The 59,733-nt window shown below is 67.3% G+C and overlaps 2 protein-coding genes across 9 annotated transcripts; one reads left to right on the top strand and one right to left on the bottom strand.

Annotated features, from left to right (window-relative positions):
- Window positions 1-1,550: 1,550 nt before the first annotated feature.
- On the top strand, window positions 1,551-13,025 carry DMWD (DM1 locus, WD repeat containing). 2 transcript variants are annotated; one of them, XR_012898892.2, is made up of 5 exons: window positions 1,551-1,969; window positions 4,614-4,796; window positions 5,495-6,760; window positions 8,362-8,562; window positions 11,392-13,025. XR_012898892.2 is itself a non-coding variant. In XM_075915053.2 (4 exons), the coding sequence occupies exons 1-4, from the start codon at window positions 1,604-1,606 to the stop codon at window positions 11,437-11,439; spliced, it is 1,863 nt and encodes a 620-aa protein (XP_075771168.1). In that variant the 5' UTR covers window positions 1,551-1,603; the 3' UTR covers window positions 11,440-13,025. The 2 variants fall into 2 exon arrangements, 1 of the variants encoding a protein (XP_075771168.1); XM_075915053.2 differs by lacking the exon at window positions 8,362-8,562.
- Window positions 13,026-16,016: 2,991 nt separating this feature from the next.
- DMPK (DM1 protein kinase) lies at window positions 16,017-49,685 on the bottom strand. 7 transcript variants are annotated; one of them, XM_089769923.1, is made up of 15 exons: window positions 49,486-49,685; window positions 34,572-34,663; window positions 32,644-32,727; window positions 31,209-31,304; window positions 29,886-30,034; window positions 27,320-27,413; window positions 26,942-27,142; window positions 26,102-26,350; window positions 25,004-25,089; window positions 23,922-24,027; window positions 22,870-23,003; window positions 22,526-22,623; window positions 21,663-21,727; window positions 21,303-21,379; window positions 16,017-19,042 (listed from the first exon to the last, which is right to left on the bottom strand). In XM_089769923.1, the coding sequence occupies exons 1-15, from the start codon at window positions 49,643-49,645 to the stop codon at window positions 18,526-18,528; spliced, it is 2,208 nt and encodes a 735-aa protein (XP_089626049.1). In that variant the 5' UTR covers window positions 49,646-49,685; the 3' UTR covers window positions 16,017-18,525. The 7 variants fall into 7 exon arrangements, with proteins under 7 accessions (XP_089626049.1, XP_089626048.1, XP_089626050.1 ...); XM_089769922.1 differs by having other exon boundaries at window positions 26,087-26,350; XM_089769924.1 differs by having other exon boundaries at window positions 18,803-19,042; window positions 21,303-21,383; window positions 26,087-26,350.
- Between the last annotated feature and the right edge of the window lie 10,048 nt (window positions 49,686-59,733).

Genomic DNA, 59,733 nt, shown 5'->3' on the forward strand with positions numbered 1-59,733 from the left:
ATGCACAACACACGGTCAACCTGTGGAACTCCTTGCCCAAGGAGGTTGTGAAGACCAGGAATTTAACAGGGTTCAAAAAAGAACTAGATACATTCATGGAGGATGAGTCCATCAATGGCTCTTCGCCAGGATGGTGGCCCTAGCCTGTGTGTCGGAAGCTGGGAATGGGTGATAGGGGCAGGATCTGGTAGTTCAGACACAGCCCTGCTGTGCAGTGTGTGTGTGTGTGTGTGTGTGTGGCGAGGGGAGGGGGGGGTCCCTTTCTGACCCTGTGCTTCAAATGCCTTGAAGCATGAGGATCAAGGGCCCTGCCCTGAGTATCCAGTTTGATCCACCATGAGGGGGACATTGGAGGGGTCCGTGGGGGTTAGTGACAAGGGGGGCTTGGGGGTCTGGGTTGAGGGGAGCACAGGGAAGGGGGGATTGGGGTCACTGAGGTTCTGCATCTATGTTGGGGGAGGGGCCACAGGGGTCTGCAGGGAAGTTTCTAAGGAAGTTTCTTTGGAGGTCAGGAGGGGGCGGAGCTAAGAGAAGAGGGTGGTGGGCGGAGCCTATGGAGGGTCAGGAAGGGGCGGGGCTAAGAGAAGAGGGTGGTGGGCGGAGCCTATGGAGGGTCAGGAGGGGCGGAGCTAAGAGGAGAGGATGGTGGCCGGAGCTTAAGGAGGGTCAGGAAGGGGCGGGGCTAAGAGAAGAGGGTGGTGGGCGGAGCCTATGGAGGGTCAGGAGGGGCGGGGCTAAGAGGAGAGGGTGGTGGGCGGAGCCTATGGAGGGTCAGGGAGGGGCGGGGCTAAGAGGAGAGGGTGGTGGGCGGAGCCTATGGAGGGTCAGGAGGGGAGGGTGGTGGGCGGAGCCTATGGAGGGTCAGGAGGGGCGGGGCTAAGAGGAGAGGGTGGTGGGCGGAGCCTATGGAGGGTCAGGAGGGGAGGGTGGTGGGTGGAGCCTATGGAAAGTCAGGAGGGGCGGGGCTAAGAGGAGAGGGTGGTGGGCGGAGCCTATGGAGGGTCAGGAGGGGCGGAGCTAAGAGGAGAGGGTGGTGGGCGGAGCCTATGGAGGGTCAGGAGGGGAGGGTGGTGGGCGGAGCCTATGGAGGGTCAGGAGGGGCGGGGCTAAGAGAAGAGGGTGGTGGGCGGAGCCTATGGAGGGTCAGGAGGGGAGGGGCTAAGAGGGGAGGGTGGTGGGCGGAGCCTATGGAGGGTCAGGAGGGGCGGGGCTAAGAGAAGAGGGTGGTGGGCGGAGCTATGGAGGGCCAGGAGGGGCGGAGCTAAGAGGAGAGGGTGGTGGGCGGAGCTTAAGGAGGGTCAGGAGGGGCGGGGCTAAGAGGGGAGGGTGGTGGGCGGAGCCTACGGCGGGTGATGGAGGAGGCGGAGCCTGTCCGGCGCGGGGGGGCGGAGGTGAACGTTGGTGTGGGCGGAGTCTGTGTCGGGGTGGGCGGTGCCTATGGCGGGGCGCGGAGGGGGCGGAGCCCGGCCTGGAGGCCGATAGGGGCGGGGCCGATGGCGGGAGGTCGAAGGGGCGGGGCCCGCGCGGTGGTTGCTAGGGGCCCGGTGGCGTTGCCAGGGCCCCGCTTCCGGGCGCGGGGTCAGAGGTGGCTTCCGGCGGCAAGATGGCGGCGGCCGCGGCTGCGGACGGGCCCCCCCCGCTGCTGCCCGAGCTGAAGAGCCAGTTCCGGACCCGCGAAGGCTCCTACCGGCTCCTGGCGCCGCCGGGGCCCGAGCCCCGCAGCCGGGGGGGCCCCGCCGCGCCGCCCCCCGGGGGCCCCTCCCCGCTGGGGCCCCCGCCCGCGCCCCCGCCCGGCCCCGCCGCCCCCGCCGCGCTGCCCCCGGTGCGGCTCTCGCTGGTGCGGCTGCTGCTGCCCGAGGGGCCCGAGCCCGCCGAGCCGGGCGAGCCCGCCGAGCGCAGCCGCCTCTGCTGCAACCTGGGCCGGGAGCTCTACTTCTACTCGGGCGGCGGGGCCCGCGGCGGCCGGCGGGTGAGGGGGGGGCGGGGAGGGGGAGCGGGGCGGGGGGGGCGCGCCTGGGCGGGGGGGGGGGGGGGGAGGGGGGGGGGGCAGGGGCAGGGGGGGGGGGAGAGCGGGGCGGGGGGGGCGTGGGCGAGGGGGGGGGGGGCGCGTGCGCCGGGCGGGGAGCGGGGGGGGGGGCGGGGGGCGGGGCGGGGGGGGCGGGGCGGGGGGGGCCTGGGCGGGGGCGGGGGGGGAGGCGGGGGGGGGGGGCGTGCGCCTGGGCGAGGGGCGGGGGGGGGCGGGGGGGGGGCGTGCGCCTGGGCGAGGGGCGGGGGGGGAGCGGGGCGGGGGGGCGTGCGCTTGGGCGAGGGGCAGCCGGGTGCACCCCGGAGGGCAGGTTTATGGGCAGGCCCAGGGGTGAGCTGGTGACCGGGTGTCGGGTGCAGGTGTCCGTTAACTGAACCATCCTGAAACCTCCTGACTTCGTGCCGGTGACTCGGCGATTCGATTGTCGCCCACGGGCAGCGGCCAGTGCGCTCCGGCCCCGCTCCCCTGACCCGAGGAGCCCCCGTCTCTATAGCAGAGGCAGCAGCGCAGGGAGCCAGTGGAAGAGCCACCTCCCTGCGCTGCTGCCTCTGACACCGAGGCAGCAGCAGGCGGTGGCAGCAGCCTCTGTTCAGGGAGGAGGTCTGAGTACCCCGACCCAGCACAAGCCAAAATTGAGCCGTGTTTCCTGCCCCTTCCCCCTTGGCTCCTAATACCCCCACTGCGGCTCTGCATTTAAAGTGTAAGTCCCAGACCTGGCACAAGCCAGGACTGAGCCGGGCTGCTGGCCAACCTGCTAAACAATTTCCTAGCGAGGGGGGAGGGAATGCATGAAGGGGCGGGTCTGGAGACTGGAAGGGCGGGATGGAACCCGGAATCCTGAGGGGGGCTGGGGTACTGGTGAGGATCCTTCCCCGGGAAGGGGATAAGCTCCCGAAGATGAGCAGAGAAGCATTCAGGGCAGGATTCCAAACAGCGGGGAAGGCCTCCACAGAGGGGGAGCTTGGAGGGACAGGAGGCAGAGACCCCAGTGCTCACACGCTTGTGAGTTGTGCAGGCAGCAAGAGCTTGGGCACGGAGTGAGCTGTTTTGCTCTGGTGAGGTCTGAACATGGCAATGACAGGCGCCTGTCTGTCCTGTTCACTTCAGGCGGCCGCCCTGTGAAGTGGTTTCAAACAGCTGCACAAACAAGCTATGCAATTAACCCGTGCCGAGTTCTGTGCTGGTGCTGGGTGCCAGGCAGCTGAACCAAGCTGTGTGTCCCTTTGCTGCCCTGCAGTCCTGTTTCTGCAATTTTAGGGAGTCGTTCTGCTGCCAGTCCTCTGCCATTTCTGTGACATGCACACCAGGGCAAATATTTGTGCAATGGCAGTTGAGATGTTGCAGGCTCCGTGGGGGGTGCCGGCCTTAGACCTCAGAGCTTTTCGTTGCTCAGAAGGGTGGTGCAGTTGTGAGCAAGAGAGATCTTGGCAGTCGGGGCTAGGCTGTGGTATCCATTACTGAGCCTGACCAGCCAAAGTGCCTCTGATGATGCAGCATCCTTGTGGGTGTTTGCAGCGTGTGTGCTAATGGGCGGGCGCTAGCTGCTTGAACAGGCCCGTGGGTGAGCGCAGTGCTTCAGACGTCGCCGATGACTGTACACCTGAATGTAGCGTCTTATCAGAAATTGGGGGACCTAGCACATCTAAGGAGGCTGCCTGGAGACTGGCACTCGCATGGTCGGCACACATCCACTTCAGAGCACCCACTGTGCCAATTGTGTGTCCGTTCTCCTGGGGGAGGGGTGGGAAAAGCAGAGCTGCTTGATGGGAAAAATATGGCCCCTGTAAAAGGTTTGTTTGGATTTTGTGTGGTTTGTGGGTTAGGGGGAGTGGCTGGGAGTGTTCTGGGGGTTAAATGCACTTGGGGTCCCCTCTAGGGGTTGTCGATGCAGCCAGGAAATTGGATCTTGACTGTGATGTGATATCGCCGCTGGAGATGGAGATGGTGGGAGAGCAGTTGCTCTTGGCTGTTTAAGCCTTCAAATAGGACAGAGGGCGCGAGTGACTGGAAACACAGGGGGGAAGTGTCTGAGTTGCAAAGAGCTGGGTGTAATCCCTGTCACAGGAAACTGGGGTCTAGCACTTACAGCGGGAAGGTGCTGCGAATCGGGATTCCTGGGTTCCATCGCCCAGCTCGGGGAGGGGAAGGGAGCCTAGTGCTTAGAGCAGGAAGTGGCTGAGAATTGGGTTCTGTTCCCAGCTCTGTCACTTTGTGACACTGAGAACAATGACTTCCCTTCTGTGACTTTGGCAGGCAGGTACTGACCCTGGAAGAAGTGTGCAGTCGGGTGTTGCAGGATGGAGGGATGAGGGGTCCTGAATGGTTCTCTATTTCAGTTGCTTCCCTTGGGAATCCTACTCCAATTGGGAGCAACAGCGACCTTCCCTGTTCACCATGGGGACCTGCTGCTGCCGGCACCTTGCGCTGCGCTCCCCATGCAGCGCGCTGGATCCTGTCGGGTTCGGGGTCGCCGTTGCGCTCTAGATCCAGTCCTGCAAAGCATGTAGGGTTACGGGGGGGATGTAACTGCCATTTCCTCTTTCAAAGCCAGCGCCTTCTCACCCCTCCTGGTGTTGTTGAATTCCAGTCCCTCGATCTGAACAAGCCCATCGACAAGCGCATCTACAAAGGCACGCAGCCCACCTGCCACGACTTCAACCAGTTCACGGCCGCCTCCGACAGCATCTCGCTGCTGGTGGGCTTCTCCGCCGGCCAGGTCCAGTACCTGGATCTCATCAAGAAGGACACCAGCAAGTTGTTCAACGAGGAGGTGAGATTCCACCCCTCTGAGCTGTGTCGTGTCTTCCGTGGGTCGGCTATAACCGCTCCCGTAGCGTTGGAACCTCCCGCTGCACTGGTCCCCGGATTGGCCGCCAAGGCTGCTAGAGAGCAGTGCAAGGCTTCCCATGCTTCCGCCCCTCTCCACAGCTGGGCCAGGGTTCAGGGGAGGGTCTGTTAGGCAGTTCTCTTTCCTCTGCTTCCTCACTGAGCCCTGTGCTTGTGGGGTCCCTGGGTGCTCCAGGGCAGCCTGTCATTACAGCTGCTCTGGTTTGTGTGGGTGATGTGCTTGGCTCTTGGCTAGCAAAATGCTTTCCGGGGCACCCTGAGCTTCCTGCCGTAGCTGGCGTGTCTCTTCTTGGCTGCGAGGGCTGTTCGTGTGAGGCTGCGGTTTGCATGGCACAGCAGAGGGCTGGGAGTGGGGTACAGATCCCTCCATTTGGAGGTTCCTGGTTCAGAGCCGGCCCAGTTGGGGGCGCAGTTGCTTTCTGCCCCATGGTCTGCATGCAGTGAGTTGGCGAGTTCTCAGGCTCACACGCCACTGTCTGTCAGCCCCAGTGGAGCAGCCAAGCACTGGGAAGACCCCAGAGCCTGCATCTCTCTTCCCCTCCCCCCCACCCCGGCCAGGGAAGCCCCACGGGCACATGCCCCCTCAGTCTGATCCCTGCCCTCCGTTCCCCGTTGTCCCAGCGGCTCATCGACAAGACCAAGGTGACCTACCTGAAGTGGATCCCGGAGACAGAGAGCCTCTTCCTGGCCTCCCACGCCAGCGGGCACCTCTACCTGTACAACGTGGAGCACCCGTGCGGCTCTGCCTCGCCCCAGTACACCCTCCTCAAGCAGGGCGAGGGTTTCGCCGTCTACGCCTGCAAGAGCAAAACCGCCCGCAACCCGCTGGTGAAGTGGGCGGTGGGCGACGGGGCCCTCAACGAGTTCGCCTTCTCTCCCGACGGCCGCTACCTGGCCTGTGTCAGCCAGGACGGCTGCCTCCGCGTCTTCCACTTCGACTCCATGCTGCTGCAGGGCATGATGAAGAGCTATTTCGGGGGGCTTCTGTGCGTCTGCTGGAGCCCTGACGGGCGCTACGTCGTCACCGGCGGCGAGGACGACCTGGTGACGGTCTGGTCCTTCGCCGAGGGCCGGGTCATTGCCAGGGGCCACGGGCACAAGTCCTGGGTCAACGCGGTGGCCTTCGATCCCTACACCAGCAGCGTGGAGGACGAGGAGCCGCCGGAGCTGAGCGGCAGCGACGAGGAGCCCCAAGAGCCGGCTCACTTTGGCCGGGTGCGGACTAGCAGCACCCTGTCCCGCCTCTCCAAGCACAGCACCAAGAGCTCCCCCTCAGTGACCTACCGCTTCGGCTCGGCCGGCCAGGACACCCAGTTCTGCCTGTGGGACCTGACGGAGGACGTGCTGTACCCCCACCCTCCGCTCTCCCGGGCCCGGACGCTCACCAACACCTTCAGCACCGGCATCCCCTCCTCGGTGAGTGGCGGGAGCAACCTGGCTGGGGAGCCGGGGGGCAGCAGCGTGGGGTCCCTCCTGCCTCGCTCGCTCTCGCGCTCCAACAGCCTACCCCACCCGGCCGTCACCGGCGCCGCCAAGAGCCACGTGGCGGACAGCGCCGTGCCCTTCAGCATCGGCAAGTTCGCCACGCTCACCCTGCAGGAGCGCAAGGACAAGAGCGCCGAGAAGGAGCACAAGCGTTACCACAGCCTGGGCAACATCAGCAAGAGCAACGACAAGATCAACGCGGCGCCCCGCAGCAAGCTGGACACGGCCAAGGTCCTGGGCACGGCCCTTTGCCCCCGCATCCACGAGGTGCCCCTGCTGGAGCCCCTGGTCTGCAAGAAGATCGCCCACGAGCGGCTGACCGTGCTGCTCTTCCTGGAGGACTGCATCCTCACCGCCTGCCAGGAGGGGCTCATCTGCACCTGGGCCAGGCCTGGGAAAGCCGTAAGTACAGCTGGGGGGGGCGGCAGGACGGGAAGGGGGAGGCCTGCGCGCTCTTGCCCCAGAGCGGCCAAGGCGACTGCTTCCCCTTGGAGGGATCTTCCAAAGCCGCTGGCGCGTCTGCAGCCTGGGGGGTGACCCAGAGCAGAGGGGCTGGGGCACAGAGGGGAGGGAAGTGGGAGAAGCAGGTACTTTGGGCTGCCGCGGTCAGGAGGGCCTTTGGGGCAGCAGGCAAGAAATAAGGGAGCGGGGTTTCATGGGTGTCAGGCCCCGGGTCTGTTCCTGGCTCTGGGAGAGGAGGGGGGACTAGGGGTCAGGCCCCGGGTTGCCTGTTCCTGGCTCTGGGAGGGGAGGGGGGACTAGGGGTCAGGCCCCGGGTTGTCTGTTCCTGGCTCGGGGAGGGGAGGGGGGACTAGGGGTCAGGACCCCCGGGTTGCCTGTTCCTGGCTCTGGGAGGGGAGGGGGAGGGGGGACTAGGGGTCAGGACCCCGGGTTGCCTGTTCCTGGCTCTGGGAGGGAGGTGGGGACTAGCTTTTGGAACAAGGCTGGGCTCAACTTTTTAACCCAGAGCTAGGCTGACTGCTGCAGGCTGAGTGCTCCTAGCCCAGCTGCGAACGGGCCAGCTCGGCCCCCTCTCTGCCCTGCTCTGCCAGGGGGTGGTCAGGATGCTGCACAGAGGCCAGTAGGAAGCTGTCCGAGTGGGCCCTTGCTAGGGGAACAGTTGTATTTAGGCTGGGCTCTCCTGCCCACACAGACCGCCCTAGCTGCTACCTTTCCCTGGGCGCATTCATCCAGGGGATCTGGCCCAGCACCGGGCCCAGCCATCTGCCAGGCGGCCCGAGTCAGCAAGTGGATTTGCCAGCTCTTAGAAAAATCAGCTGTTAGCAAGTCTCTGCATTGGCTCTAGGGATGCTGCTTCTCTGGACGGGTCCTGTCTCTGCCCTCATCTCGCTTGTTGTGCTTCAACTCTGGGAACAAATCCTTGAATCTGCCTCCCATTGGTTCCGTTTGGGAGTGGCAGCACGGCCCTGCCTCCCACACCTGCTGTGGGGTAGGGTGGGCCCAGCAGGGGAGCGGGAAGACCTTGGGGTCCCACAGCTCCCCCTCCCTGCTGCCGTGGAAGAGGCCAGGCTGCTCTGCTCTGCTCTGCGCTGTCGGAGCAGTGCTGCCCTTCTGCGGGTGTCTCGGTCTCTTTGCAGATCCAGCCGCGCCGGGCTGTGACTTCGCGCTTGTTCCCCAGCGGTGGGGATCTTTCAATAGGGAGTTTGCGGAGGGGAGAGCTTCGTGACTTTCAGGGTGCAGGTTCTGTCTCTGGGATCCGCCGTGTGTTGCTCATCTGCTTCCCGGCCCCACTTACTCTGGCTCCCCTGGATTGGCTGACTCTCTGCCTATCCCCTAGCTCTGCCGCTAGCCTAGTCAGTTTCCCTTGGTTTCTAGTCAGTTTCGCTTCCTGCTTCTCATGCATGCCAACAACTGGGGCTGTCTGCCTTAAGGCTGCTGGGAAAGGTTGCACTTTGGCCAGTTTGCGCCCCCACCCCCAGTCAGTACCTCCTGCCGTACCCCCTCCGTGGTGCCAACTCTCGCCATATCTGATCTCTTCATAGATTGTGAGGCCACAAGGGACCACTGCCATCATCTAGTCTGGCCTCCTGTGTAACGCAGGCAGTAGGAGGGCCCCGAATTAGTTCCTGGGGGAGCTAGAGCAAATCTGTTAGAGAACCCTCCAGTCCTGACTTAAACCAGCTCTTACAGCCCCGGCTGCCGGAGTCGCGTGCTGGCCTGAGACGCACGTTTAAAAACCAAAAGTAAGTTTCTTGCCCTCGTGGTCGGGAAGGAGACGTTGCCGACGGGAAGCAGGGGAGTCCCAAAGGCTCAGAGCCCAGGGAGCCAATGAACTGCCCCCCCCCCCCCCCCCACTCCCGGATTATTTAAAAAAAACCTCGTGAGTTTGAAGCTGGTCTCGATTTGGGGGTGGGCAGGTTTCTGAACACTTGGGGCTAACAACACTTTGCCCTTCCCTGTCTCCTCAGTTGGGGGGCATGTCTCCCATCTGTCCCCCCCTTAACTGCTGCCTGGGCGCACAGAAACCAGGGATGCCTAGAGCGCCCTGCCTTGACTGACCCTGCTGCCCACAGGGCTCTGTCGCGGGCGCGCCCAGCAGCCCGTGCCCCTCGGGCACTCTCTTGCTTCTCAGCCCTGTCTGTCCTGAGAGAACCTTCCGCCCAGCCCAACTGCCCCCTGCAGCTGACTTCAGGACCAGTCCACAACCAGCCAGGCCCTGTCTGTGGGAGAGAAGTGGAGACCAACGGGTCTGTCTGGACTGCAGCTGCCAGCGGGCCGACAGACTCCTGCACGTCGTGCCGGGCGAGAGCCCCACGAGTGCGAATCACGTGGAAATGAGGCCCTGCTGCATGTGGTGTCGCGTGTCCCCCTCTGGCACGGACCGGGCAGGGTCTGGTGAGCAAGGGGCAGCCCCTTTCCACCCGTCTGCATGGTGGTTCCAGCCAGCAAGCCAAGGGTTAACGGATCACTGACTGTCGGCAGACAGGGCCGGTGAATGATGCCCTTAGAGCCCAGCAGGGCCGGGCTCTGCCTGCTGTCGGGCTGGGTGATCCCGGGTCACCTGGCCTCTCAGCGGCACTTCCCGAAGTTCTAAACAAGCCCCAGGTCTTCCCTTTGTGGGGTTCCCCTTGGAGCCAGGCCCGGCTCTGACCTGAGCAGATGGGGGTCGTGTGGACTCTTGTTAGCGCTGCGACCCTCAGAATCCCCCCGGCTGCAGCTGCTTCCCTCGGGCCCCCGCCCCAGGCGAATGGAGCACGCCCCCGGCTGTGCTGCCGCAGCCAAGCCAAAGCGCCAACGCGGGGGGTGGCGCTTCGGGAGGGGCAGAGACTGGAGAAGGGGCTTGTTCAGCCAATGAGCTTAGACTCTGGATGGCACTTTCCAGCCAGCCCCGCCCCGGAGGGCTCACCCTCAGGACAGATGGTTCCCTGCTGTGCCGGGACTGCAGGCAAACGGGTTGGCAAGCAAAGGCAAACCGTGGGGCTTGAGCCCTGTTGCCTGCCCTGAAAGCTGGGCTCTGTCTCAGCCGTGGAAGTTCTGCTGCGTCGGCCCCGTTGCCGCTCGTACGGTCCCTGGGGCTTTCGGCCGGACTGGGCTGGGCTGGAAGGCTCCGGGGCTTTGCCTTGGGCCCAGAGCTGGTCTGGGGCATGTGCATAGCGGGGGGGTCACTAGGAAACCAGCCGTACTACAGCGTGGACAATAGGTTACGCTAGGGAGGGGCTGGCACTTAACTCCTAAACCCAGGTTACCCCCCCCTGCATTGACCCCTTTGGAGCCAGGTCTCTGGGCGAGCCAGGGGTTGGGAACAGTGGCAGGATCTGGTCTTTGCTTTTTGTAACAAGTCATTCATCCAGCCCTCCCCCAGCTCTGGGCCTGATCCCTGGCACTGGTGGCTCCTGTATGTACCGCTTGCGCTGTGCAGTGCCTCCGTTCTTCCCAGAGAGTTTCCAGGGCAGATGTTTCAAATTTGAAATAGTTTCTATGCGCTCAGCTCCCAAGTGGATAGATAATTTCTAGGTTCTCCTATTCCCCATAAAGGCAAAGGCTGTTTCTAGGTGCCCCATGTGAAGAGAAAAGTGGTTTCTAGGTGCCCTCTGACTTTTGCTTTACAACAGGAGTGGGGAATCAAAAGCCCAGGGGCCGGATATGGCCCCTAACTTGCGTAGGTCCAGCCCCTGAGGTTCAGGGCTCCCTCGCCAGCATTGGGGAGCCTGTGCTGGTACTCCAGCCCCCCTGCTATTCCCCGGTGGGGCTGGAGTGCACAAAATCTATTCGCCTGGGCCCTAGGATGTGAGGGGAATGGGGGGACTGTCTTTATCCTTTGGTCTGGGGCCACATCAATGAGGGTTTGTTGTGGGGGGGGTTTCCTCAGCTGTGTGGCCCCCGAGTGACTTGTTTCTGGGGGTGCGGGGCCCCTGACCCAGAAAAGGTTCCCCAAATTAAGCCCCCTTTGTCAGTGGCACCATTCCACACCCCCACCTGGTTCTGGGATGGGCAGCAAGCCGGGTCAGCCCATGGGGCCTGGTTTCCAGCAGTGATCCGCAGGGGCAGCATCTTGGTTGGCGCTCCTGGCCCTCGAGAGGGATGGGGGGCAGCGTTGGGCTGGGGGCTGCATGGCCCCCCACAGGGATGGGGAGGTTTGGGGGGGAGCATTGTGCTAGCGCTGCCCGGGGAGAGGAGAGATCGTCCCCGTCCCAAAGCTGGATCGAGTACAGCCGTCAGAGAAGCCTCTGCCCTCTCCCCTGCCGGATGGTGGGGGATGGGAGCGGGTCTGCGCAAGGCTGGTCTGGCCTGGGGCGGGCAAGCAAGCGCCTGGTCTTAGGACCAGGAGTCAGGCCCGTGCACTGGCCCCTCTCTGGCCATGTCAGAGGGAGACAGGCCGAGCCCAGGTCCCCCCGTGTGGTTCGGTGCCGGGGAGGGTCTGTGTTTGGCAAGAGGCCCTCAGCTCGGTGTAGAGTCCCGGGATGGCAGAGGGGCCAAGTCCTGCCCTGGGGGGGCTGGTTTACCCCCTACAGCCTCTCCCCCTGTTCATCCCCCTCCTCCACGGCTCTAACCATCTCCCCCTTCCCTTGCAGAACCTCACCTCCCAGAACGGCAGCTCGCCCAGCGGCACCGTGGTATAGCCCGGGGAACGCCCCGGGGACAGGTGTCCTCAGCTCGCGTAGGACCTGGGGGAGGGGGCACTGCCCCCTCCCTGGGCCCAGGCCCCTCGTTATTTAACGCTAATTGGCGCTGCGTGGACAGACCCTTCCTGGGGCAGAGAGCCGCTAAGAGAGGTTTAGTATCTAGCTACCTGTCTACAGAGCACAGGCCTCTGGGCCCCTCCCTTCATGCATTAATGGCCCCCGGTTACAGCTTCGCCGAACATCCGTGCTGGAGCGATGGGAGCAGAGACGGTTTCCTAGTAACTCACTTTGCACAACAGCCTGGACCGGCGGAGCTGCCTCAGTTTCCCAGAAGACACTGGAGTGGCCAGAAGGCCCCCTCCAGGCTGCCACTACCTGCACTTCCTCTGCCAAGAGACGCCCACGTGGGCACATAGACAGTCTTGGAGTAGGGGGCTCATGGCCAGAGACCCGGCACCCTGCCGCCCCCGTCCCCCATCCCTCACGGGCAGGCCAGGCTTCGTACACGGCCGGAGCGGAGGGCATCTGCGCCGCAGGGCCTGTGTGCCTGCGCGTGCGCCTGGGCCCTGGCACGGGGACAGGCCTGCAGGGAAAGCTGCCGAGAGCCCTGAGTACAACCGCTTGGCTACCCCCTCCCCGTGTGAGAACCCCAATAAGCCAGGGAACCCCCCAGCTTGTGGTGCCAACCCCCTCCCCCCCCCCCCGGCTTGTACCTGCTTTGGGCGGAGCTGAGCCTTGCTGGCTAGGAGAGGGAGCCGGCCTCCCTATGGACAAGGGCACTGCCAGGCCAATTCCCATCTGTTGCAGCCTTGGCATTTCCCAGCCTCCTGGAGCAGGTGGTACCCCCAGTGCTCCCTGGCTGCACCCCCCGGCCTGGCCACAGACCCTCCACACTTGGCTGCTCGGTGCCTAGGAGCCAAGCCCTACTCCTGGGCTCCAGCTGGCGTGCGAAGCAGCTGGCCCCGTACTCAGCCAAGCCCCCGCCTGGGGACAGGTGTCCTGCCTCACGTTGGACCCCGGGACGAGGGGTGCTGCCCCCAGCTAGCTGAGCAGGGGCTGCTGACTCCCACGGTGGGCGTAGGCTGGGGGGAGATGCCCCATAGCCTGGGCCGGGCCCGGGGAATTCACCGCTGGAGCCGGCAGCCCTGGGCCCCACGGGGATCTGAACAGAACGTTGCTCGTGTGTCTGGGGCTCGGCTTGGCCTCCCTGCCCCCCCCCCCCCCCCCCCCCGCTTGTAACCTGCTGTGAGCCCTGGGAGAGCCCAGGCAGCACAAGGAACAGTATTAGCCTTGGTGTCCCTCCCCCCAGCCACTCACCAACCCCCCCCCCCCATCCACTTGCCCCTCACTGTGTGCAGCCCTCTGGGGCTCTGTGCAGTCATTGGGTGGCTCTACTGCTGGCTCTGGGGTGCCGCCAGCAGCCGCCCGCCGGGGCAGGGCCTGCAGAGAGCTGGTGCCCCTCGGCCTTCTATCCCCTGTGGCTGGAGGTCTAAGTTATGGAGCTGCGGTTCTGCAAGTTCTTATTTATACTAAATGATTTTCACAACACGGCCTGCCTGCCTCAGCTCTGTGTGCGCCTGCAAGCACCATGCACTCAGCGACTGCCCCGATTGGTGCATGGGCGCGGGGCTGGGCCCGTCTCACCCCCTGGCCAGTGAAAATAATTCACTTTGCACCTTTATGATGGAGATCAGGGCCCCGTTGGGCCGGGTGCCACCTAGAAACACAGCGACCGAGATCAGGGCCCGTCGGGCCGGGCGCCGCCCAGACACACAGTGACCGAGATCAGGGCCCCGTCGGGCCGGGCGCCGCCCAGACACACAGTGACCGAGATCAGGGCCCGTCGGGCCGGGCGCCGCCCAGACACACAGTGACCGAGATCAGGGCCCGTCGGGCCGGGCGCCGCCCAGACACACAGTGACCGAGATCAGGGCCCGTCGGGCCGGGCGCCGCCCAGACACACAGTGACCGAGATCAGGGCCCCGTCGGGCCGGGCGCCGCCCAGACACACAGTGACCGAGATCAGGGCCCCGTCGGGCCGGGCGCCGCCCAGACACACAGTGACCGAGATCAGGGCCCGTCGGGCCGGGCGCTGCCCAGACACACAGTGACCGAGATCAGGGCCCGTCGGGCCGGGCGCCGCCCAGACACACAGTGACCGAGATCAGGGCCCCGTCGGGCCGGGCGCCGCCCAGACACACAGTGACCGAGATCAGGGCCCGTCGGGCCGGGCGCCGCCCAGACACACAGTGACCGAGATCAGGGCCCGTCGGGCCGGGCGCCGCCCAGACACACAGTGACCGAGATCAGGGCCCGTCGGGCCGGGCGCCGCCCAGACACACAGTGACCGAGATCAGGGCCCCGTCGGGCCGGGCGCCGCCCAGACACACAGTGACCGAGATCAGGGCCCCGTCGGGCCGGGCGCCGCCCAGACACACAGTGACCGAGATCAGGGCCCGTCGGGCCGGGCGCCGCCCAGACACACAGTGACCGAGATCAGGGCCCGTCGGGCCGGGCGCCGCCCAGACACACAGTGACCGAGATCAGGGCCCCGTCGGGCCGGGCGCCGCCCAGACACACAGTGACCGAGATCAGGGCCCGTCGGGCCGGGCGCCGCCCAGACACACAGTGACCGAGATCAGGGCCCCGTCGGGCCGGGCGCCGCCCAGACACACAGTGACCGAGATCAGGGCCCCGTCGGGCCGGGCGCCGCCCAGACACACAGTGACCGAGATCAGGGCCCCGTCGGGCCGGGCGCTGCCCAGACACACAGTGACCGAGATCAGGGCCCCGTCGGGCCGGGTGCCGCCCAGACACACAGTGACCGAGATCAGGGCCCGTCGGGCTGGGTGGCTGGAGGTCCAGGCATAGGAGGCCTCGTGGCCTTTAGCAAGTGCCTTCTATGTCCTGCCTGGCCATGGGAGCAGACAGGGGTCAGCCTGGCTCCCCACGGGTGGCGTATGCCCCACAGCCCATTCCCGAGGGGCTGGTCAGTCTCCTGCCAGGGGTGAATGGGCTGGGCCAAAGCAGGGGGTGAAAGTTGGGCTGCTTGGCCTAGGAATGGGTCCAGGCAGCGGGTGGGCACAGAGGCCTAAGTCAGTGGCCGGCATGGGGGAATGGAGAGGGCTGGAGGGCAAACACCTGGGGGAGGAGCTGGCCCTGCTGTGGGTTGGGCTACGCGGCATGCAGGGAGCCTGGGAAGCAGGGCAGCCCCACTCCAGAGCCCTCACCCCCCTGGAGTCCTCCCCACACGCTGAACCCCTCTGCCCCAGCCTGGTGAAAATGAGCAAGAGTGCACAGGGGGTGGGGGGAAGGGCAGTGCGGGGTGGAGCCTGGGGGCAGGGCCAGGGTGTTTCTCCCATTAAAAATCTGGGGCCCTACCCAGTGTGATGGGGCCTGGGACCACAGCAGGCTCAGCAGCCCCTGGCCTACGGGCTTCTGCCACCGCTGGCTGCCGCCCGGCACCCAGGGGCGCCCAACAGGGACTTGCCCCACGGCCTTGGGGTGGGAATTGACCCACTCGGAGCCCAGGCCAGGGGCTGCGCTGGGCTTGGAAACACAGTCTGCCTTGGGGTTCCCCCCTGTGCCCATCACTCTCCATGGACAGCCCCTGCCAGCCTGGCCCTGCCGGTGCCCCCCACTCCCGACCCACAGCCCCTGCCAGCCTGGCCCTGCCAGTGCCCCCCACTCCCGACCCACAGCCCCTGCCAGCCTGGCCCTGCCAGTGCCCCCCACTCCCGACCCACAGCCCCTGCCAGCCTGGCCCTGCCAGTGCCCCTCACTCCCGACCCACAGCCCCTGCCAACCCGGCTGTGGGCTCCTTGTGGCTGCCCCCCTTTTCCAGCATCACCCTCCTGCGTGGGTCTCCCTGGGGTGTCCCCTGAGCCTGGACAAGAAGGGGGGCCCAGAGGCTGTGCATGGGGGTGCTTGGTGGGAGGTACCTGGGGTGGAACGGGGGGGATATATGGGGGGGGGGTCATATAAGAGCAGTGTGTGCTCTGGGGCCATTCCCATGTCCACGCCTGGCTGGCGCTGTCCTGGGAGGTGCTAGCCACTGCCCATGGGCCAGGCAGCCTGGTTTTGCCCCCCCCCCCCATGCACCAGCCCCTTGCCTTGCCATGGCCTACGGGTGACGCGTCAGCCCCTTGGGCCGTAGCCAGGCTCAGCCTGGGGGCGCAATAGTCTAGAGCAGCAGCACCTCGCTCTGCCAGGAGGGGGCGCCTCTGCGCCTGCCAACCGCCCCCTGGGGGCAGCCCAGGCACCTGCACCCCCTGCTCTGGCAGGACGGGCCCTTCCCATGGTACAGCTGCCTGCTCCAGCCCCACGGGGGCGGGGTCAGGGAACCCCAAAACTGGGCCATGCCCTCCAAATGGGGCCAGGCCCAGCGCACCATCCTGGCATGTGCCCCATGAGTTGTGTGTGCCAGAGCCAGTGCCCTGGCGCCTGGAGCTCAGCTCCCCCGCCCCCGTCTGCTGGCTGTCTGGCAAGGGGGCTGTGCTGACCCTTGTCCCCCCCCAGCAAGTGGCACCCTTGTCCCCCCCACCCCGTCACACACGGCTGGCACCAGGCTCTGCCCCGGGGACGAATTCCGGTTTATTTAGTCGCCATGGTTCAGACAAAGGCTCCGCGCCGGGTCCCTCGTCGCCTCGACCCGCCGCGGGCCAATAAATACACGTGGGGGGGCGGGAGCAGGTGGCTATAAATTAACAAGGTCAAAGTGCAAACTAGCCCAGGCCCCGCCCCCGAGCGCCCCAGGTGTGCAGTGAAGGGTGGCAGGGGGCAGGGCGCCCGTGGGCCGTGCGGGGGGGCTGATGCCAACTCTGGAAATAAATTACTAGCGGGGCGGGTGGCTGGGGGGAGGGGGGTCACTGGGGCCCCCCATGGCAGAGGGCGGGTCAGCGGGGGATTGAGCAGCATCCAATGGGCCTGTAACAGCCGTGCCACGGCTGGGCCGGGGGCTGGGGCGGTCCCGGCGTGGCACTACGAGGGCAGCAGGGCCCCTCCCTGGCTGTCGCCACCTTGCGGCTCCCTTCGGGCAGGGCTGCATCGCGGCACGGCCCCACCGGCCCCTCCCCCGGGCTCCTCCCCCCCCATGGAACGGGGGGGGGGGCAAGGCCAGTGCCGAAGGACCCAGGATCACAAGGGCAAAGGGAGCTGGGAGGGGGGTCGGGGGGCACTGCTGGGGCACTGGGGGCTGGGCTGGGGGGCTAGGTAGCACCAGGCTCCCAGGGAAGCAGTGATCAGTTGGGGGGGGCACCACCCCCGGGCATAACCCTCACGTCACCCCTGAGGATTGGGGCCGCTTCAAAGTGACACGTGTCTTAGAAGGAACCTGGGGACTAAAGGGGCAGGGGCCGGGAGCCCGGCCTTCTGGGGTCTCTCCCCAGCTGTGGGAGGGGAGTCGGGTCTAGTGGGTAGAGCAGGGGGGCCAGGAGCCCGGCCTTCTGGGGTCTCTCCCCAGCTGTGGGAGGGGAGTCGGGTCTAGTGGGTAGAGCAGGGGGGCCGGGAGCCAGGCCTTCTGGGGTCTCTCCCCAGCTGTGGGAGGGGAGTCGGGTCTAGTGGGTAGAGCAGGGGGGCCGGGAGCCAGGCCTTCTGGGGTCTCTCCCCAGCTGTGGGAGGGGAGTCGGGTCTAGTGGGTAGAGCAGGGGGGCCGGGAGCCCGGCCTTCTGGGGTCTCTCCCCAGCTGTGGGAGGGGAGTCGGGTCTAGTGGGTAGAGCAGGGGGGCCGGGAGCCAGGCCTTCTGGGGTCTCTCCCCAGCTGTGGGAGGGGAGTCGGGTCTAGTGGGTAGAGCAGGGGGGCCGGGAGCCCGGCCTTCTGGGGTCTCTCCCCAGCTGTGGGAGGGGAGTCGGGTCTAGTGGGTAGAGCAGGGGGGCCGGGAGCCCGGCCTTCTGGGGTCTCTCCCCAGCTGTGGGAGGGGAGTCGGGTCTAGTGGGTAGAGCAGGGGGCCGGGAGCCAGGCCTTCTGGGGTCTCTCCCCAGCTGTGGGAGGGGAGTCGGGTCTAGTGGGTAGAGCAGGGGGCCGGGAGCCAGGCCTTCTGGGGTCTCTCCCCAGCTGTGGGAGGGGAGTCGGGTCTAGTGGGTAGAGCAGGGGGGCCGGGAGCCAGGCCTTCTGGGTTCTCTCCCCAGCTGTGGGAGGGGAGTCGGGTCTAGTGGGTAGAGCAGGGGGCCGGGAGCCAGGCCTTCTGGGGTCTCTCCCCAGCTGTGGGAGGGGAGTCGGGTCTAGTGGGTAGAGCAGGGGGGCCGGGAGCCAGGCCTTCTGGGGTCTCTCCCCAGCTGTGGGAGGGGAGTCGGGTCTAGTGGGTAGAGCAGGGGGGCCGGGAGCCAGGCCTTCTGGGGTCTCTCCCCAGCTGTGGGAGGGGAGTCGGGTCTAGTGGGTAGAGCAGGGGGGCCGGGAGCCAGGCCTTCTGGGGTCTCTCCCCAGCTGTGGGAGGGGAGTCGGGTCTAGTGGGTAGAGCAGGGGGCCGGGAGCCAGGCCTTCTGGGTTCTCTCCCCAGCTGTGGGAGGGGAGTCGGGTCTAGTGGGTAGAGCAGGGGGGCCGGGAGCCAGGCCTTCTGGGGTCTCTCCCCAGCTGTGGGAGGGGAGTCGGGTCTAGTGGGTAGAGCAGGGGGGCCGGGAGCCAGGCCTTCTGGGGTCTCTCCCCAGCTGTGGGAGGGGAGTCGGGTCTAGTGGGTAGAGCAGGGGGGCCGGGAGCCAGGCCTTCTGGGGTCTCTCCCCAGCTGTGGGAGGGGAGTCGGGTCTAGTGGGTAGAGCAGGGGGGGCCGGGAGCCAGGCCTTCTGGGGTCTCTCCCCAGCTGTGGGAGGGGAGTCGGGTCTAGTGGGTAGAGCAGGGGGGCCGGGAGCCAGGCCTTCTGGGGTCTCTCCCCAGCTGTGGGAGGGGAGTCGGGTCTAGTGGGTAGAGCAGGGGGGGCCGGGAGCCAGGCCTTCTGGGGTCTCTCCCCAGGTGTGGGAGGGGAGTCGGGTCTAGTGGGTAGAGCAGGGGGGCCGGGAGCCAGGCCTTCTGGGTTCTCTCCCCAGCTGTGGGAGGGGAGTCGGGTCTAGTGGGTAGAGCAGGGGGGCTGGGAGCCAGGCCTCCTGGCGGCTTTCGTCAGTTCTGCTCCCGAGTCCTGTGTATCCGTGGGTGACTCTCCTCCTCTTGCTCCGCCTCAGTTTCCCCAGCTGCTGAACGGAGGGAGGGGGAGGCCCCGGGGCCTGGCAAGACAGGGGGAGCAGGGGTCTGCAGTGGGGTGGCCAGTGGGCCAGTGGGCAGGTGCTGACACGCCCAGCCAGCAGCCACAGGCCAGGGCAAGCCCAGGAGCGGATGGGCCAGAGGATCTCCCCACGGTGGGAGGGGCCTGAACCCCACAGTCTGTCTTGGGGGGCCAAGGGACCTGCGGGCCCCCCCGGCTCTGCTCCTGGCTGGGCTCGGGGTGCGCGGTCTCCCGGGAAGGACGGGGGGGAGGCTCCCCCGAGGTCCTGGCCAGGGGTCGGCAGGCAGGGGCAGTGGGGTTAACACCCAGCCCCCCTCAGGACGGCTCCCCCGGGCGCGGGCCGGGTGCTGCCAGCCTGAAGCCGCCGGAACAAAGCAGCAAGTATCCCGCCTTGGCGATGCAGGGCCTAGGTACCTGGGAGGGAAACGCACCGTCAGCGGGGGCCCAGGGGGCAGAGCCCCCCCCCAGCTCATTCTTCCCTTCCTACCCCCCCAGCCAGCTGTGAATCCCAGTGCGCCCCCTCGTGGGGACAGGCCCCACGTCCCCTTCCCTGCCCCGGGCCAGAGCAGAGCCAGCGCCCCCTAGAGGGACCCTCATGCTCAACCCCCCCCCAGGGGACCCAGGTGGGGGGGTAGCAGCAGGGGGGCTGGGAGGCAGGTCGCTCCCCTGCCCCGGTGAGGGGGGGTTCTTGTCGGTGCTGGCAGGCCTGAGCCCTGCCCCTCGGGGCTCCGGGTCACCTCTCCCCCCACCACCTCCAGCCGCAGCTCTGCCCCTTCCCTGGGGGCTGCTGAGGAAGGGGGGCTCTGTGCCCCCCAAAGGGCTCTGGGGGCAGGGAGGAGGGGTGGCACAGGGCGGGGACCAATAGTCAGGCAATGGCCATCGGGCTGCCATCCAGCAGGGGGCGCTAGCAGGGCCTGGGGGCAACAGGGGGCTTAGTCATGGGGAAGCCCCGGGGCCGTGGGCACAGAGTGCAGATGCCACCGGCACAAGCTGCCCCTGAGCCGAAAAGGAGGAGCCGGACGAGGGGGACGCAGAGCTGGGCAGTGGGCACAGAGCCGGGGGCGGGGGAGGAGCCAGGCGGGGGGCACTGAGCCGGGGGCGGGGGAGGAGCCAGGCGGGGGGCACAGAGCCGGGGGCGGGGGAGGAGCCAGGCGGGGGGCACAGAGCCGGGGGCGGGGGAGGAGCCAGGCGGGGGGCACAGAGCCGGGGGCGGGGGAGGAGCCAGGCGGGGGGCACAGAGCCGGGGGCGGGGGAGGAGCCAGGCGGGGGGCACAGAGCCGGGGGCGGGGGAGGAGCCAGGCGGGGGGCACAGAGCCGGGGGCGGGGGGAGCCAGGCGGGGGGCACAGAGCCGGGGGCGGGGGAGGAGCCAGGCGGGGGGCACAGAGAGCAGGTGGACGAGAAGCTGAGCAGCAGCCACAGAGTCAGGCTCAGAGCAGGGCAGCAGGTGCAGAGAGCAGGGCGGGGGCCGGGCGGGTGAGCAGGGGGCCGGGTGGGCGAGGCGCCAGGCAGGGCAGGGCCGGGTGGGTGAGGTGCCAGGCAGGGCAGGGCCAGGCGGGTGAGCAGGGGGCCGGGTGGGCGAGGCGCCAGGCAGGGCAGGGCTGGGCGGGTGAGCAGGGGGCCGGGTGGGTGAGGTGCCAGGCAGGGCAGGGCCAGGCGGGTGAGCAGGGGGCCGGGTGGGCGAGGCGCCGGGCAGGGCAGGGCGGGCGGGTGAGCAGGGGGCCGGGTGGGCGAGGCGCCGGGCAGGGCAGGGCGGGCGGGCGAGCAGGGGGCCGGGTGGGCGAGGCGCCAGGCAGGGCCGGGCGGGCGGGTGAGCAGGGGGCCGGGTGGGCGAGGCGCCAGGCAGGGCAGGGCGGGCGGGCGAGCAGGGGGCCGGGTGGGCGAGGCGCCGGGCAGGGCAGGGCGGGCGGGTGAGCAGGGGGCCGGGTGGGCGAGGCGCCGGGCAGGGCAGGGCCGGGCGGGTGAGCAGGGGGCCGGGTGGGCGAGGCGCCGGGCAGGGCCGGGCGGGCGGGTGAGCAGGGGGCCGGGTGGGCGAGGCGCCGGGCAGGGCCGGGCGGGCGGGCGAGCAGGGGGCCGGGTGGGCGAGGCGCCGGGCAGGGCCGGGCGGGTGAGCAGGGGGCCGGGTGGGCGAGGCGCCGGGCAGGGCAGGGCGGGCGGGCGAGCAGGGGGCCGGGTGGGCGAGGCGCCGGGCAGGGCAGGGCCGGGCGGGCGGGCGAGCAGGGGGCCGGGTGGGCGAGGCGCCGGGCAGGGCCGGGCGGGCGGGCGAGCAGGGGGCCGGGTGGGCGAGGCGCCGGGCAGGGCAGGGCGGGCGGGCGAGCAGGGGGCCGGGTGGGCGAGGCGCCGGGCAGGGCAGGGCGGGCGGGCGAGCAGGGGGCCGGGTGGGCGAGGCGCCGGGCAGGGCAGGGCCAGGCGGGCGGGCGAGCAGGGGGCCAGGTGGGCGAGGCGCCAGGCAGGGCAGGGCCAGGCGGGCGGGCGAGCAGGGGGCCAGGTGGGCGAGGCGCCAGGCAGGGCAGGGCCGGGCGGGCGAGCAGGGGGCCGGGTGGGCGAGGCGCCGGGCAGGGCCGGGCGGGCGGGTGAGCAGCCGGGCGGGTGAGCAGGGGGCCGGGTGGGCGAGGAGCCAGGCAGGGCCGGGCGGGCGGGTGAGCAGCCGGGCGGGTGAGCAGGGGCCGGACGTACCCTAGAAAAGAGCAGCAAGTGGCGGTACAGAGGTACCACAAGCGGGTAGTCACAGAGCCGCGCTGCCACGGTGCCGCCTGGCTGGAACGAGAAAGCGGAGATGCCCGGATCAGCGGCCCGCGGAGCCAGGCAGCCAGGGGCACCGGCAGCTGGCCCCAGAACAAACCTCGCCAGCCCTGGCACAGGGGGAACTGGGCCCTGCTCTCCCCCCAGCCCTGGCCTGGCGGGCCGAGCCTCCCGGCTCTCTGACCCTGTGCCGGGGCGCGGAGCCCCGGGCAGTGCCCCATGCCCTCCCGCGGCGGCACAGGGGGGACAGGCCTCGGCTCCCCCCTCCGGACGGTGCCCCCAAGCAAGGCTTACATCAGCGGCGTGCTCTGTGCGGCACAGCCAGGGGGCAGCGCAGCCCGGGGGCCGCCCCACAGCAGCTGCAAGGAAAAGAGAGAGGTGGGACCGTGCGGGGCCGTGGGAGGGGCCCCAGTGCCAGCCATGCAGCCGTGCCCCCAGGCCGCCGGGCCTGGAAACTGCCCCCCCGCCATGCCCAGTGCCCCGCAAGGCTGCCCCCCACACGGCCCCTCGGCCCCCTAAGCCATGCACAGCCCCTCCCGCCCCTCCCCGGCAGGCTGAGGTCCAGGGGAATGATACCCCCACCCACGCGGGCCCTGGGGCGGCAGCCCCGGCTAGGAAGGGGTACGGGCACCGGTCGGCAGCACGGCAACCTGCCCCCTGAGCACTCGGCTGCCCAGGCAGAGCCCCGGCCCCGGGAACCAAGCCCCACGGCGCCAGCCAGCTCAGAGCGGGGTGGCCGGGCGGGCACTGCCAGGGGCCCTGCGCCTGCTCAGGTCGATTCCTCGCTGCCCAGCTCTGGTCCCCTCCACCCGCCTGGAACCCCCCACAAGCCCCTCGGAGGTCAGGCTGCTGAGGGGGACCCCGCTGCCAGCATGGAGCTGGGGGGGGCGGGGGTAAGGCATGAGGGCGTGGGAGTAGGGCAGAGAGGAAGGACGGGTGGGGCGGGAGGGGCAGCAGAGAGTGGAGGGAGGGGAGGGGAGGGGAGGGGACGGGAGGGCAGAAAGGAGAGGCTGGAGGGGTGAGGGAGGGGAGGGTGGGGCAGCAGAGTGAGGGGAGGAGGAGGGTGGGTGGGGCAGCAGATGGGGGAGGGGAGGGTGGGGGAGGGAGAGCAGGGCGGGGCAGCAGACCGTGGGGGGAGGGGCGCAGGGGGCACTTGCCTTCCAGCCTGGGCAGTTTCATCCCCTCCAGCTGCGCCTCCAATCGCTGAATCTGAGCTTCCAGTTGCAGGTTGCGGCTCTCGGCCTCCTGCAGGCGACTGGGGGGCGTCGGGGACGTCAGGGGGCCGAGCCAGCCCGGACCCCCCCCCCCGGACACCGCTGGCTGGCCGGCCCATCGCCCGCCTCCGGGGCAGCGCTGGCACCTCAGCCCGCAGCTCCGGCCCCCCGGGGAGCTCTGCTCCACGGCCCATAACCCCAGGGGGTCCCTGCCCCACGGCCCACAGCCCCCCAGGGTCCCTGCCCCATGGCCCACAGCCCCTCGGGGTCCCTGCCCCCGCCCTCACCTGGCGAAGGACCGGTTGGCCGCTGTGACCCGGCTCAGCTCCTGCCGCAGCCCGTCCCGGGTGAGCAGCTCTGCCTCCAAGGCCGCCTGCAGCTCCAGGAAGGCAGCGAGATCCAGCCTCTGCCCCTCGGGCACCTGGTGGGGGGGGGGGTCAGTGCTGGCGGGAGGGGGCAGCGCTGGCGGGGGGAGGCCTGGCGGGAGGGGGCAGCGCTGGCGGGGGGAGGCCTGGCGGGAGGGGGCAGCGCTGGCGGGGGGAGGCCTGGCGGGAGGGGGCAGCGCTGGCGGGGGGGGCAGGCCTGGCGGGAGGGGGCAGCGCTGGCAGGGGGAGGCCTGGCGGGAGGGGGCAGCGCTGGCGGGGGCAGGCCTGGCGGGAGGGGGCAGCGGGGGGGGCTGGGGGGCAGGGGGAGGCCTGGCGGGAGGGGGCAGCGCTGGCGGGGGGAGGCCTGGCGGGAGGGGGCAGCGCTGGCGGGGGGAGGCCTGGCGGGAGGGGGCAGCGCTGGCGGGGGGAGGCCTGGCGGGAGGGGGCAGCGCTGGTGGGGGGAGGCCTGGCGGAGGGGGCAGCGCTGGCGGGGGGAGGCCTGGCGGGAGGGGGCAGCGCTGGCGGGGGGAGGCCTGGCGGGAGGGGGCAGCGCTGGCGGGGGGAGGCCTGGCGGGAGGGGGCAGCGCTGGTGGGGGGAGGCCTGGCGGGAGGGGGCAGCGCTGGCGGGGGGAGGCCTGGCGGGAGGGGGCAGCGCTGGGGGGGGAGGCCTGGCGGGAGGGGGCAGCGCTGGTGGGGGGAGGCCTGGCGGGAGGGGGCAGCGCTCTCCCCTCCCCAGCACTGAGCTGACAGGGGGCCAGGGATCGGGGCTGAGGGGCACCAGCCGAGCTGGGGGAGGGGAGCCCAGGGCTGGGCAGTGTGGAATAAACCTCGCCATGTGCACCGAGGCCTGGGGGCCGTGCACCAGCTGGGGGCGCCGCAGGGAACCCTGCGAGCAGGACGCCCCGGCTGGGAGTGAGCGGGGGGCTGGGGGGGGCCTGCAGGGGCCGATCGCGTCCCCGGGGGCAGCCACTTACCAGGTCTGCGGGGGGCAGGTTGGGGGGCTGCTCCTGTGGGGGGGGGCCCTGGTCGCACTCCAGCTCCATGGTCACGTCCTGGCCCCTCTGGCCCGGCTCATTCTGTCTGAGAGGGGGAGACTCTCACAGCCCGGCCCGGAGGCCCGGGGGGCTCTGGGTCCCAGCCCCCCAGCACCTCTGCACACCCCACAGACAGCCCCCAGCCCCCTGTGCCCCACCCCTGCCCGGCCAGCCTCCCCACTGCAGCCTGCCAGGCCGGTCCCAGCCGCCCCCCCCCCCCCCGTACCCGCCCGGCATTGACAGACCAGCCCCAGCCCCCTTCCCCACCACATGCCCCCCAGCTCTGCCAGGCCAGCCACAGCTCCCCACTACCCCCCCAGACCCCAGACCCCCCTCCCCTCCCACTGCCCTCCCCAGGCCAGCCCCTGCCCCACCCCCGACGAGCACACCCAGGCTCTGCCCCACCCCACTGGGGCCCCCCACGCCCCCCTCACGCCCCGGCTAGAGCTCCCCCAGGCCCAAGGAAGGGGATCCAGGCCCCAAGCAGGGGCTGGTTTCCAGCGGTGCCAGGCTGTCTGGGCACGGACCCTGCAAGTTGAGTGTCACGGAGAGTCGGGGGGCTCCGACCCTGCCCCCCCCCCCCGTCTGCAGCCCACGAGATTCTCAGCAAGACACCGCGGAGCTCAGGGCTGATGTTAGCACCGGAGCAGGGCAGACGCCTTATTCCTATGGGGGGGGGCTGCTCCCCGGCCCCCACCCCCTTTTCCTGCTCTCAGCCGCCTCGCTCCCCCTAGCCCAGACCAGACTGGCTCTTCCCACAGGCCCTACCCCCCAGCCTGGGGCAGCCCTGCTCCTGTGTCTGGGCCCAGTACACATCTGGGGTGTCTTCCTCCGCCTCTCCCCCGTCACGCAGAGAGTGCTGGGGGGGGGGGAAACTGAGGCACGCACACACACAGCCCAGCCCAGCAAAGACTGAACGTAACAGCACCCCCACTCTGTCACACCAGGCAGAGGGGAGGCCCCATAACCCTCAAGGCCCCTGCTAGCCCCCCCACAGGGGCCAGGCCCCAGAGCCCCCTTACTTGAGGGAGGTGCCGATGTAGGAGAAGCCCACGAAGGGCAGCTGCACGCCCAGGGGGGAGCTCTCGATGACGTCCGACAGCGTTTCCTGGGGCGACACCGAGCGGGGCCCTGAACTGCGGGGGCCACGGCTCTGCCCCCACTGCCGGCAGGGCAAGCCCCTGGGCCCCACGCAGCGCCAAGCACCTGCCCCCATGGCCCCCCACGTCACCTGAGTCCTGCCTCCCATGGCCTCCCACATCCCCCACTGGCCCTGAGCCCTGCCCCCCCATGGACCCCCACATCCCCCACTGGCCCTAAGCCCTGCCCCCACGTCCCCCACTGGCCCTGAGCCCTGCCCCCCCCCCCATGGTCCCCCACATCCCCCAATGTTGCTAAGCCCTGCCCCCCATGGCCCCCCACGTCCCCTGAGCCCTGTCCCCCATGGCCCCCCACATCCCCTGAACCTGCCCTCCATAGCCCCCACTGACCCTGAGCCAGGCCTCCACTAAATGTCCCACATTCCTCACTAGCTCTGAGCCCTGCCCCATGGCGCCCCACACCCCTGCCACTCAAACAACAGCCAGGCTGGTGTGCAGCTGATCCCAGGCTCCATGCAATGCCATGCAAGAGGTGGGCGTGGGGGTGGGCAGGGTAGGTGGGAGGGCAGAGAGGGAAGGTCAATTGGGAAGGGGGGTGGTTCATGTCATTTTGGTGAGGGCACCGCCATGTGGGAGAAGGCCAGAGGCTACGCGGGGGAGAGGGGCAGCTGTGGGGACACGGCCGGGGGGACAGGATTGGGGGTACACAGCGGGGGGAGGGGTAAAGGGAGGGGGAGGAGTAGAGGACGGGGGAGGGGTAGCTGTGGGGATGCGGTGGGGGAACAGGGCTGGGGGTACACAGCGGGGGGAGGGGTAGAGGGCGGGGGAGGGGCAGCTGTGGGGCTGCGGCAGAGGAACAGGGCTGGGGGTACACCGGGGGGGGGAAGGATAGAGGCCGGGGGAGGGGCAGTCGTGGGGATGCGGTGGGGGAACAGGGCGGGGGGTACATGAGGGCGGGGGAGGGGCGGACGCGGGGGGGAGGGGGAGAAAGGAAAGGTCACGTACCCCGCCCCCGCTCACCATGTCCGTCAGGCCGTCGTCCAGCACGTCGAAGTTGCAGGTGTCGGTGGCGCTGGCGAACTCGGGGGCGAAGGGCGGGGTGCAGGCCCGCAGCCCCTCCCAGGCCACGCCGGCGAAGAAGGGGTGCTCCCGGAAGTCCCGCGCCCCGTTCTGGCCCAGCCGCGTCTCCCGGGGGCAGAGCAGCCCTTGGATCAGGGTCCGGGCCTCGTCCGGCACGTCCGGCACCGAAAGCGGGAAGCGGAAGTGGTCCTGGAATAGCAGTGGGGAGCTCAGGGGAGATGGGGGCCCCAGGGGGCGGGGAGTGCACAGAGATAGGGGGCTCAGGGTGGAGAGTGGGGGAAAGGAAGATGAAGATAGGGGCAGGGCACTGGATGGAGATGAGGGGCAGGGTGCTGGGTGGAGATGGGGGGCAGGGCGCTGGGTGAAGATGGGGGCAGGGTGCTGGGTGGAGATGGGGGGCAGGGCGCTGGGTGGAGATGGGGCAGGGTGCTGGGTGGAGATGGGGGGCAGGGTTCTGAGGCTGGAAATGGGGGGCAGGGCACTGGGAGGAGATGGGGGCAGGGTGCTGGGGAGGAGATGGGGGGCAGGGTGCTGGGTGGAGATGGGGGCAGGGCGCTGGGTGGAGATGGGGGCAGGGTGCTGGGTGGAGATGGGGGGCAGGGCGCTGGGTGGAGATGGGGCAGGGTGCTGAGGCTAGAGATGGGGGGCAGGGCGCTAGGCAGAGATGGGGGGCAGGGCGCCAGGTGGAGGTGGGGCAGGGCGCCATGAGGGAGCAAGGGGACACCTGATAGTGGGGGGGCCCACAGGAGACCATGCCCCCTCGCCCGTCCCCCACCCCACCTTGAAGTGGATGATTTTGCCGTAGGTCTCGACGACGGAGTCGGCGAAGAAGGGCGTGTGCCCGAAGAACATCTCGTAGGCGAAGACGCCCAGGGACCACCAGTCGCACTCGGGGCCGTACGAGCGGTTCCCGTCCTCCACGGCCCGCAGGACCTCGGGGGACAGGTAATCGGGGGTCCCCACGGCCACCGAGGAGCAGACCTGGCAGGACGGGGCAGGAGGGGTTCAGCGGCTTGTCCTTGGGGCCGGGGTCCCGCTCCCTCCCTGCACTGCGGCGCAGTGGGGACAGAGGACAGGGAGCGCCCCCCCAGCCCCAGACACCCCCCAGCTCTATGGGGCCCTGAGCCCCATAGGCCCCCCGATCCCCAGCGCGCTCACCGTCCCGTCCTCCCGCAGCTTGAGGCAGGAGCCGAAGTCCGCCAGGCGGATGTGGCCGCAGCGGTCAAGCAGGATGTTGTCGGGTTTGATGTCCCTGGGGGGTGGGAAGAAAGAGCCACTATTGGGGGGCAGGAATGGGGGCGCTCGCTTCCTCCTGCCCCGCCCCGCCCCAGAGCCCGGGCAGCTTCGGGACAGAACAGAACTTTGAGACAGGAAGTGTAGGACTGGGCTTTCCCCACCCTGTGGGGCCCAGGGGACAGCGCCCCCTACTGAGCCCCCAGCCGCTGCCCCACAGCGCCCCCTGCTGGGCTCCAACCTGCTCCCTGCAGCACAGCGCCCCCTGCTGAGCCCCCACTCCCTGCCCCACAGCGCCTCCTGCTGAGCCCCTGCCCCACTCCCTGCCCACAGCACCCCCTGCTGGGCCCCCACTCCCTGCCCCACAGCACCCCCTGCTGGGCCCCTGACCTGCTCCCTGCCCCATAGCGCCCCCTGTTGAGTTCCCACCCTGCTCCTGCCCCACAGTGCCCCCTACTGGGCCCCCTGCCCCACTCCCTGAAGCCTGTGTTCCCACCCCGCTCCCTGCCCCACAGCGCCCCCTGCTGAGCCCCCAACCCACTCCCTGCAGCCCAGCACCCCCTATTGAGCCCCTGCCCTGCTCCCTGCCCCATAGCGCCCCCTGCTGGGCCCCTGCCCCGCTCCCTGGTGCCAAAACGCCACTTCTCTCTCCCCTTCTCCCACCTGGTGGGTTCTGCCTGGAGATGTCCCATCCCAGGCTGTGCTGATGGCACCCGCTCTCCCGGCCAGGCCCACGTGCAGGTCGCCAGAGGCCCCATCAAACGGCGCTAACACAGGATCCTCCCCATCCGTCTGTCCATCTCTCCATCCCTCGCGCTGCCCTGAACCGCCCCCACCCCGTCCATGGGAGCTTTCCTCAGCCCCCTCGCCTGGCCCTGGCCCTTCCCCGGCCTCGTGGCTCATGTGCCTTGGAGCCGGGCCCGGAGCCCAGCGAGCCGATTCTGAACCTAGGGCAGCGTTTACGGCTGTTCTGGCTCAGCCAGGCGCGTCGGGGTCCCGGGGCAGAGCCAGCCCCACGGGCCGGGGGGTGGGGGGCAGGGCGGGTGGCGAGAGCCAAGGGATCCGACCTCGGTTGGGACCCGGGATGTTGCCCAGAGCCCCATGTGGGAGCATCCGGGCGACATGAGCTGCCAAGTGCCGCCACCCCGGGGCTGCAGGCTGAGGGAGCAGCGGGCCCCTGTAGTGCTGGGTCCTAACAGCAGCCCCCCGGGGCAGGGGGCCTAGCAGGTGGGAAGGATCCATCCCAGGAAAATCTCCTTGACTCGCCGTGACAACGCAGGGAATGTTCGTACTGTTTCGGAGGAATCCCGAGCGTGCCTCAGTTTCCCCTCCATGGGGCCTGGCTCAAGGGGCGGGGAGCGGCTGATTGCTCTTTGTTGAGAGCCGGGTCCCACGCACGCGGCTGACTGCCCATGGGGAGACCCAGGAGACACCGGACATTCGGGACCTACCCCTGTGCGGGAGGTGGCGGGGGGGCCGGGAACAGGGAGGAGGGACCAGGGGGGACTGGAAGGAGGAGCGGCTGTAACACCCTGTTCTTGGTGGTGACCCCCTCAGCCCCCTGCTCTCCCAGCCCCGGCAGAGCCCTCCCCGAGCCAGGGGCGGGACCCTGGGGGTGTCAGCCCCTGTGGTTGTCCCAGCCAGGCTGGCTTGCTGTGGGGCGCTCATGGGAGGGTGATGGGGGGTGAAGGCACTGAGGTTTGGTCCCATGGGGCGGTGAAGCCAGGGGGTTTATCCCAGCCTGCGGATCTGGGACATCTCCAAAGAGGAGGTGGGCTGGAGAAAGGGGCCAGGGGAGCAAGGGGGATGGGGGTCTGGCTGGAGCAGGGGGATGGGGGAAGGAGGGAGAAGGGGTCTGGCTAGAGCAGGAGTCCGAGGGATGGAGAGGGACGGAGGTCTGGATGGAGCCGGGGGCCGGGGAGGGTTGGCTGGAGCTGGGGGGAGGGAGGGAGGGGGACGGGGGTCTGGATGGAGCCGGGGGCCGGGGAGGGTTGGCTGGAGCCGGGGACTGAGGGAGGGAGGGGGCCGGGGGTCTGGATGGGGCAAGGGGCCGGGGGTCTGGATGGGGCAAGGGGCCGGGGGGGGTTGGCGGGAGCTGGGGGCCGAGGGAGGGAGGGGGACGGGGGTCTGGATGGGACAAGGGGCCAGGGGGGTTGGCTGGAGCCGGGGACCGAGGGAGGGAGGGGGATGGGGGTCTGGATGGAGCCGGGGGCCGGGGGGGGGGGTTGGCTGGAGCCGGGGACTGAGGGAGGGAGGGGGACGGGGGTCTGGATGGAGGTGGGGGCCGGGGGGGGTTGGCTGGAGCTGGAGGCCAAGGGAGGGAGGGGGACGGGGGTCTGGATGGAGGTGGGGGCCGGGGGGGGTTGGCTGGAGCTGGAGGCCGAGGGAGGGAGGGGGACGGGGGTCTGGATGGGGCAAGGGGCCAGGGGGGAGGGGGCCCAGTTGGGACCCCGATCCCTGGCTGTCTACCAGCCCCCACCCCCCGCCCGACCTGTGCACGTAGCCCAGGCGGTGGATGGAGTCGATGGCCAGCACCATCTCGGCCAGGTAGAAGCGGGCCATGTCCAGCGGGATGCGGTCCCCGAACTTGCTCAGCAGCGTCAGGAGGTCGCCCCCCACGTAATAGTCCATCACCAGGTACTGCGGGGAGCAGAGAGCCGGCCTCAGCGCTGCAGGGGAGACCGTGCGGGCGGCTGCAGCCCTCGGGAGGACGGGCCCCCACTGCGTTAGCTACACTAGATATGCCCCCCCCCCCGCCAAGCCAGGCAGGGAACCCAGCCCCTGGCTCACCGCCCTAGCTCTAACCCATACACTGCACTTCCCCCCAGAGCCAGGAGTCCTGGCTGGTGGCAGGAGCTCTGGGAGATGTTCCCTAGAGACATGCCAGACCACAGAGTCTAGAGGGGTACGTCTACACTAAATTAAAGCCCTCGCTCGAACTACCGGCTATTCCCCCTGCAAGGAAGTTCGAACTCGGGGCTTTAACCCGAGCGGCCGGGCCCCGGCGCGTGTGGACGGGCAGTCAGACCGGACTTGCACATTTCAGAAATGGCGACCGGCCGGGAAGATGCAAATCGAGCGTCTTTAAATCCCCGGCTTGATTTGCAACGTCGAACGCCTGCGTTAGCCTCCCTCGTTCGCACTGGGGGCTAGTGTAGACGTGCCCCCGTGTGCATCTCCTTCGCAGGCTATAGGACCCAGAATGGCCCTTTCCCTCTGTGTCCCGTATAGAGGCCAGATCCCTATATGCCTGGAGAGGCTGTGCCCCAGGGTGGCCCCTATGGAGACCCCAGGCTGCTGGGTCTATAGGGTCTGGACTGGCCCGTCCCTAGGCAGATGGTCTGTGAAGCCGGCAGGGTAAGGAAAGGCTGGCAGAAGTGCCCAACCCCCAGCGTGCCCTTTGCCCCCCCTGCATTCCCCTGGCCTGCCCCCATGCTCACCTGCCTCCTCCCCCACCCTCCACTGCAGCCCCCTGCCCCGCCCCCATGTTCCCCTGCCTCCTCCCCCACCCTCCACTGCAGCCCCCTGCCCCGCCCCCATGTTCCCCTGCCTCCTCCCCCACCCTGCTGCCTCTCTCCCCCCCCCACCCTCCCCCCCACCCTCCACTGCAGCCCCCTGCCCCGCCCCCATGTTCCCCTGCCTCCTCCCCCACCCTCCACTGCAGCCCCCTGCCCCCCTGCCCTGCCCCCATGTTCCCTGTGACTCTGCCCCCAGCATGCCCAGGACACCCTGTCCTCCCCCCCAAGTGTCCATGTCCCCTGCCCAGCCCCTGCGTGCTCCATGCCCCCCACGGTGCCCGGCCCCCTGGGCTCACCAGGTAGTTCTCGTCCTGGAAGGCGAAGTGCAGCTGTGTGATCCAGCGCTTGTCTCCGTTCACCAGCACGTCACGCTCCTCCCGGAAACAGGACGCCTGCCCCGAGGGAGAGTCCCTGAGCCAGCTGGAGGGGGCTCCTTGGGACCCCCCTGTGCGGCTAGGGGCAGCTGCTCTGCCCCCTCGCCTGCCCCCCGGGCACAGGGCCATGCCACAGGTGGACAGGCGGCACAATGCCACAGGGCCATGCCCGGGGAGGGGCCAGGGCCATGGGAAGTGGGTAGGTCCAGTGGGTGGGGACACAGGGCTCTGATGGGGCTTGCCCCACACTCAGTCCTTTGGAACCCCCCCCAAATCTTGCCTGCGGGGGGGCCAGGGACAGAGACTCCCCCACGCCCCTCGGGTTCGTGATGCCCCCGGTTCACGCTGTGCCCACGGGTCCAGGCGGCGGGGGTCTGGCTGCAGCCCCCAGGCCTGCCCCTGCTCGCCTGAGCCCAGGACCCAAGGGCTGCGCCCCATCTTGGCACCGAGGGACAGGACCCCCCAGTCTCCCGGAGGTGCTGGCTGCCAGGCAGGGCTTCTAACCCCACCACTTTGCCCGCATCTCTCCGGAGCCGGCGCCCCCCGAGCAGGACCCAGGATCCCTGCAGCGGGACCTGCACCCCCTGTCCCCTGGGGAATCGCCTCCCTGCTCCCCTGGGGAGTCTGCTCATGCCGCCGGGATGGCGAGGGCAGGCAGGGGCATGCCACAGGGGGCAGAGCAGGGCCCACGGGCCGTACCATGGGGGGGCAGGAGTGAGACATGCCATGGATGGGAGTGACAGCTGGGTTGTACCATGGGGGGGGGGCAGGGATGGGGCATGCCATGGGTGGGGGTGACAGCTGGGTTGTACCATGGTGGGGGGCAGGGGTGGAGCATGCCAAGGGTGGGTGTGACATTTGGGCTATACCATGGTGGGGGGCAGGGGTGGGGATGACAGCTGGGATGCACCATGGTGGGGGGCAGGGATGGGGCATGCCAAGGGTGGGTGTGACATTTGGGCCATACCATGGTGGAGGGCAGGGGTGGGGGGGGGTGATATTTGGGCTGTACCATGGTGGGGGGCAGGGGTGGGGGTGACAGCTGGGCTGTACCATGGTGGGGAGCAGGGGTGGGGCATGCCAAGAGTGGGTGTGAAATTTGGGCTATACCATGGTGGGGGACAGGGGTGGGGGGGTGATATTTGGGCTGTACCATGGTGGGGGGCAGGGTGGGGGTGACAGCTGGGGCACACTATGGGGGAACAGTGGGTAACATTCCCACCTTGGTGGCAATGGTGGGCAACAGCCCTGGAGAGGGGCCACCCAAACCTTCAGAGCACCTGGGTCCCAATTGGGAATTAGCCCCCAGCTCCCCCACACGACGCACTCTGCCCCCCAGGTCACGCCGCTGACCCACCTCCCCTCGCTTCAGCATGTCCCATTTGTTCATGATCTTCATGGCGTACACCTGCGACGTCCGCTTCATCTTCACCACCGCCACCTGCCGGGGGGAGAGGGGGACATGGCCCATGGCTGCCACTGAGACACCCCAGTGCGGGAGGGGGGCAAACTGGGTATCTCTGTGCAGCCCAGCAGGGACGGAGCCAGCCTCCTGCCACCCCTGCATAACCAGCAACATGAGCCCAAAGTGGGATGCTCACAGAGCCAGGACAGCGTCTAGGGACCAGGGTACGGTGCGGGTGCAGGGCTGGGGGGCTGCAGTGCCACCTCCCTGGGGGCAGGGAGCCAGCCGGTCAACCTGCCAGTGCCAGTTTATGAAGTGGGGCACCGGGAGAGGGCCCCCCCAACCAGCCACAGGGGCATGGGTTGGCCTGCGTTGGTCACATGCTGCCCAAGCAGCGGGGCAGAGACTACACCCAGCTGGGTTCTGCAGCACTCGGCCGGCTCCAAGCCAGCGCACACAGGGATCGAACCTGCAAACCTAGTGGGAAGGACTGGCCCTTGGACTCAGCAGCCAGACAGGGGCAGGCCAACGGCCCAGCTAAGCCAATAGCCTGACTCTGTCAACAATAGAGCAAAGCATTGTGGGTAAGCATCCCACAGGGCCGTGCTGTGGCACAGCCGAGCTGATCCCTGTGCTTCTTGGGATTCTCCCAGAGTTCTCCCACAGCCTCCTCAGCCGCCGGGAGCAGCATCAAGAGTCGTGCTGGGAGCTCCCTGGGCTGAGGAACATCAAAGCAGCCCCGACGTCTCTCCAGCCCCCCCCCCTGCAGCAGCAGCCTGCCTGCCACTGTGTCCCTAGCCGGGCAGAACAGGAGCGCTCCAATGATTTGCTCTTCCTTTGTTTCCCAAATGGAGCAGCTCACTCAGCTGTCAGATACTTCCCGGAGCTTTGAAAGGGGAGGGGGGGGGAATGCAGGCCTGCAGGGCAGCAAAGACCACAAAACACTGAGCACAGCCATCAAGGCAGGCATGGTGGGATACTGATAGAAGCCAGGTCTCTCGACAAAACAAACAGCAGAATCCATGCTGGCTCTTTGTTGACAATAAAGGGAGGGGAAAGACAAAAGTCTCTTGCAGGGGTAGAAGCTTTTTGTCACCAAAACTGGGTGTTTTTCCCGACAAAAGTTGCATTGTAGTGTGTACAATGCTCTCACCGTTTTGTCACCAAAAGGATGTTTTTGGCAACAAAGCCTGCCAGTGTAGACAAAGCCTATACTCTTCGCCTTCACAATATCCCCCAGCAGAGAGTTCCACAGGTTGAGCAGTGGGGACAGGAACCCTTCCTTTTGTGTAGTACTGACAGCTAGAGCTGGGCAACATTTTTCTACCCCAGGAACACGCTGCACATCAGTTTTGCCCAATTGTTTTTTTGGGGGGGGGAGAGAAAAATAAAAACAAACATTCCGGGGGGGGGGGGGGGGAAATCAAAAGGTTCCTTTCCCCCATTTCCCAAGCCAGCCAATTTGATTTTTCATTCCCACTTGTCCTTTTCTTTCATTCCATCTTTTCAACTTCAAAAAGGCTCCAAAGAAAACAACCCGTTTTCCCTGGCCCCAAAGGGGGTTTTAAAGCTTTGTTGTCTTGACACAAAACCGTGTTTCTAGATCCCTTGGACGAGTTAGGGAACGGAGAACGCCAGCACTGCCCAGGCTCCTGGGGCAGCCTGGGCACCATGCTGGGCAGTGGCAGCAGGGAGGCCTGGGGCAGGGACTCTGTTGAGTGGGTTGGACCCATGGCAGCTACAGACCACCCCTCTCCTCCCCCCCCCACACACCCACAAGGCCGGGGCTGGGCTCCCTCTGCAGCCCCGGGGAGGCGTTGATCCGGCGGCCTGGCGTGCCGGCAGCTCCGTGGCCGTGCCAGCGGCTTGCCCCTGCTCACCTCGCTGAACGCGCCGCGCCCGATCACCTTCAAGATCTCAAAGTCATCCCGCTGCAGCTGCAGCTCCTTGAGCCGGGCGGTCACTGGCTCGGCTGGAGGGGCACAGGAGGGGGAGGGGGTCAGTGAAGCTGCCGACGGAAGCGGGGGGCTCACACTCAGGACCCTGATGCCATTTGACTTGCATGACCCCCCCCATCTGCCCCCCACGGCCATTGCTCCTGCACCCCCCACCCCACAGTGAGCCCTGTGCACCCCTCACCTACCCACCCCCAGCCATGGGTCCTGCACAACCCCACCCCCCCACAGCCAGCCCTGTGCCCCCCTCACCCACCCACCCCCAGCCATGGGTCCTGCACAACCCCATGCCCCCCACAGCCAGCCCTGTGCCCCCCTCACCTACCCACCCCCAGCCATGGGTTCTCCACACCCCATGCCCCCTACAGCCAGCCCTGTCCCCCCCACAACCATTGGTCCTGCATCCCCCATCCCCCCACAGCTAGCCCTATGCCCCCCTCACTCACCCTCCACAGCCGTGGGTCCTATACACCCCATCCCCCAATACAGTGGGGGCGGGGGCAGGGAAACTTCCACATGGGGAAGCAGGACCCCTAAAGTGGACTGGCTATGGACCCCCTTGTGTCTGGTCCCTCCCCCATCACCTAACTCCGACTCTGCCCCCTCTCCACGAACCCCAGCTGGGCCTGCTTGGGGGGAGCTGCGGCCATCCCTTCAGGGACATTCTGGGGAGAATGGGGGTGCCTGGAGGGGCTGGGGCACTGTGGCTGGGGACAGCTGGGACTCCAGGCTTTGGGGGGAGCAGGAGGCCTGGGGGAGGGGGAGCCCTGCACCCCCATCCGCAGCCAGACGTAACTGTCAGCCGGCAAGTAGAACAGGTTTATTGGTTCACTGGGACACTGCGTAGCTCAGGCGTCTTGTTACAGGACCCAGGAGCATTCAGCACAATCCATCTCGGGGTAGGGGGGCCCAGAGCCCCAGCTCTGGGCCCCGGCCCCCCAGGCCAGCTAGGCTCCCTGCTCCCCCCACAGCCAAAAACTAACTCACACCCCCAGCCACTGCTCACCGCCCCCAGGCAGCCCCGCCTCCTGCTTTGTCCTGCTCCCAAGCCCAAGGTGTTATCCTGCTGTCATGCCCGGCCTCCCACTCCTCATGCACAGTGCCCAGGGAAACTGAGGCACGCACACACAGCCACTGCAGAGCAGCATGAGACAGTAGGAATTGCACACGGTACCCCAAAGCAGTGAATGCAAAACCAGAGTGAGCACAGTGGACCGCAAGGGTAACAAAATCCCCACTATATCACACCATTGATGGACCTAACTTCCGGGAACTCTTTTTTGAACCCTGTTACAGTCCTGGTCTTCACAACATCCTCTGGCAAGGAGTTCCACAGGTTGACAGGCTCAACCAGGAGAACTACTGAATCCAGTATCCTGCCTCTACCAGGATATCAACGTGAGGGATCCCGTCTTGGCCAGGATCCTGCCACACCCCAAGACTCCATCTGCTCCAGTATCCCAGCTCCGGCAGTGGCCAAACAAAGAAATTCCACATGCTGAGTGGTGCTATTCCATGGGAGCAGTGGCCCCCCTGGGCGCGTGGCTCCCAGCTGATGCATGAACCCAGGGAGCCCGGATGCTTTTATCCCAGCCGAGCCGCTGGAGTCGGCTCTAGCTGCCAGCCTCGGCCCTGTGATCTCAGAGCCTGGTAGCAGAGCTGCAAGGGGGCCCGACTGAGGCTCGCACAGTCCCTGTGAGGAACTGGGGAGTTTTGGGGGTTCAGAGGGGGGCTGCATGCGGGGGGAAGGGCACTCCATGCCCAGATCTTCCCGGTTAATGGGACAGAAGTGGGGAGTTTTGGGGGTTCAGAGGGGGGCTGCATGTGGGGGGGGGGAAGGGCACTCCATGCCCAGATCTTACTGGTTAATGGGACAGAAGTGGGGAGTTTTGGGGGTTCAGGGGGGGGCTGCATGCGGGGGGAAGGGCACTCCATGCCCAGATCTTCCCGGTTTAATGGGACAGAAGTGGGGAGTTTTGGGGGTTCAGAGGGGGGCTGCATGTGGGGGGAAGGGCACTCCATGCCCAGATCTTCCTGGTTAATGGGACAGAAGTGGGGAGTTTTGGGGGTTCAGAGGGGGCTGCATGCCCAGATCTTACCGGTTAATGGGACAGAAGTGGGGAGTTTTGGGGGTTCAGGGGGGGGCTGCATGCGGGGGGAAGGGCACTCCATGCCCAGATCTTCCCGGTTTAATGGGACAGAAGTGGGGAGTTTTGGGGGTTCGGGGGGGGCACTCAATGCCCAGATCTTACCGGTATAATGGGACAGAAGTGGGGAGTTTTGGGGGTTCGAGGGGGGCTGCATGCGGGGGGAAGGGCACTCCATGCCCAGATCTTCCCGGTTTAATGGGACAGAAGTGGGGAGTTTGCTTTTTCTGAGAACAGCCCAGAACGGGAGCCCCGGTGTCTGCTACCCTGGTGCCCCGGCCCTGCTCAGAGGACACGGCGGCTTCTGGCCAGACGACAGACAAGGGGCTGCAGAGGGGGACCCCGGCGACCGGCCCGGCTGACCCCAGCGAGGGCAGAACATTGGGCAGAGGAGGCAGGCGGAGAAGAGGGGCCAGGCGACCCTCTTACCTGGAGAGAAGACCATGGACGGGGGAGGGGCTGTTGCGGGGGGCTGGAGGCTCTGCTGGGAGACTGGGGGGTGTTTTGGGGGGGTCTGAGCGCAGAGCAGGCAGGACTCAGCTGGCTGCAGGGCAGGCTGAGGGCTCAGGACTACAGGCCCGAGGGATCCAAAGCTCAATAACCCCCCTGTTTTGTTCTAGCTGAGTGTCGCTCTGGGCTAGAGAACAGGGGGGCACGATTCCCTCGGGGAGGGGAGGCCCCGGGGGTCCAGAGGGAGCGGACCCCCCCGAGGGGGCTCACGGCAGAGGCAGGCGGCTGAAGGCCCGGAGAGGCGCCGTCCTGGAGGCGGAGGGGCGGACCCCCCAGGTGAGAGCGGGCCCCCCAAGAGAGGGTCACCGCACTGGATTGGACCCCTGAGAAAGGGCCGTCCTGCCCTGGGACGGACGGGCCGAGCATGGGCATGACCTGGGAGCCATGACCGTCCCCCCCTGGCTGCCCCCCGACGTTTTCCAATCGGACGATGAGAGTCTTGGCCGAAAGCGACAGTCTCCTCACACTGGACCCCTCCGCTTCTCTGCCCCACTGCGCTGCATCCTCGGCGGACAGCCCTTTAAACAGCTGCCGCGCCCCACCCCAGAAGCGGCTGGAGGGTTGCCAGATGGTTTAACCAAAAATACCGAACACCCCACGCCCCAAAAAAATACCAGGGGAAAAATTCTGTTGAGAAAAAAAAAGGGGGGAGACCAAAGATGTTGAGAGAGAAAAAAAAAAAAGCTCTGTGCCTTTAAATGGCCTCGCGCGCCTCACTTCCCCACCCTCGCCAGACGCAGCAGGGGAAAATTGTCCCCGACAGGTTTTCATCCGAGGGAAACAGGGAATACTGGACATTGTGTGTGTCCGGTATTTTCTGGGATTTTTTACTGGACAGGAGCCGCAAATACCGGTCTGTCCGGGTGAATACCGGAGACCCGGCAACTCTAGGCAGCTGCCTTTTGCTGGAGGGGTTGCGGTGAGAAAGGGCTCTTCGGAAGCACGAGCTTTGGCCCCGTTCGGGAAAGAGGGGGCAGTTTCACCTGCTTGCTGAAGAGATGAGGGTGGGTTCTGCTCCGTGGGTACGAGGCGAGGCCCCGGGCCTGGAGAGGGGGACAAGCAACCTCCACACAGTGTCCCTCATCGACCATCCCCAGGGCGTCTGGGACTGGATCTCAGAGCCATGGGAGTTTGCTCCCGGAGTGTCTCCCAGTGAGGCAGGTGTTTTAAGGCTTTGATCGTCCTCACGGCGCTTCCCCGAGCAATTTGTCAGGCAGGCGCCGGAGCGAGGATCCCGGCAGCGGTCGCACCCGGGCCAAACCCAGGAGGAAAATCACCTGCTGGCTGCTCGGCAGGGCGCACCTGTGGCCGGCATCATGCTGCGAGCTGCGTGAAATCCCATATTGGCTCGCGCTCGGCTCAGCTCAGAGCTTCGCTCCGTGTCTGCGACCGGCCCCTCAGGAGCGGCTCTCAGCGGGCAGCTCTCCCGCCTCTGCGGATCTCCCGGCCCGTGCGGCACGCCCGTCCCTGCAGCGTCTAAGCGCCAGCGAGAATATGGGTGACGCGCAAATGCGCCCACAGCACCAGTGTCCCTTTCCCCGGGGGGATAACAGCCAACTACTGCTGCCAGCTCACACTGGCGCTCCATTCCGTAGACCCCCCCCAGGTGAGAGTCGCTGGGCTCCCCCGCCCACCACATTCCTGTCTGCAAGCAATTAGAGGCAGGGGACTGTGGCAAAGAACAACCCGCTGCGCCGTCCCTTCACCGGGGCCCCCACCGGTGCCTTTACCCCACCTGGGGAAAGACACAGCGCGATGTCCCCCACATTCAGCGCAATGCGGCTGGATTTCCGGAGCTTAAAGGGAGGCTGGAGGGGAAGGGAGCTGGAAGCCAGGGGACGGGCGACATCTGGGGCCAAGCCTGGGACTTTGCTGTCTGTCAGGGTCAGGACAGGAGCTGTGCCCAACCCCCCACCCGTGCCCCACAGCCGGCGGGGGGAGAGAGTTGTCAGGGACCCAGAGGCGATAGGAAGAGAACCCAGGCGTGCAGACTCCACCCTTCCCTTTCTCTAAGCATTAGGCAGCGTAGAACCCAGGAAGCCACCGCTGTGCTCTAACCACTAGGCCCCACTCCTATCCTCCGCTTGAAAGGGAAGGGCAGACATCCAGTTCCCAGTCCCCCCAACTCTAACCATTCCGCCTGCTGCCAGTCCCCCAGTACTGTGAGCTGGGCACGGAGGGATGGAACGTGAGCCAGGGCCCATCGGGAGTGGACTCTGGCCTCTGCCCAGGCTGCTGCCCTGCACACACGTCGGAAGCGGCCCACGCCCTGCCTGGGGGCTCCTGGGCCCAGGCAGTTTGGGGTGGACTTCCCCTCCGGCAGGCCCTGCTGCCTTACAATAAGCGAGCTCTGCGGGCCAAGGTGCCCCCAGCCCGGGTGCCCACCTTCTCCACCAAGCCGTCCTTCGGCTGCAGCCGTTTGGAACTAGCAAGGAGGTGGGGTGGCGTGGGCGGGCGCCAGCAGCCTGGCAGGATCCAGAGCTAAATCCATCCCCTTTGGCCCGGCAGGGCAGGTCCTGACAGTCTATTTATATCTGAGAATGTAAACACCCGGGCCCGGCGGGCATTGTGCGGGGTGAGTCCGGCACCCACGCCCGGCCCACAGGCAATGCCGGCTCTGCCGACTGGGCAGCCTCGCCCATGCAGGGGGCGCAGCCTGGAGCCGTCAGCCTCTGGGGCACTGCCCCGGGGGGTAGAACTCAGCCCAGCCGGGCAAGGCAGCCAGCGGTCGGACCCGTCAGGGGGTGGGGGCCCCGGATCAGAGCTGTCCGCGGTCACTTGTGAAAGTGGCGATCTGGGGGAGGAGGGTTCTGTGCCCAGCTGGCCCAGGGGTCAGACCCTGCAGCCAGCCCCCTCCCCAGCTGGAGCAGCATGGCCCCATGGCCAGCTCAGGGCCACACTACGCTCAGGGTGACGGCCACGGGCCAGAGTGCCTGCCTCCAGCCACGTCTCCCGGCGTCTCCTGGGCCCCTCTCTGCCTTCCTGGGTACCCTGAATGCCCCTGTTCTGGCCCTGCCACCCCACCCCTCCCCCACAGCGTTCCTGCCACCCCACCCCTCCCCCACAGTGTTCCTGCCACCCCACCCCCACAGCGTGCCTCCCTGCCACATTGCCCCACCCCCACAGCGTGCCTCCCTGCCACCCCACCCCCACAGCGTGCCTCCCTGCCACCCCACCCCCACAGCGTGCCTCCCTGCCACCACACCCCACCCCCACAGTGTGCCTCCCTGCCATATTCCTCCACCCCCACAGCGTGCCTCCCTGCCACCCCACCCCACCCCCACAGCGTGCCTCCCTGCCACGCCACCCCCCCCCACAGCCAACCTCCCTGCCACACCACTCCCCCACAGCCAACCTCCCTGCCACGCCACCCCACCCCCACAGCGTACCTCCCTGCCACGCCACCCCCCCACAGCCAACCTCCCTGCCACGCCACCCCACCCCCACAGCGTACCTCCCTGCCACGCCACCCCACCCCCACAGCCAACCTCCCTGCCACCCCACCCCACCCCCACAGCGTACCTCCCTGCCACGCCACCCCCCCACAGTGTACCTCCCTGCCATACCGCCCCACCCCCACAGCCAACCTCCCTGCCACACCGCCCCACCGCCACAGCGTGCCTCCCTGCCACACCCCAAAACACTCCACCAGCTGCAGCTTCCTAGCGAGACGATGAAAACAGCTCATGGAAAAACTGAGCCGTGCCAGCTCCAGCCCCTGGCAAGGTGACACGCGAGCCAGAAGGGTGCTGGGTCCGACCCACTCGCTTTAGAGAAAGCAAACGAGTCTAGTGGTTAGAGCAAGGGAGGTGGGGGTCCCTTCCCCAGCTCTGGGAGGGGAGTGGAGTCCAGTGGTTAGAGCAGGGGGGAACTGGGAGCCAGGAGGTGGGGGTTCTTTCCCCAGCACTGAAAGGAATGAGGGGTCTAGTGATTAGAACGGGGGGGGGGGGGGGGGCTGGGAGCCAGGACACGGGTTCTAGTCTCTGGGGCAGCACCTCCCTGTGCCCCCCCCAGAAAGATTAATTGATTTCTGCCATGCCTGCTTGCAGGGTCAAGGCCCCAGCATGCCAGGCCCTGTCCTACCCACCAAGGGCTGCCCGCTGCCGGGGCCAGGCGCTGGGAGAACACTGGCCAGTAACGCTTTGGTTAAGACGTGGGGCTATTTTTGGACACTTCAGCCCCTGCCTCAGTGAGGCTGGGAGTGCTGACCGGCCCCCCCAGCTCCTATTTCGGGCCCTGGCGGGGTTGGGAATCTGGGCTCACTGCGATTCTCAGATTCCAGCCGGGCCTGGGCGGGGAAATTCCTGCGCTGAAATGTTCCATATACAAGCTAGGGCCTGGGGTGAGCTGCCTGTTCCCGGCTCCTCCCCTGCTAGTGACCCCAGTCCCCGGCTCCCCCCCGCTAGTGACCCCAGTCCCCGGTTCCCCCCCTGCTAGTGACCCCAGTCCCCGGCTCCCCCCCGCTAGTGACCCCAGTCCCCGGTTCCCCCCCTGCTAGTGACCCCAGTCCCTGGCTCCCCCCCTGCTAGTGACCCCAGTCCCCGGTTCCCCCCCTGCTAGTGACCCCAGTCCCCGGTTCCCCCCCGCTAGTGACCCCAGTCCCTGGCTCCCCCCCTGCTAGTGACCCCAGTCCCTGGCTCCCCCCCTGCTAGTGACCCCAGTCCCCGGCTCCCCCCCGCTAGTGACCCCAGTCCCTGGCTCCCCCCCTGCTAGTGATCCCAGTCCCCGGCTCTCCCCCTGCTAGTGACCCCAGTCCCCGGCTCTCCCCCTGCTAGTGACCCCGGTCCCCGGCTCCCCCCCCCCACTAGTGCGCTCAGTCCCTGGCTCCCCCTCTGCGCCCCGGTGCGCGCCTCCTGCCCCTGCTAGTGCTCCCTGGCTCCCATGCCTGGTAGTGCACCCTAGCCCTCCATCTCCCCACCTTGCTAGCACACCCCAGCCCCCACAGCACCCTGAGTCAACCCCGGCCCTCCCAACTCCAGCTACCCCCACGCCATCTAGTCCCCCCCAGATCCCCACCCTCATTAGTGCACCCTGGTCTCTCCAGTTTGCCTTTCTCCACTAGTGCCTACCAGCCCCCCAACTCCCAGCCCCCCAGTCCACCCCAGCTGTCCCCCTGCTCCCTTCCCCGGCCCCTACTGGAGCTCACCAGGCTCCTCCCCCAGGCAGCCGGGATCACACGGACGCCGGGTGACCAGCCCTGCAGAAGGGGGGCAGGGGACCAGCTGGGGGCCATCCAGGGCAGCCTGATCAGCTCTGGTTACACCCCAGTCCCCTCCCCGCACTCAGACAGGACTCAGGAGTCCTGGCTCCCAGCCCCTCCCCTCCAGCCCCAACCCACTTTAACCACTGAGCCCTACTGTTCTGGAGCTTTATACATCTACAAGAATTTATTAATTGGCATCAATGAATTTACTTCATGGCCCGTCCTCATTCCTTCCTTCCTTCCCTGGGGAAATGGAGAGAAATCCACACCAGCCTCTCCCAGCAGGGGGCGCTGGGGGGAGTGGGGCCGGAGCTGGCTGTGGAGGGAGATTCCAGCAACTCCAATCCCAGCCTCTCTCAGCAGGGGGCGCTGGGGGGAGTGGGGCAGGAGCTGGCTGTGGAGGGAGATTCCAGCAACTCCAATCCCAGCCTCTCCCAGCAGGGGGCGCTGGGGGGAGTGGGGCAGGAGCTGGCTGTGGAGGGAGCTCCCGGCTACTCCAGTCCCGGCCTCCCCCAGCAGGGGGCACTATGGGGAGCAGAGCAAGCAGGGGCTGTCTGTCAGGGGAGACCCCATCTACACCAGCCCTGGCCAGTCCAGCAGGGGGCGCTGTGGGGAGCAGAGCAGGCAGGGGCTGTCTGTCAGGGGAGACCCCATCTACACCAGCCCTGGCCAGTCCAGCAGGGGGCGCTGTGGGGAGCAGAGCAGGCAGGGGCTGTCTGTTAGGGGAGACCCCATCTACACCAGCCCTGGCCAGTTCAGCAGGGGGCGCTATGGGGAGCAGAGCAGGCAGGGGCTGTCTGTCAGGGGAGACCCCATCTACCCCAGCCCTGGCCAGTCCAGCAGGGGGCGCTGTGGGGAGTTAAAGGATTCTGCGGTGGGGGCAGGTGATTGTTCCAAGATTAGGGTCACTGGGGGGGCTGGCTCCTGCTCTCCTGCGCTGGGCTCTGCAGCCGGGCCTGGGCCGGTGTTTAGCCTGCAGTGAGATCCCCGCGCAGAGCGAGGGGGGCGGGGGCCGTGGCCAGAGCAGCTGTCCTTTTATGGCATTGCACAAACTCCCAGCGTGCAGACAACAAACCCTCCTGCGGCAGCACGGCCCAGGCCGGGCCTGGGGGGCAGGGGCGGCGATGCCAGCTCGGCTTCTCCACAAAAGGAGCGGATCCAGCGGGCCTGGCGGAGCAGCCAGGGGCCGCTGCCAAAACGCAGCCTTTTCACGCCGGGACCCGGCATGGGGAGGGGCATCCGGCTCTGGCGCTGCGAACTTCCCCAAAGCAGTGCCCTACTGGGACCCCCGGCGCTGCGAACTTCCCCAAAGCAGGGCCCTACTGGGACCCCCGGCGCTGCGAACTTCCCCAAAACAGTGCCCTACTGGGACCCCTGGCGCTGCGAACTTCCCCAAAACAGTGCCCTACTGGGACCCCCGGCGCTGCGAACTTCCCCAAAGCAGTGCCCTACTGGGACCCCCGGCTCTGTGAACTTCCCCAAAGCAGTGCCCTACTGGGACCCTCGGCGCTGCGAACTTCCCCAAAGCAGGGCCCTACTGGGACCCCCGGCGCTGCAAACTTCCCCAAGGCAGTGCCCTACTGGGACCCCCGGCGCGGTGAACTTCCCCAAAGCAGTGCCCTACTGGGACCCCCGGCGCTGCGAACTTCCCCAAAACAGTGCCCTACTGGGACCCCCGGCGCTGCGAACTTCCCCAAAACAGTGCCCTACTGGGACCCCCGGCGCTGCGAACTTCCCCAAAGCAGTGCCCTACTGGGACCCCCGGCGCTGTGAACTTCCCCAAAGCAGTGCCCTACTGGGACCCTCGGCGCTGCGAACTTCCCCAAAGCAGGGCCCTACTGGGACCCCCGGCGCTGCAAACTTCCCCAAGGCAGTGCCCTACTGGGACCCCCGGCGCGGTGAACTTCCCCAAAGCAGTGCCCTACTGGGACCCCCGGCGCTGCAAACTTCCCCAAAGCAGTGCCCTACTGGGACCCACGGCGCTGCGAACTTCCCCAAAGCAGTGCCCTACTGGGACCCCCGGCGCTGCGAACTTCCCCAAAGCAGTGTCCTACTGGGACCCCCGGCGCTGCGAACTTCCCCAAAGCAGTGCCCTACTGGGACCCCCGGCGCTGCGAACTTCCCCAAAGCAGTGCCCTACTGGGACCCTCGGCGCTGCGAACTTCCCCAAAGCAGTGCCCTACTGGGACCCCCGGCGCTGCGAACTTCCCCAAAGCAGTGCCCTACTGGGACCCTCGGCGCTGCGAACTTCCCCAAAGCAGTGCCCTACTGGGACCCCCGGCGCTGCGAACTTCCCCAAAGCAGTGCCCTACTGGGACCCTCGGCGCTGCGAACTTCCCCAAAGCAGGGCCCTACTGGTACCCGCCAGCGCTGCGAACTTCCCCAAAGCAGTGCCCTACTGGGACCCCCGGCGCTGCGAACTTCCCCAAAGCAGTGCCCTACTGGGACCCTCGGCGCTGCGAACTTCCCCAAAGCAGTGCCCTACTGGGACCCCCGGCGCTGCGAACTTCCCCAAAGCAGTGCCCTACTGGGACCCCCGGCGCGGTGAACTTCCCCAAAGCAGTGCCCTACTGGGACCCCCGGCGCTGCAAACTTCCCCAAAGCAGTGCCCTACTGGGACCCTCGGCGCTGCGAACTTCCCCAAAGCAGTGCCCTACTGGGACCCCCGGCGCTGCGAACTTCCCCAAAGCAGTGCCCTACTGGGACCCCGGTGCTGCGAACTTCCCCAAAGCAGGGCCCTACTGGTACCCGCCAGCGCTGCGAACTTCCCCAAAGCAGTGCCCTACTGGGACCCCCGGCGCTGCGAACTTCCCCAAAGCAGTGCCCTACTGGGACCCCCGGCGCTGCGAACTTCCCCAAAGCAGTGCCCTACTGGGACCCCCGGCGCTGCGAACTTCCCCAAAGCAGTGTCCTACTGGGACCCCCGGCGCTGCGAACTTCCCCAAAGCAGTGTCCTACTGGGACCCCCGGCGCTGCGAACTTCCCCAAAGCAGTGCCCTACTGGGACCCCCGGCGCTGCGAACTTCCCCAAAGCAGTGCCCTACTGGGATCCCCGGCTCTGCGAACTTCCCCAAAGCAGTGCCCTACTGGGACCCCCGGCGCTGCGAACTTCCCCAAAGCAGTGCCCTACTGGGATCCCCGGCTCTGCGAACTTCCCCAAAGCAGTGCCCAACTGGGACCCCCGGCGCTGAGAGATTCCCCAAAGTGGTGGCCCATCAGCAACACCTGGGACCAGCCCCCCTGCCCAGTGGCTCGGAAGGGAACCCACCACCCCGGGGTAGAATAGCCAGATCATGATTGAGTGAGGCCCTACCTGGCGGGGGAAGGGGCATGGCTGGCGGGAGGGGTTTGGTGGCTCCCTGCCCTTCCGATCAGCCCCACAAGGTCTCCCCCTAGCAGTGAGGGGAGCTCAGCCTGGGGCCATTCAGCTCCCTTCTCTCCTCACCGTCCAGGAGCCAGCAACCAGCTCCCCAGGGCATCCGTGCCCAATAACCCCCTTCCGCCTCCTCTCGTGCTGGGCGGCTGTCGCACGGCTGCTGCACCCCACCCCAGAGGTGGCTGCAATTTCAATTCCTTAGCGCCCCCTGGCTGAGCACCGGGCCACTGTCTCAAAAAGTCAATTTAGTGTCACCAGCACCATGCGACAAACAGGAAACTGAGTCACAAAGCAGGGAAGGGCATCACCCGAGCCACAGGGCCAGGAATAGAACCCGGGAGTCCTGGCTCCCCGCCCTGGTCCATGCCCGAGACCATCCACGCAGGATAATGTCGTGGGGGCTTTGAAGTCTAGCCTCTGGGTACAGCCTGCGCCTTCTCCCAGCTCTCTCAGCTGCCCCAGGCCCCGGACCGCAGCGCCGTCTGGCCAGCATGCCAGCCCCGGACAGGGCTGGGCTCTGTCCAGGCAGGTCCCTCCCCAGACAGCTGGCATGCCTGTCCCATGCGGCTCCCTGGAGGCTGAACAATAGCAGCTGTGTGATGCTAGCAGGGGTCTGGAATGTACCAGGCCTGGCGGGGAGGGGACACAGGAGGGGAGGGGGACCGGCAGGCACGGGGGAGGGGGGGAGACTTCTGCTTGTAGGTTCCCAACACAAGGAAGGGGCAGGGGAGAAGGAGCCAGTGAGGACCACGAGAGAGAGTTGGGGGAGGGGGGCAGGGAGATGGGGAGCGTGAGAAGCTGGACTTGCAACTTCACAAAACTTTGGGGTCAGTTTGGAGGGAGCTCTGCACGTTCGGCAGGGGAGTGAGGGGCAGTGGCAGAGTTGGGGGGAGCCCAGGGCTGGGCTGGCAGGGGAGTGAGGGGCAGTGGCAGAGTTGGGGGAGCCCAGGGCTGGGCTGGCAGGGGGCTGCCCCTGAGCTATGGGTCTTTCCCACTTCCGAAGACAACGCCCATGTTACCTCTAGCCCAGCCCTGGGATCCCCCCCCCCACACCCCAGCTCCACCTGTGACCCTTGGCCTGCCTGCTCCCTGCTGGGTGTAGCTAAGGTGGGGAGCGCAGGGCCCTGGGATCTAGTCTCAGCCTGGGAGGAGGAGGGGTCGGCTGGCCGGGAGGACACATGTCCAGGGCTCCTGGACTCTGTTGTCACGTGGACCCTCTGGTCTCCACATCACCCCCTTGCACAGAGGGGAAAGCCAGGGGCCCCCAGAGCTGCAAGGGGCTGGGAGAACTCAGCAGCCAGCTCCAGCCTTCCTGGGGCACACCAACCTGATGCTCAACTTCACCCGGCTGCTGCCATGCTCCCCTCCTGGCTCCCAGACCCCCCCTCCTGCTCTAACCGCTAGCCCCCACTGCCCTCCAGAGCTGAGAAAGAAAAGCCAGGAATCCTGGCTCCCAGCTCCTCTCCTGGCTTAGCTCAGCTGCTGCCCGGTGGGCTCAGCCATCCCCTCTGCCCATAGCACAGTCCTGTTGGCAGAGCCCTTGGTCACAGACCCACCTGGCACCTGCTGCAGGCCGCTGCTTGGAGCAGCCACCCGAGGCTGCCTGGCCTCTGCCCGCCAGGAGCAGCCAAGGAGGGGCAGGGAGTGGGGGTAGAGGGCACCCCCAAGCATCTTCCCCCCTCCCGCCAAGGAAGTGCACCCCAGGGTCCTAACTCCTGCTAGTCCCCCCCACACACACCAGGCCTGAGAGGTGCCAACCTTAGTAATGAACCGTCCTCACCCTACCCAGAGGGAAAGTGAGCCACAGAGACGGGAAGGGACTGGAGCAGAATCCTGGCTTCCCAACCCACTTTGCTCTAACCACTAGACCCTGTAGCCCTCCTGGAGCTGGGGATAGAACCCCAGCGTCCTAGCTCCCAGCCCCCCCCATCGCTCTAACCACTAGGCCCTGTAGCCCTCCTAGAGCTGGGGATAGAACCCCAGAGTCCTAGCTCCCAGCCCCCCCCCCCCCATCGCTCTAACCACTAGGCCCTGCAGCCCTCCTGGAGCTGGGGATAGAACCCCAGAGTCCTAGCTCCCAGCCCCCCCCATCGCTCTAACCACTAGGCCCTGCAGCCCTCCTGGAGCTGGGGATAGAACCCCAGAGTCCTAGCTCCCAGCCCCCCCCCATCGCTCTAACCACTAGGCCCTGTAGCCCTCCTAGAGCTGGGGATAGAACCCCAGAGTCCTAGCTCCCAGCCCCTCCCCCATCATTCTAACCACTAGGCCCTGCAGCCCTCCTGGAGCTGGGGATAGAACCCCAGAGTCCTAGCTCCCAGCCCCTCCCCCATCATTCTAACCACTAGGCCCTGCAGCCCTCCTGGAGCTGGGGAAAGAATCCCAGAATCCTAGCTCCCAGCCCCTCTTCGCTCTAACCACTAGGCCCTGTGGCCCTCCTAGAGCTGAGGATAGAACCTAGGAGTCCTAGCTCCCAGCCCCCCCATTGCTCTAACCACTAGGCCCTGCAGCCCTCCTAGAGCTGTGGATAGAACCTAGGAGTCCTAGCTCCCAGCCCCCCCTTCGCTCTAACCACTAGGCCTAGCAGCCCTCCTGGAGCCTTCAGCACCAGCCAGTGTCGTTGGCCTGGCAGCCCCCTCTCCACCCACTGGGAGCCTCGAACACGGGACCTGAGAGAGGCCTGGACTCAGAGCTCCTGACTGGGGGGCACCGCACAAGCAGCAGGGCCCAGAATTCCCTTCCCCCAACCCAGTCCCCCAAGTGAGCTCAGATCCACTATGGGGTGCCCCCTACCAGGCCAAACCAGACCTGATGGGGCCAACCCAGCCCCCCACATCATGGGGTGCTGGGCGCCAATATCTCTGGGGAGGGACTTGATACAGGCCCCTTGCTCCCCAGCAGCGGGAGAGCCCCCCCCCCCCCCCGTCCACGAGCCATTCGCCCCCTGCAGGGCCGGCTGTGCCAGGGCGAAGGGGCAGGGATGCAGGGCGAGCCCCCATTCCCCCCACCCTGTGCCAGGCCCTGATGGGGCTTTGAGGAGATACCACAGAAGATGCCAACCACGTGAGACCCCCGCTGCTCCCCCAAGCACCTGCCAGCTGCCCCCCTCCGCAGCTGCCAGGCGTCCCCCCGCTCACCCATTGCCCGTCATCACCCCTCCAAGCTGCGTCCCCCCCGGTACGCCTCCTGGCCAGGGCGCCACCCTGGCATCACCAGGACCACCCCTGGCAGCTGCTCTGGCTTTCCTGGGGTGGGACCCCAGTGTCCAGGGGGTGGGGGGCATGGCCAGGGAGCGGCCCACGTGTCCAGGGGGAGCCGGGGGGGGGGGTCTGGGACGTGGGGAAGGGGTACGGCGAGGGTGAAATCCAGGTGTCCATGGTGCGGGCGGGGACCAGGTGTCCGGGGTGAGGGGAGGGCCCAGGGGAGCCCAGGGAGGAGGGACAGCCAGGGTGGTACCCAGGTGCCTGGGATGAGGGTGGGGGCACAGCCGGGGGACCTGGGTGTCCAGGGAGAGGGGCAGGGGGAGCCAGGTCCCCGAGGCAGGGAGCACAGCCCAGGGGGGAGCCAGGTGTCCGAGAGAGGGCGCGGCCGGGGCGGCGGACTCACCCCAGCGCAGGAACTCCGCGATGTGCTTCTCGCGGGCCAGGGGCGAGGTGCCCAGCTCGTGGCACACGCAGACCAGCAGGTCCAGCAGCGTCTCCAGCCCCACGACGCGCCGGTCCAGCGCCAGCGCCTCCAGCTGCCGCAGCCGCACCTCGGCCGACATCGCGGCCGGCCGCGGGGGGGGGGGGGGGGGGGGGGTGGGCGCGGGGACGCGGCCGCGAGCCCGGCGGGGGATCCCCGGGCGCGGGTCGGCGGAGGCCTCGCCCCTCCCTCCGCTGCCCCCGGCCCGCTCACAAGCCGAGCGGCCTCATCCAGCCACGCGCGCCCCAACGCCACGGGGATGGGCGCCCGCCTCAGCGCCCGCCGGCCGCCTGCGCCCGGCCCCACAGCGGGCTCATCCCCGCGCCCGGCCGGCCCCCCACCCGCGGCTCCCCGCACGCCTCGCTCGGTCCCTCGGACCCGCCCCTCCCAGGACAGACCCTCGGCCCCACGGCTCCCCGGCCGGCTCCTGATATCTCCTCGGCTCCCGGCACTCCTCGGCCGACACCGCCCCTCCCCGCCCCGCCGCCGCCGGCTCCCCGCACACCCCTGCCGGCCCCTGGAACCCCGCCGCCAGGCCAGCACCCTGCGCCCTGCCTCCGGTCTGGGAGCTCAGCGCACGGAGCCGCCCGGGCCAGGGGGCGGGGGCTGTCGGGGCCGCACCCACTGTCCCTGTACAGCCCGGAGGGGGGGAGGGGATCCCAGGGCAGTTAACCCCTTCCCGTCCCTCCCTCCCGCTGCCTTCGCGCCTGCCCCGCCCCCGCCGTGGTTAGTCACCCGCCCCTGAGCCAGCCCCTCTCTTCCCCCCCCCCCCATGCCCCGGTCTGTCCAGGCAGATCCCGCATCCACCCTCCGTCCTCCACCCATTAGAACCTTCCCATAAACACTCATGTACCCCATGCATCTATCCATCCATCCATCCATCCATCTCCATATGCCCCATCCATCCATCCATCCATCCCCATATGCCCCATCCATCCATCCATCCATCCCCATCCATCCATCTCCATATGCCCCATCCATCCATCCATCCCCATATGCCCCATCCATCCATCCATCCATCCATCCATCCATCCCCATATGCCCCATCCATCCATCCATCCATCCATCCATCCATCCATCCATTCCCATATGCCCCATCCATCCATCTATCCATCCATCCATCCATCTCCATACACCTGTGACGCATTGTAGTCCTGTGTTCACTCTGTTGATACATTCCCTGTTTGCTGTGTTGTGCTGTGTGCGATTCCTACTGTCCTATGCTGCTCTGCAGTGACTCTGTGTGTGTGAGTGAGTGTGTGCCTCAGTTTCCCTGGGCAGTGCAGCACTATCTGGATGAGGAGAAGGCTGGGCATGTATGTCAGTCTCTCGCATCCTGAGGACCAGGTGACAGCAAAGAACACCTGGGGCTTGGAAGCAGGACAAAGCAGGAGGAGGAGCTATCTGGGGGGCTGGGAGCAGTAGCTGGGGGTGTGAGTTAGTTTTTAGCTGGCTGGGGGAGCAGGGAGCCTAGCTGGCTCTGGGGGTGGGGGGGCAGAGCAGGGACCCAGAGTCCCAGCTCTGTGCCCCCCCTGAGCCCAAGATGGATTGTACTGACTACTCCTGGTTCCTGTAACAAGAAGTCTGAGCTCCGCAGAATCAATACACTTTCTGTGCTACTTGCTGGCTGAGTCTCACACCCAACACCTCCTAGGCCTGCCCCCCAGCCAGGTGCTGGTCTCTGCCTCCCTCCCTTTGTCTCTCTCGCTGGGGTGTCTGGGTTAATACACACTGGGAGAGTCAGTGAGAATCTCCCATGACGGTGCAGGGGGACCCGGGTCACAGAGCAGACAGCCCCCCACTGCGCCACAGCGCGGAAGCAGCCTTTTTCCGAAAGAGCACTTTTGGAACAAGGCGGGTGTGGATGGAGGCAGTTCTTTCGCAAGAAGAGGAACGAGGAAAACGCACAGGGGCCCTGGCGGCCACTCCGCCCGTAGCAGTCACCGCTGAAATGCGAGAGAGCGTCCAGTCAGCGTGGACGCCATCTGTCGAAAACGCAGGGGGCTTTTCCGCTGCGCTTTCGCAGTGCGGACGCTCTCGTTCGGATGAAGATTTTGTGGAAGATCTCTTCTGGAAAAGCTTCTTCCGAAAGAAGCCTGTGGTCTAGACAGCCACCCTCTGGGCTCGGACACCCTCAGAAGATCAAGGCAGAAGTCCTGGCTCCCAGACTCCCCTCCTCTAACCACTGGACTCCCCCCTTCCAAGAGTTGATGGAAGAGGGGGTCAGGCCAGCTAGCCCAGTTTCCCACCCTTGACTGTGCCCAGCGCTTCAGAGGAAGGTGCAAAGCCTGCTCTATTGAGCTGCAATGCTCCCATTACTGCCAAGCCCCCCCACCAGAGGGGGGGGTGATGGAGCTGTGCCCTGGGTCTGGGACATGTCTGGCTCTTCTCTTATTAACCCTCTGTGAGGTCACTCTGTGTGTCCTCTTTTTCTCATGGAAACAGTCTCCCCTGGGTTTGCATCCTGCTCAGTTTGGGGGCTCCCTGAGATCCAGTGGCAGTGAGTTCCGCAGATCCATCTTGCAACCAAGTCCTTGCCTTGTATCAGTCTAGAAGGGCCACACCCACACCAGCTCAGACAGCAGCCCTATTCTCTGCCCCAGGCCTTATCCCATATTCCCTCTTTCTCCCCTCAACAGTCACAGGGCCTGCGGGACTGGAGCTGAGCTCAGGTCCATGGATCCTAGGAACCTGCCTCCAAGAGCAGATGGAGACACCAAGCAACCTCTTCAGCCCTACTAGCCAGAGATTAGCAGAGCCATTAGATGTTATAACTGGAAGTTATAGCTTCCCTCTTGCGAAGTTCTTGGCCTCTGCAATTTCATGTGGCCAGGAGTTCCACAGGTTAATCACCTGTTGTGAGCCAAAGCCTTTCCCTTCATTGCTTTGGCATTCGCCCCCTTCTGATGTCTCCGAACATCCTTGTGATCTCATGATCTGAGACCCAGAAGCCTCAGGGTCTCTGGTGCTGTATTACAGACCCATCCTGTCCCCTCTGCACTGTCCTGGGGCTAAGAGACGGGTCGCTGCCTTGCACTCATGCTCCAGTTTGCCCTTTGTTATCAGGGGCCTGATGGCTGGTCGAGGGAGCTGACGGGCGTCAGCCTGGGCATAGCCTGGCAGCCAGGGTGGGGCTGGCAGCCTGGAATGTCTGTGCCCAACCCACCCCCCGGGCAAAGCTACACCCTTGCACAGTGGAGTCCTGGCAGGTGCCTAGAGGAAATCTGGAAAAGACCCAGAGTAAAAATAGCCCCCAGCTGCTAGGAGAACAGGTCCCAGGGAGACCCAACCAGCTGCCCTGCCCCATTCCTCAAGCCAAGCAGGGTCAGGGGTGGGGCTGGGGTCCCTGAGGCCACCTCCAAGAGCTGGTGCTTGGGGACTAGGGCAAGGGGAGACCTTATGCTGGAGGCAGCTGGGAGAGGAGGGCTCACCAAGAAATAACCCCATGACTAGCCAGTGCAGGCATGCTGGTGGAACCCAGGAATCATGGCTGGCAGCCCGCACCTGCTCTAACCATTAGACTCCCCTCCCCTGCCGGAGCTGGGGCGAGAACTCAGGACACAGACAGTTCATACCATAGGCTCCCCCTCCCCATCCTGGCCCAGTGAGGGGAGTGGGTGGGGCTAACCTTGCGCCGCAGCCGCTGACCACCCCCTGTAGCAACAGCGGCCCCTTGTGTCCGTCCGGGGAACTGCAGCCGGGACCTTGGGCTGTCATTCCCAGCCAGATGCAGCGTTTCAGCACCCACCTCTGTGGAGGTGCAGGGACGAGTCCCGGCTGCGAACAGGATTCGAACCAGGGTCCTGTGGATTGCAGGAAGGGAGCCATAGGGCTGCCCATCACCGTGGAGTCCGGGCACCTCCCTATAACACCACCACTAAAATCCCCTGGAACCCCCAGGGGGTCTGCCTGGTGGGGCTGGACCCTCACATCCTGGGAAAGGGGGGAGGTGACAGTGTGTGGGGGGGGGTAGGGGACAGTGCAGGGCAAAGGGGGTCATGTGGGGTGTGTTCCTCTGGAGAAAAGGCCTTTCCCAAGGGATGCTGACTTCACCAGTCGCCTCTAGGGGGCGCCCTGCAGCTGGAGCCTGGCCCCAGGCAGCTCAGGTCCCAGCTCTGCGGCGACCCCTGCTGGGCTCTGGGCTGCCCATCACACAGCCAGGTGATATAGCAACTCGGGCGCCCAGAGGGAGACCAGGGTCCCGGGCTCCCTTGCCTGCCTCAGGGCTAACTTGGCTCTGCTCAGAGCGACAGGGCCCTAGCTGGGAAAGGCTGATGAATCCAGAGCAAGAACAAATTAGGGGTAGGGGCCCCCACCCACCGGTCTGTGAGATCCCAGCCATGTGTCCGGGTCACCAACGCTGCATCTGGCTTGCAAAAGGCTGGAGGCTGGAGGAATTACAGCCCCAGGGCCCAGCCCTGCAGCCAGGCAAGGGACCTCTGGGTTGGACGGGTCGCTGGAGATTTCATCGCACAACACGGGCTTTAATTACAGATTCAGCTTTCATTCCTGGGGACTCCTGGACAATCCAGGAGTACTGGCAACTTCACCTGCACATGGAGGCCTGCCGAAGCCAGGCTCCCAAGTTCCTAGTGGCTGGGAGCTGTTACTGAGATCAGGGCCCGTCGGGCCGGGTGCTGCCCAGACACACAGTGACCGAGATCAGGGCCCGTCGGGCCGGGCGCCGCCCAGACACACAGTGACCGAGATCAGGGCCCGTCGGGCCGGGCGCCGCCCAGACACACAGTGACCGAGATCAGGTCCCGTCGGGCCGGGCGCCGCCCAGACACACAGTGACCGAGATCAGGGCCCCGTCGGGCCGGGCGCCGCCCAGACACACAGTGACCGAGATCAGGGCCCGTCGGGCCGGGCGCCGCCCAGACACACAGTGACCGAGATCAGGGCCCCGTCGGGCCGGGCGCCGCCCAGACACACAGTGACCGAGATCAGGGCCCGTCGGGCCGGGCGCCGCCCAGACACACAGTGACCGAGATCAGGGCCCGTCGGGCCGGGCGCCGCCCAGACACACAGTGACCGAGATCAGGGCCCCGTCGGGCCGGGCACCGCCCAAACACACAGTGACCGAGATCAGGGCCCCATTGGGCCGGGCGCCCAGACACACAGTGACCGAGATCAGGGCCCCGTTGGGCCGGGCGCCGCCCAGACACACAACGACCGAGATCGGGGCCCCGTCGGGCCGGGCGCCGCCCAGACACACAGTGACCGAGATCAGGGCCCCGTCGGGCCGGGCGCCGCCCAGACACACAGTGACCGAGATCAGGGCCCGTCGGGCCGGGCGACGCCCAGACACACAGGGACCGAGATCAGGGCCCGTCGGGCCGGGCGCCGCCCAGACACACAGTGACCGAGATCAGGGCCTGTCGGGCCGGGCGCCGCCCAGACACACAGGGACCGAGATCAGGGCCCGTCGGGCCGGGCGCCCAGACACACAGTGACCGAGATCAGGGCCCGTCGGGCCGGGCGCCGCCCAGACACACAGTGACCGAGATCAGGGCCCCGTCGGGCCGGGCGCCGCCCAGACACACAGGGACCGAGATCAGGGCCCGTCGGGCCGGGCGCCGCCCAGACACACAGTGACCGAGATCAGGGCCCGTCGGGCCGGGCGCCGCCCAGACACACAGTGACCGAGATCAGGGCCCGTCGGGCCGGGCGCCGCCCAGACACACAGTGACGGAGATCGGGGCCCGTCGGGCCGGGCGCCGCCCAGACACACAGTGACCGAGATCAGGGCCCCGTCGGGCCGGGCGCCGCCCAGACACACAGTGACCGAGATCAGGGCCCGTCGGGCCGGGCGTAACCCAGACACACAGTGACCGAGATCAGGGCCCGTCGGGCCGGGCGCCGCCCAGACACACAGTGACCGAGATCAGGGCCCCGTCGGGCCGGGCGCCGCCCAGACACACAGTGACCGAGATCAGGGCCCGTCGGGCCGGGCGCCGCCCAGACACACAGTGACCGAGATCAGGGCCCGTCGGGCCGGGCGCCGCCCAGACACACGGTGACCGAGATCGGGGCCCGTCGGGCCGGGCGCCGCCCAGATACACAGTGACCGAGATCAGGGCCCGTCGGGCCGGGCGCCGCCCAGACACACGGTGACCGAGATCGGGGCCCGTCGGGCCGGGCGCCGCCCAGACACACAGTGACCGAGATCAGGGCCCCGTCGGGCCGGGCGCCGCCCAGATACACAGTGACCGAGATCAGGGCCCGTCGGGCCGGGCGCCGCCCAGACACACAGTGACCGAGATCAGGGCCCCGTCGGGCCGGGCGCCGCCCAGACACACAGTGACCGAGATCAGGGCCCGTCAGGCCGGGCGCCGCCCAGACACACAGTGACCGAGATCAGGGCCCGTCGGGCCGGGCGCCGCCCAGACACACAGTGACCGAGATCAGGGCCCCGTCGGGCCGGGCGCCGCCCAGACACACAGTGACCGAGATCAGGGCCCGTCGGGCCGGGCGCTGCCCAGACACACAGTGACCGAGATCAGGGCCCCGTCGGGCCGGGCGCCGCCCAGACACACAGTGACCGAAATCAGGGCCCCGTCGGGCCGGGCGCTGACCAGACACACAGTGACCGAGATCAGGGCCCCGTCGGGCCGGGCGCCGCCCAGACACACAGTGACCGAGATCAGGGCCCGTCAGGCCGGGCGCCGCCCAGACACACAGTGACCGAGATCAGGGCCCCGTCGGGCCGGGCGCCGCCCAGACACACAGTGACCGAGATCAGGGCCCGTCGGGCCGGGCGCCGTCCAGACACACAGTGACCGAGATCAGGGCCCGTCGGGCAGGGCGCCGCCCAGATACACAGTGACCGAGATCAGGGCCCGTCGGGCCGGGCGCCGCCCAGACACACAGTGACCGAGATCAGGGCCCGTCGGGCCGGGCGCCGCCCAGACACACAGCGACCGAGATCAGGGCCCGTCGGGCCGGGCGCCGTCCAGACACACAGTGACCGAGATCAGGGCCCGTCGGGCAGGGCGCCGCCCAGACACACAGTGACCGAGATCAGGGCCCGTCGGGCCGGGCGCCGCCCAGACACACAGTGACCGAGATCAGGGCCCCATCGGGCCAGGTGCCGCCCAGACACACAGTGACCGAGATCAGGGCCCCGTCGGGCCGGGTGCCGCCCAGACACACAGTGACCGAGATCAGGGCCCCGTCGGGCCGGGCGCCGCCCAGACACACAGTGACCGAGATCAGGGCCCGTCGGGCCGGGCGCCGCCCAGACACACAGTGACCGAGATCAGGCCCCGTCGGGCCGGGCACCGCCCAGACACACAGTGACCGAGATCAGGGCCCGTCGGGCCGGGCGCCCAGACACACAGTGACCGAGATCAGGGCCCGTCGGGCCGGGCGCCGCCCAGACACACAGTGACCGAGATCAGGGCCCGTCGGGCCGGGCGCCGCCCAGACACACAGTGACCGAGATCAGGGCCCGTCGGGCCGGGCGCCGCCCAGACACACAGTGACCGAGATCAGGGCCCGTCGGGCTGGGCGCCGCCCAGACACACAGCGACCGAGATCAGGGCCCGTCGGGCCGGGCGCCGCCCAGACACACAGTGACCGAGATCAGGAAGGGAAACTGATCCATGTGCAGATGGGTCCAGAGGCTCAAGATGCAGGACAGGGGGCGGGGCCATTCTGCTCCGAGGGGGGACGGCCGCCGGGGTTACTCTCCCAGGCCGATGGGGGTCTGAGTGCATGGCCATACTTCAGTGAGAGAGTCCAGTGCTGATTCCCAGCCCTGTTCTAACCACTAGACGGCACACTCCCCTCTCGGAGCCAGGGATTGCCCACCCCCCCCCCCCCCGTTCTAGGCAAGGTGCAATTCCCGCCACCCCTCCTCCATGGGTGTCTCACTGCGGCAGTTCTACAGTGAACCACAAGGGGACGCCCCCGACCCAGCCCAGCCCTTGTCCCCAAGAGGCGGGACCAGGCAAAGCAACATGGGGAGGGAGCAGGGGCCGATCCCGTCTCCTGACTCGCTGGGAACTTGTACAGGGATTTTCCTGGGTGCTGGGCTCGGCCCATTGGTGTGGGTGCGACTCCTGGCCCAGGTGTGCCAGGCGCTGCCCAATGGGAGGGGGTGTGAGAGCATTTTGACCAGCTGGGGGAGAGCAGGGTTGGGAGCCCAGAGAGGACAGGGATGGGCAGATCCAGCTAGAGGGCAGCTCCTGGCGCGTCTCTGGAGGAGACCCCTCTCCCCTCGGGGTCTGTCTGGCCCCACCTGCTCGCAGCCGGTCCTGGGGACAGATGGCAACACGGCCTGGCACTGGCGTGTCTGGGGTGTGAATCCTGGCACCCTTGCCCGGGTTTGTCACAAGGGGAGGGTGTAAATCCACACCTCTAGGAGCAGGGCACCAGCCACTCTACAGCCAAAACCTAGCTGGGATGTGTAGAGCAAAGGGGCTGCGGGAACAGGACAGGAGGTAGCGACACACCCACCTCTGCCAGTGCCCCTCACTCCCACTGCAGCCCCCCCAGCCCGGCTGGTGCCCCTCACTCCTGACCCACAAGGCCCCATCCCTGAATCCAGGCAGGCTGGTATCTGCACTGTGGAGTAATCCCTGAGCTCAGCCCAGGCTGGGGGCCCTGATCCCGCTCTGCATGGCCCCGGCGTTCTGGGATGGGCAGGGACGACCCACAGGCTCCATGGGGGCAGAGGGCTGTGCAACGGCTGCCTTTGCCATGACCCCCTGGTGTCGCCGCCTGCTCCCATGGACTGGGGCCGTCCAGCCAGCCAAGGTGTGTGGGGGTGACTGGGACCTGATCCTGGGCATGGGTATGAGGCCACGGCAGCTGCTCCCCACCCTTGCCAATGCCAGGCCGTGTTGCCATCTGTCCCCAGGACCGGCTGCGAGCAGGTGGGGACAGACAGACCCTGAGGGTCTCCTCCAGGGACACGCCAGGAGCTGCCCTCTAGCTGGGTCTGCCCATCCCTGTCCTCTCCGGGCTCCCAACCCGGTTCTCTCCCAGCTGGTCAAAATGCTCTCCAGCCTGCAAGCCTTCCTTGCCCCTGGAATCCGGCGCCCACCCCCAGGGGCGACCAGCCAGGGGTCCCCAAAGAGGGCGGAGAGAGGCTGATCTCAGGGGTGGCAGATGAAGAACGAGGAGCAATGGGCTTAAGTTGCAGTGGTGGGGCTCGAGGTTGGATATTAGGAAAAACGATTTCCCTAGGCGGGTGGGGAAGCGCTGGGGTGGGTTCCCTAGGGAGGGGGTGGAGTCCTGGCTGGGATGACTGAGTTGGGGATGGTCCTGCTTTGGGCAGGGGTTGGAGTCCATGACTCCTGAGATCTCTGCCAGCTCTGGGATTCTATGGGGCAGAGTCAGAGCCAGGGATGTGGGGCGAGCAATCAGCCACCCCAGTGATGCGCGCGCACAGCCCCCAAGTCACCCCCCCATACGAGTGACAAGCACAACGCACATGGCTGCACTCACCGACACGCAGCCACCCCCCAACACACTGACAACCCCGCACAAGCACCGAAACAGGCGCACTCACCAACGGATACACCGCCAGCCCAGCCACCCACCCACACACCCACAACCACAACCCACATGGCAACCACACTGCGGGGAGCAAGGCAGAAGCTGCCTGAGGGAGGAGTTCCCAGCTACTCAGCCCAGGCCTCTCCCAGCAGGGGGCGCTGTGGGGAGCGGGGCGGGAGCTGGATGTGGGGGAGCCTGACCCAGCAGGGGGCGCTGTGGGGAGCGGGGCGGGAGCTGGATGTGGGGGAGCCTGACCCAGCAGGGGGCGCTGTGGGGAGCGGGGCGGGAGCTGGATGTGGGGCGAGCCTGTCCCAGCAGGGGCGCTGTGGGGAGCGGGGCAGGAGCTGGATGTGGCGGGAGCCTGACCCAGCAGGGGGCGCTGTGGGGCGCTGGGCAGGAGCTGGATGTGGGGGGAGCCTGTTCCAGCAGGGGGCGCTGTGGGGCACGGGGCAGGAGCTGGATGTAGGGGGGCCTGTCCCAGCAGGGGGCGCTGTGGGGCACGGGGCAGGAGCTGGATGTAGGGGGGCCTGTCCCAGCAGGGGGCGCTGTGGGGCACGGGGCAGTACCCGGTCAGGGGAGGCTTCGGGCTCTTTCCCCCGTGCCTGGACTCGGTCTCCCGCGGGGCGCGTGTCTGGCTGCGCCCGGCGCTGCGGGAGGAACCGC

Source organism: Pelodiscus sinensis, chromosome 18 (assembly GCF_052426305.1).
Source record: "Pelodiscus sinensis isolate ZL-2025 chromosome 18, ASM5242630v1, whole genome shotgun sequence".
NCBI lineage: Eukaryota > Metazoa > Chordata > Testudines > Trionychidae > Pelodiscus > Pelodiscus sinensis.

What these genes read in the sequence shown, in the direction of transcription:
- DMPK (XM_089769922.1), bottom strand. Translation starts at nt 49,645, where the DNA reads ATGTCGGCCGAGGTGCGGCTGCGGCAGCTGGAGGCGCTGGCGCTGGAC. An exon ending in GCAAAATCATCCACTTCAAG is followed by an intron (nt 26,351 to 26,941) that starts GTGGGGTGGGGG and finishes CTGCTATTCCAG; the next exon opens with GACCACTTCCGCTTCCCGCT. An exon ending in GCCAACCGGTCCTTCGCCAG is followed by an intron (nt 22,624 to 22,869) that starts GTGAGGGCGGGG and finishes GACGCCCCCCAG; the next exon opens with TCGCCTGCAGGAGGCCGAGA.
- DMWD (XM_075915053.2), top strand. Translation starts at nt 1,604, where the DNA reads ATGGCGGCGGCCGCGGCTGCGGACGGGCCCCCCCCGCTGCTGCCCGAG. An exon ending in GGGCCCGCGGCGGCCGGCGG is followed by an intron (nt 1,970 to 4,613) that starts GTGAGGGGGGGG and finishes GTTGAATTCCAG; the next exon opens with TCCCTCGATCTGAACAAGCC. An exon ending in GCAAGTTGTTCAACGAGGAG is followed by an intron (nt 4,797 to 5,494) that starts GTGAGATTCCAC and finishes CCGTTGTCCCAG; the next exon opens with CGGCTCATCGACAAGACCAA.